This window comes from Herpailurus yagouaroundi, unplaced genomic scaffold (assembly GCF_014898765.1).
Source record: "Herpailurus yagouaroundi ecotype Mexico unplaced genomic scaffold, PumYag 191, whole genome shotgun sequence".
NCBI lineage: Eukaryota > Metazoa > Chordata > Mammalia > Carnivora > Felidae > Herpailurus > Herpailurus yagouaroundi.
In genome coordinates, this window is record NW_024412422.1 from 374,503 (window position 1) to 445,794 (window position 71,292).

The window sequence follows — 71,292 nt, forward strand, 5'->3', positions numbered from 1 at the left end:
TGTCTGGGATGTTTATTTGTAAATTCTCATTTGTTTCTCTTGTATACAATGCTATAAATTTACTTTATTTTACTTAAGTACCAATTTAACTATGTCCTACAATTTTTGCTTCATAATATGTTCATTATCATTCAATTCCACATGTCTTAATTTCCCTAGTGATTCTCTTTTTAACGCAAGAGTTATATAGTAATATGGTATTTGTTTTCCAAATCTGTGGGATTTTAAAAAGCTGTTCTTTTATGAATTTCTCATCTTGTTGCATTATGGTCAGCTAACACAGTCTAAATATCATTGATCTTTGCATTTGAGGATTTCTATTCAGTGAAGTATACCATAGTCAAAATGAAGAGGATGTAGATAAAGAGAAAATATTTTGATGTCTAAAATGTGTATTTGGGAAATGACTTCCTTTAGGCCTCAAAATTACTTCAATATCTTTCAGTAAGTTACTATTAACTATGGTCCAGGCTTTATTCACATTTCACTGGTTTTTCCAATGTCCTTTTTCTGTGCCGGATTCCCGTACAGGATACTGCACTACGTTGTCATAGTTTCTCCTTAGCCTACTCAGGTCTCTGACAGTTTCTTAAACTTTCCTTGTTTTTCATGATCTTGACAATTTTAAGGAGTCCTTAAAGGGTCAGAGATTTTGCAGAATGTCTCTCAATTTGGGTCTGGTATTTTCCTCCTGGTTGCGCTGGGGATATAGGTTTTTAGAATTATACCACAGAGGTGATGTGTCCTTACCACTTCCATCAGGGATACATCCTATCCCTATGACTTACCACTGATTTCTCCACTGCAAAGTTACTTTTTTCTCCTTTCCATATCCTACTCTTTGGAAGCAAGCCACTAAATCCAGCCTACCCTCAGGAAAGGACATGTAGTCTCATTGAAAGGAGAGAATCTATGAGATACACAAATTATTGAGAGTACAGAAATAATATGGAATTCATTTGTAAGGAATATTTGTTTTTCCTACCTTTAAATTTAATTTTAAATTTTTTTTCAACGTTTATTTATTTTTGGGACAGAGAGAGACAGAGCATGAACGGGCGAGGGGCAGAGAGAGAGGGAGACACAGAATCGGAAACAGGCTCCAGGCTCTGAGCCATCAGCCCAGAGCCCGACGCGAACTCACGGACCGCGAGATCGTGACCTGGCTGAAGTCGGACGCTTAACCGACTGCGCCACCCAGGCGCCCCTAAATTTAATTTTAAATTAATCAAAATTAAATAAAATAAAAACTTTAGTACCTCAGTCATACTAGCTACATTTCAATGGCTCAGTAGACACATGTGGCATATTAGAGCAGATACAGAACATTTCTATCACTGCAGAAACTTCTGTCAACAGCACTGACTTAGATCATTAGTTTTCCAATTCTTCTGCTCCTCTTTCTTCTCCTTCCTCTCTTCCATTTGAAGTGCAATGATATATAACATTTCATTACTTTCATGCGTCAATGTCCTGATTCAATATTTGTATATATTGTGAAATGATAACAACAATAAGTCCAATGAACATCTATCCATTACCAAACAAAGCTACAAATTTTTTTCTTGTGATGAGAATTTTTAAGATTTACTCTCTTAGGAACTTTTAAATGTGCAATACAGTATTTAACTATAGTCACCATGCTGTGTATTATTACCTCCCCATGACTTATTTTATAATTGGAAGTTTGAACCTTTGGGTCCACTTCACCCATTTTGCCCACCCCAACCCTTCTTCTTTTCAAATATATGCAGCTTAAATATGAATCTCTTCTAACAACCACTTTAGCTTTATCTTACAAATTTTGCTGCTTCAATACAATTCACTTGCAAATATTTTCCTTTCCCACATCATTTTCTCATAGGAGCTCTCAGTTATTTAGAAGCAGAACCAAGACTAGAATGACCATAGAGTACAGCATTCAAGAGATTTGTGAAAGTGTAGGAATGGTATTTTGCACTTTTGTCTCCTGCCTTCCTACACCCTAGTCCCAGTCTTATTTTCAATTATATTGCTTAATTTCTGAATTTTGGTTTTTTTCCTCAGTTATTTTTCTGTTATAGCTTTCTAGCTCAATTCCCCCAAAGTCAGTGGGTAGCTACAAAAATCCCTACAGCTAACACCATGACTAATGATGAACTATTGTATATGAGTCTGAGAACAAGACAAGGATTTCCACTATAATCACTTCAGTTCAACAAAGCACCTGAATAGCCAAGACAACTTTGAACACCAACACTGGAGAATTTAAACTCCCAGATATCTGTCTTAGTCAGGGTTCTCCAGAAAGATAGAACCAATAGGATAAAAAAAGAGAGAGAGAGATGGGTTTTCTGCAATTATGGAGACAAAGACCCATCATATGCTATCGGCAAGCCACAGACCCAGGAAAGCTACTGGCATAAATCAGTCAGTCTGAAGGCCCAAGAACTAGAAGCTCTGTTGTCCAAAGGCAGGAGATATGGATGTCCCATCTCAAGAAAAGAGAGGGGGAGATTTCTCTTCCTTCATTTGTGTTCTCTTAGGGGTCTCAATGGATTGGTCTCAGTCTGCTGATTCAAATGCTAATCTCTTCCAAAAACCCTCACAGACACACCCAGAAATAATGTCTTACTAGCTATCTAAGCATCCCTTAGCCGAGTCAAGTTGACACATAAAATTAACTATCACATAAACTTAAGCAGAATTACAGTATTTGAAACAGTATGGCATTACCACAAGATTAGAGAAGCAAAGAAATGGGATAGAATGGAGTCCAGAAATATATATACAGTCACCTGCCAGGTTTACACAAAGGTTCCTCTGCAATACAGTGAGGAGAGAGTGGTCTTCGTAGTGCTGATTTGAATAAGCATATGAAAAAATAAACCTGGATACCCTGACTTATCACACCATAGACAAAAATAAATAAATTTCAGATGAATCATAGACCTAAAGGCTAGACAGTAAAGCTCCAAAAAGAAAATAGGAAGAATATATTTATGTCCTAGGTGGGCAATAATTTCTTAAGTATGATGCAACATGAAGCACCAACCCAAATGTACATACATACACCCATGAAGTCACCATCCAGGTCAAAATATGGGACATTTCCAGCACCCCTGCAGTTCCGTCATGCCCTTCCCAATTGACAGTCTAGTTTAAAAAGAAAGAAAGAAAGAAAGAAAGAAAGAAAGAAAGAAAGAAAGAGAAAAGAGGGGGCAAGACTTGAATAGACACTTAATAGAAGAGGATGGTATTCAAGTGGCCAATAATCATATGAAAAAAAATATTCTCCAGATCATTACTCATTAGGGAGATGTAGATAAAAACAATAATGTGGTACCATTACAACTCCAAGAGAATGGCACTAATGGAAAGGATTGACAGTACTAAGTACTGTATCTGTAGAATTCTCAATATTGTTGGTGGAAATATAAATTATTTCAATCACTCTTGAAACAGTATTTGGCAGAATCTGCACTTAAAAGCTAAATCAAAGTAGTTCCGGCACTTCTCATAAGTATACGTACATTCCAGACAAATGACTACATAAGCCTACCAAGAAACATGAACAAGCTCATAGCAGTTTTATTCCAAATAGCAAAACAATCAGCCTCAAAGTTCATCGGGAATAAAATGGATGCGTAAAACTCTACCATATTCATTCAATGGGATTCTACCCAGCAATGAAAAAGAATGTGCTATGGCTGCATACAGCAAGAATGCGTCCCACTTACTTAAAGGAAGACAAAGACAAAAATACTGTGACCCCATTTACTCAAAGCTTAAAAAAAGACTCTATGGTGTTAGAGATCAGAATAATGTTTACTTTGCAGGGAGAGGTTTACTGGGAAGGAGCATAAAGAAGCCTTCTGAGCTTCTTGACAGTACAGAGCTAAAGAATTGTCACTGTAAAACCTGACTATTGCTGATCACCATCATCCACAGCCATGATATACAGATGGCCTCGCCTCAATTCTGCCTTTCAGAATTCTTGGAGGTGGGTAGAACATAATTTTAGCTATAACGCTATCTGTGGTAACGTCTGGAATACCTAGAGTTCGTGTCAATCCTCTTTTTAGATTTTATGGGTGACAGCCAGGGGTTAGTGTTGCTCACAATAATGGACACTGCACTTCTTGATCCTGTTTGAACTTGAGTTTGAATCATAACCTCTGTTTCAGGAGGCAAACCTTCTCTTCTGATGAAGAGAAAAGCTTCTGATGATTCTTGAATTGATGCTGTTTTCTCCTTTGAAGTCAAAAACCGAAGCCAGCGTTTGGAACACTGAAAAGATTCTTGTTCCAATGCCTTCAACAATGATTCACATGAAGTATGACAGCTCTGAAAATGTTGGGACAGAGTGGACAAAGCAAATTCTTAGTGTTTCCATGGCACTTTCTGAAATGTTCCCACATCGGCAAAGGCTGATGATCTGTAATTGCAAACCTGGCATACACAGGGCATTTCGCCAGGCTTATGATTGTCCTCCTTGTGCTGTAAAAGAATCTGATCTGTTTTGAATGACAATTCACAAATTTTACAGAAAGTGGAGGGCTCCTGGATTGTGTGTATACTTTCAATGTGACATTGCAGCTGGAAGGAGTGAGAAATTGCGGGTGACGGTGCTAGCAGGTGGTGTGGATTTCCCAGCTGTCACCCCTCTGCTTCTCAAGTTCCAAATTGTTCCTCAAATAGCTCATAAACTTGACATTCTTTAGAACTTTCAAGCAGCTGAGGCATTTAAAGGTTCTGTGAGTCTTCTGTTCTGGCTGCCTGTCTCCTTTATGGGGCCCATAGTTAAAGTCACAAAATAACATAATCAGATTTTCCTTCTTGGGATCAATAGTCTGGTTTTGACTTGTTGGACTTAAAAAGTCTGTTTTTTTCCAGACTTTCCAAGCTATTTTTTGTGTCTAGGTCCATAGATTGAAATGAGCCCTGTCATTTGCATAAGCCCAAGAAAATAATGTTCCTTCTAAACATGGCTTGATGAGAATGGGACAGATTTTGAGGTTGTGTTCACTGTAGGAGAGAAATCTAAAGGGGCCACAGCTGAGGAATGTCCTCCTGGGATTCCATCACTGAATTTAGGTCTTTTGGAATTTCCACTGTTTACATTGGAAGCAGGAAGTTGCTTTGAACTTCAAGGACTTTCACCTTGCCTCCTACAGAAAGTATAGCTCCAAGTAGACACTGAGATATGAAGACAGAAAATCTGAGGGACTGTAAGACATGACTTGTGATGAGTTCCTTTTACAATCTGGTTCAGATGAAGTCTCCAAATAATAAGACTATCTGGGGCACCTGAGTGGCTCACTTGGTTAAGCATCTGACTCTTGATTTTGGTTCAGGTCACGATCTCAGGGTTCCTGAGTTTGAGCCCTGCTTAGGGCACTCTGCACTCTGCTGTCAACAAAGAGCCCACTTTTGATCCTCTGTGCCCCCCTCTCTGTCCCTCCCCTGCTCTCTCTCTCAAAAATAAACATTGAAAACATTTCTTTTAAATGATAGAACTATCTGTTGCCCTCCGTTCAGATTGAGGTGGCCACTTGAGTGTTGCATGGGTCACATGGTTTGCAGGCTGCAATGCATGAGCAGGATCTTGACTCAAGTGGCCTTCCTTTGTTCTGAGTATCATTCCGGAGTCACTCTCTTCAAAATGTTTGGAATGACTGGTTTTGAATTTGACACCACTCTGATGAAGAGAATTTCTGCATCTTCATTTCCATGTTCCGCTCCTACTGAGATCATCAGCTCAGCATGTTCATTTTCCCGATTCCTGTGTTTGGATTCTCCCGTTCTGCTCTGCTGGCTCTGGCACTTGGTTTTCCTCACACAGCAAGAAAAGATTTGCCATTTCATCACTGTTTTTTGCTTGAAGAGGCCCCTTCAACTTCTAGTGCATTCTTTTTGTAAATTACCAGCTAAGTACAACCGCATGTTCTTAGTGTTTATGTTAATACTACTAATACTAATAATGACTAATAATGGTTATTATGTATATATTACATTTTTTTTAAATTCGGGTTGGAAAAACCCAAAAGAATATTTTGTGACATGTGAAAATCCTGGCATTTAAATTTCAGTGTCCACAAATAAAGTGGTTTATTTATTTATTTTTTTATTTTTTAAAATTTACATACAAATTAGCATACAGTGCAACGATGATTTCAGGAGTAGATTCCTTAGTGCCCCTTCCCCATTTAGCCCATCCCCCCTCTCACAACCCCTCCAGTAACCTTCTGATTGTTCTCCAAATTTAAGAGTCTCTTCTGTTTTGTCCCCCTCCCTGTTTTTATATTATTTTTGCTTCCCTTCCCTTATGTTCATCTGTTTTGTCTCTTAAAGTCCTCCTATGAGTGAAGTCATATGATTTTTGTCTTTCTCTGACTGACTAATTTCACTTAGCATAATACCCTCCAGTTCCATCCATGTGGTTGAAAATGGCAAGATTTCATTCTTTTTGATTGCCAAGTAATACTCCATTGTATATGTATACCACATCTTCTTTATCCATTCATCCATTGAGGGACATTTGGGCTCTTTCCATACTTTGGCTATTGTTGATAGTGCTGCTATAAACATTAGGGTGCATGTGTCCCTTCAAGACAGCACACCTGTATCCCTTGGATCAATGCCTAGTAGTGTACTTGCTGGGTCGTAGTGTAGTTCTAATTTTACTTTTTTGAGGAACCTCCATACTGTTTTCCAGAGTGGCTGCACCAGCTTGCATTCCCACCAACAATGCAAAAGAGATCCTCTTTCTCTGCATCCTCGCCAACATCTGTTGTTGCCTGAGTTGTTAATGTTAGCCATTCTGACAAGTGTGAGGTGGTATCTCATTGTGGTTTTGATTTGTTTTTCCCTGATGATGAGTGATGTGCAGCATTTTTTCACGTGTCGGTTGGCCATCTGGATGTCTTTTTTGGAGAAGCGTCTATTCATGTCTTTTGCCCATTCCTTCACTAGATTATTTGTTTTTTGGGTGTTGAGTTTGGTAAGTTCTTTATAGATTTTGTATACTAACCCTTTATCTGATATGTCATTTGCAAATATCTTTTCCCATTCTGTTGCCTTTTAGTTTTGCTGATTGTTTCCTTTGCTGTGCAGAAGCTTTTTATTTTGATGAGGTCCCAATAGTTCAGTTTTGCTTTGTTTCCCTTGCCTCTGGAGACGTGTTGAGTAAGAAGTTGCTGCGGCCAAGATCAAAGAGGTTTTTGCCTGCTTTCTCCTCTAGGACTTTGATGGCTTCCTGTCTTACATTTAGGTCTTTCATCCATTTTGAGTTTATTTTTGTGTATGCTGTAAGAAAGTGGTCCAGGTTCATTCTTCTGCATGTTGCTGTCCAGTTTTCCCAGCACCACTTGCTGAAGAGACTGTCTTTATTCCATTGGATATTCTTTCCTGCTTTGTCAAAGATTAGTTGGCCATACATTTGTGGGTCCATTTCTGGGTTCTCTCTTCTGTTCCATTGATCTGAGTGTCTGTTCTTGTGCCAGTACCATACTGTCTTGATGATTACAGCTTTGTAGTGTAGCTTGAAGTCTGGGATTGTGATGCCTCCTGCTTTGGTTTTCTTTTCCCAGATTGCTTTGGCTATTCGGGGTCTTTTCTACTTCCATACAAATTTTAGGATTATTTGTTCTAGCTCTGTGAAGAATTCTGGTGTTACTTTGATAGGGATTGCATTGAATATGTAGATTGCTTTGGGTAGTATTGACATTTTAACAATATTTGTTCTTCCTATCCAGGAGCGTGGAATCTTTTTCCATTTTTTTGTGTCTTCTTCAATTTCTTTCATAAACTTTCTATAGTTTTCAGTGTATAGATTTTTCACCTCTTTGGTTAGATTTATCTGTACGTATTTTATGGTTTTTGGTGCAACTGTAAATGGGATCGATTCCTTGATTTCTCTTTTTGTTGCTTCATTGTTGGTGTATAGGAATGCAAGCGATTTCTATGCATTGATTTTATATCCTGCAACTTTGCTGAATTCATGAATCAGTTTTAGCAGTTTTTTGGTGGAATCTTTTGGGTTTTCCATATAGAGTATCATGTCCTTTGCAAAGAGTGAAATTTGACCTCTTCCTGGGCGATTTGGATGCCTTTTGTTTCTTTGTGTTGTCTGATTGCTGAGGCTAAGACTTCCAATACTATGTCGAGTAACAGTGGCAAGAGTGGACATCCCTGTCTTGTTCCTGACCTCAGGGGGAAAGCTCTCAGTTTTTCCCCACTGAGGATGATATTAGCATCGGGTTGTTCTTTTTTTTGTTTTAATTAAAAAAAAAATTTTTTTACGTTTATTTATTTTTGAGAAACAGAGTGAGACAAAGCGTGAGTGGGGGAGGGACAGAGAGAGAAGGAGACAGGAGACAGAATCTGAATCAGGCTCCAGGCTCTGAGCAAGTGGTCAGCACAGAGCCCTATGCGGGGCTCGAACCCACAAACTGTGAGGTCATGACCTGAGCCAAAGTCAGATGCTCAACCGACTGAGCCACTGGATGCCTCAACATTGGGTTGTTCTTATATGGCTTTTATGATCTTGAGGTACGATCCTTCTATCCCTACTTTCTTGAGGGTTTTTATCCAGAAAGGATGCTGTAATTTGTCAAATGCTTTCTCTGCATCTATTGAGAGGATCATATGGTTCTTGTCCTTCTTTTTATTGATGTGATGAGTTAATTTTTTTGCGGATATTGAACCAGCCCTGCATCCCAGGTATAAATCCCGCTTGGTCCTGGTGAATAAATTTTTTAATGTATTGTTGGATCCAGTTGGCTAATATCTTGTTGAGGATTTTTGCATCCATGTTCATCAGGGAAATTGGTCTATAGTTCTCCTTTTTAGTGGGGTCTCTGTCTGGTTTTGGAATCAAGGTAATGCTGGCTTCATAGAGTTTGCAAGTTTTCCTTCCATTTCTATGTTTTGGAACAGTTTCAAGAGAATAGGTGTTAACTCTTCCTTAAATGTTTGGTAGAATTCCCCTGGAAAGCCATCTGGCCTTGGACTCTTATTTTTTGGCAGATTTTTGATTACTAATTTGATTTCCTTACTGGTTATGGGTCTGTTCAACTTTTCTATTTCTTCCTGTTTCAGTTTTGGTAGTGTATATGTTTCTAGGAAGTTGTCCATTTCTTCTAGATTACCCATTTTATTGGCATATAATTGCTCATAATATTCTCTTATTATTGTTTTTATTTCTGCGGTGTTGGTTGTGATCTCTCCTCTTTCATTCTTGATTTTTCTTGTTTGGGTCCTTTCCTTTTTCTTTTTGATCAAACTGGCTAGTGGTTTATCAATTTTGTGAATTCTTTCAAAGAACCAGCTTCTGGTTTCATTGATGTGTTCTACTGTTTTTGGGTTTTTTTGTTTTGTTTTGTTTTGTTTTGTTTTGTTTTGTTTTTTTTTTGGTTCGATAGCATTAATTCCTGCTCTAATCTTTGTTATTTCCTGTCTTCTGCTGGTTTTGGGTTTTATTTGCTATTCTTTTTCCAGTTCCTTAAGGCATAAGGTTAGGTTGTGTATCTGAGATCTTTCTTCCTTCTTTAGGAAGGCCTGGATTGCTATATACTTTCCTCTTATAACCAACTTTGCTGCATCCCAGAGGTTTTGGGTTGTGGTGTTATCATTTTCATTGACTTCCATATGCTTTTTAATTTCCTCTTTAACTTCTTGGTTAGCCCATTCATTCTTTAGTAGGATGTTCTTCAGTCTCCAAGTATTTGTTACCTTCCCAATTTTTTTCTTGTGGTTGATTTCGAGTTTCATAGCGTTGTGGTCTGAAAATATGCATGGTATGATCTTGATCTTTTTGTACTTACTTAGGGCTGATTTGTGTCCCAGTATATGGTCTATTCTGGAGAACGTTCCATGTGTACTGGAGAAGAATATATATTCTTCTGCTTTAGGATGAAATGTTCTGAATATATCTGTTAAGTCCATCTGGTCCAGTGTGTCATTCAAAGTCATTATTTCCTTGTTGATTTTTTGATTAGATGATCTGTCCATTGCTGTGAGTGGGGTGTTGAAGTCTCCTACTATTATGGTATTACTATCGATGAGTTTCTTTACAAATAAAGTTTTATTGGGACACATCAGTGATCACTGGTTTAAGGCTATTGTTGGTGGCTGCTTTGACGATACTATGGCAGAGTCAAGCCCTGCAAAAGAAAATGCGAGTCGCCTAATACCTAAAATATTTACTTTTTTTTTTCAGAAAATTTTGTCCACCCATGGTTTAAGAGAAGCAAAATGGAAGATATCAAACTTATCAGCCCATCAACCCCTGGAGTGTTTCAGATGATTCAGTGGGCCTCAATATTTCCCACCCTGGGCAGCAAGGGAGGGAGAAGCTGCAGCGTCCTTGTTTTTGAGTCCAGAGAAATTTCTCTCCAGTTCAGCTGCACCATGTCCTGTGTCAGTCGAGTGCTTACCTTGCTGTCTAAATGGCTTTTGAAGTGAGGTCTGACCAGAAGATCCCACCCCCTTTATAAGACCATTATAATCCTATTTATAATATCCAGATGGGGCTTCTATCAGTTTTCCCAACAAGTTTACCCTGGTTGGATTTTCAGCTGTTGTCCTGAGTGATTGCCAAAACTTTCCTTTCAAATCTGCCCCACCAAGGAAAGAATGTGGGTGGGGCTTCAGGGCCAGACCCAGGGGCTGCAGGCCTGGTTGGGGGCCTGTGGTGGAAATGCCCGTCCTCTCTCTGCTGTCCAGAACCCCACCACCTTATCTCCAGTTTAGCTGGGTCTTGAGCTATTGGGGATCAGCAGGGTCAAGGGGAGGGGGTCCATTGAGCTATTCCAACAAAGCTCAAGCTGAGGTTAAGGCAACTAAAAGGGCACACGTATTCTTCCAAGTGCTGGGACGTCCTCACAGGTCACAGTTTTCCAGCCAAAGAGAACAAAAGCCTTCTCTTCCTGTGTCCCCAGGTAGCAAAGTGGGCTGGTTTCACTCCCCAATCGGCAGGGTAGTCTGAACTGGAAGACTCCGCTCCCAGGGGGATTCCCAGGGGGCCACACTTTAATCCCAAAAGCTTTTGCTACATATCAGCCAACACTTTTCTGAATGTTTCCAAGGGTCAAAGGTCATAAACCAGTTTGCTCTGGCTACCTCTCACATTCTCCCCTCCCCCCTTCACATGCCTTTTCCTCGGCACCTTCTAAATAGAGTCTCAGGCTTTCCCACAGCCCTCTTTGCATATGGATTCTTGGGGAAAGGGAGGGCTTCAAGCCCCCCTGACAGGCAAAAAACCTTTGTATTCCCACTCCCTCCAGTGTATCCAAGTCACAGAATTAGAACAGAAATCCAGTTTGCTAATTAAAATGTTCTAAAGTGCCATAACCTGACATGACTTTAAAAATATCTTTCTTGGGGGTGCCTGGATGGCTCAGTTGGTTAAGCACCCGACTTCGGCTCTGGTCATGATCTTACAGCTGATGAGTTCGAGTCTCACATCTGGCTCTGTGCTGACAGCTCGGAGCCTGGAGCCTGTTTCAGATTCTGTGTCTCCCTCTCTCTGACCCTCCCCCGCCCATGCTCTGTCTCTCTCTGTCTCAAAAATAAATAAACGTTAAAAAAAATTTAAAAAAAGAATATCTGTTTAATAAATGTACAAGGATGGATTTAGAAATCGATTCAGCCATTCAAAAGGATTAGATGGCACTCAGTTTCATATGATTTCTGCCTGGTGGCAATGCTGGTAGTTGCCAAATTATTTGCTAAGCACAGCATTGAAACGTAAAGTTTTTATATTGTTTCCTTATTTTTAAAGTGTTGGAAAGTCATTTTTAAAGTTGTAAAGTGTGATGAAGCTGTTATGCCCAGAATTCGTGATCCCCAAAGACCACTAGGGAGCTGAGTCCGATGCAAAAGCAAAGAGCCTTTATTCGAGCTAGCTCGAGCTCAATCCCCTACCTGCACCGACGCAGCGGTGAGATACCAGGGAAAGAGAGCGAGGTTCAAAAGGACAAAGGTTTTATTGGGGCCTGGGGGGCAGTTGGTGAGGTAATGGCTATGGCCTCAGCCGATTGGCTGGGGAAGGGTCCTGGGGAAGGGTCTGAGTCCTGTTAGGCAGGTGAGGGGGGGTTACTCAAGGGGAGGAGGTGTGGTCAAGGTGAAGGACACAGAATAAGATGGAGTCGGCTGGCGTAGGCCCGCCCTTTCAGAAGCCAAATAAAGTACATCTGTGTGGTTATTTGGCCTGCGAATTGTCAGTTAGGCACTTTAAGTTTGGAGACACGTTAATTTAATTTAATTTTGATTTTTAAAAAGATTTTCTTTTTAAGTAATCTCTACACCCAACGTGGGGCTTGAACATAACCCTAAGATCAAGAGTCACATGCTCCACCAACTGAACGAGCCAGGTGCCCCAAGACATATTAATTTTATAATTCACTAGTTCCTAACGTGGTCAGTGGTACAACGTAAGGTGGGATGATGTGGAATAACAGGGTCCCAGACTCTCCACAGAGATCTCTCTAGTGATTTTAGTAATAGCTCAGTCTCAGAATCAGCCCAAATCCCACCTCCCATCCCCCACTTTTAAAAGTGATAATTTAGGTTATCACTTTTGTAAGCCATTTAATCTATGAGGTCTAAGCCAATTGTTTTCATCCTGTTACACATTAGAATTGCGCAGGGAACCTTTAGGAACTCACCTGCCCAATCTCACTGCTGGACAATTAGATTAAAATTTAAGGGAGTTCCTTTATAAATCTTCACCAGCCGTGTGCCCTCCACCTGAGAAAACGCCAGTGGTTTGGGGAGTTCCTCTTCCCCCTTCCACCTGACAGGAGAAAGGATTTCCCTTCACTTTTTCAGATTCATTTTAGCATGTGTGACCCAGGGCATGAAATCCTCCACAGTCACCAAACAACGGGGCAATTTGAAAGAGAGGTAAGAACAGGAATGCCACCTCTAATGACTACATAACAATCCTTTTGATTTGGGGCGAATAACCCAGAAGACATTCAAAGGAGTAAGTGAAGCTGCTATAAGAAAACCATTTCTGTTCTCATGGACTTATTTATTATATATTTTTCAGCATTTCCCTCCAGAAAAACTCAAAGTAGAATCCATGCCAAAGCCTGTCTCATTCTAAAGTGGTGATTCTCAGCAAGGGGCAATTTTACCCCTAACAGACATTTGACAATGTCTGGAGATGTTTTTTGATTGCCAATATATTTTATTTCTCACTATTAGCATCTAGTGGGTAGAGATCAAGGATATTGTCAAACATCCTACAATACACAGAATGCCGCCCCCCCCCCCACCTCCTCTCGACAAAGAATTATCCATCCTAAAATGGTGATAGTGCCTGGGTTGAGAAACCCTGGTCCAGGGTAAAAGAAACTGTCCCACTCCCCTGCATGATGTCCTTGGCAACCTCCTTGTAAGAAAGAGTTAGCATTCCTGACAAAGTGCTTAGATAGTTACCTGATAAACTTAATAGGGCCAAATTTTATTTTTGAAAATTAGTCATCCTTCCCCTGAGATGACTGCCAGTGAAATAACTGACATTTAATCTTATCCTTTTAGGTTTGGTGTTAACGATGGTGATGACTAACTATTCTATTTTCCTTCAGAATGTTCCTAACAAGAGAGAATCTTTGATTTGGCTCGCTTGAAACTCTTCCTTTTGCAGACAGACTGTAATAAAATTTAAGTGCTTGTAACTAAATCATATTGAGATTTTTCTCTCTCTCTCTCTTTTTACAGTAGAAATAAGAACTACTTTTCCAATAAGATTTTATTACATCTAAAAATTACCTATAGAGGCACCTGGATGGCTCAGTCAGTTAAGCATCTGACTCTTAGGTCATGATCTCACAGTTTTGTGAATTCGTCAAGCCCTGTGTCGGGCTCTCTGCTGACAGCGCAGAGCTTGTGTGGGATTCTCTCTCTTCTCCCTCTCTCTCTCCCTCTCCCCTACTCATGCTGTCTCTGTCTTTCTCTAAATAAATAAATAAAATTTTTAAATTACTTGTAAAAATGTGTAATATACTTACATTGTTTCATCAATTCTATATTATTAATCGTTAAAATGATAATTCACTCTAGAAAAAAATAACACTTGAGCCTCATACTTCTAGGAAATTATTTTGTAAATTTCAATAGGGGCACCTGTGTGGTTCAGTCAGTTAAGCATCCGACTTCAGCTCAGGTCATGATCTCAAGGCTTGTGAGTTTGAGCCTCGTGTCCCTCTCTGTGCTGACAGCTCAGAACCTGGAGCTGCTTCGGATTCTGTGTCTCCCTCTCTCTCTGCGCTCCCCCGCTCATGCATGCTCTCTTTCTCTCTGTCAAAAATTTAAAAAAAGTTAAAAAAAATTAAAGAAAAGAATGTGGCCATCTGGAAACCAAGGGAAGAAGCCTCAAGAGAAGCAGAACCTGCTAACACCTTCATCTTGGACTTTAACCTCCAGAACTATGAGAAGATAATTTTCTGTTGTTGAAGCCACCCAGCCTGCAATATTTTGTAATGGCAGCCTTAGCAAACTAACACGCTCTCTAGAACAGGAGCCAATGGAGAGGGCTCACTTCAGGGACAGGTAGGGGGTATACAGGTGAGAGCTCAGCAACCAAAAGACTCCTGCTCATAAACAAATGCTTGTCTTCCCTGATTTTCCAGGAAGCAACCTGCTCCTCCTTTGGACTATTTCATGGATGCCACTGCTGGTAGGGACTCCCACTCAACTCTTTCTGGCCCCACATCCTTTTCTTTGTCTCCTAGATGGGGAAGGACAGAACCTTGAGGACACGGAGAGTTCCATTTTTATACCATCCCGGATGTGAGGGGAAATATCTGTGTTCTAGGCCACCTACTGTAGCTAAGAAGAGAAAGAAAAACAAACTGTAGCCATTTAGCAGAATTGGCTGAAATCTAGTCACCTGACATACAGAAAGACCTTAAAATGTTAAGCTATGAATAAGCAGAGACCTTAAGTTTAACCTGCTCTGCGCACACTAGGAGGGTCTGCTGAGCGAAGTGACTACTTATCCAATGTGGTTTCCATAGAGAAAAACAAGATGCCTCCTGCAGACTGGCTTGACAGAAGACCAACTTATCAGAGGGAATTTAGGCCTGTAGCCAATAAAGGAAGAGAGAGAGGGCCAGAAAGAGGGAATATGTTATTTCTTCAGTTCTCTACACCTCCAGAAGCCTCCACAAAATGAGCCCTGGGCACAGGGATTCCCTGGATTCGGGGAAAGGAATGTCTGGTTTTGATTTCATCAAAGCCTGTCCCCACAGGGACTGCCTGTCACCAGCTAACATGAGGATACTTCTGGGCAGCATGCTGGGCTCAGGAAACTGCCTGATCCCACCTTTCCTTCCATAACTAGCCTCATGGCCAAAGAAGCCCAGCTCATGATCCAAGGAGGCAGCTTTTTGACCACAACGTTGTCTCTGGGACCCAAGATCGTGATAGTGAAGGAGATATATGGTCAGTTTGATTATCCACCACCAGGGCTGGGTGTCTCAGACAAAGCTATGAACTTTGTACCCAGGAGATGAGGTCCATAGGACTGGAGGGCTTCCTTACCTGTGAACCAAAGCTATGTAGAAAGTGGTCTCTGTGGCATGGCCCAGGGAGACACCCCTGTTCAAAAGGGCACTAATCAGGGTAGTCTGTCTCTGCTGTCTTTCTCCATCTCCCTGGAGAGCCTGGGTCATGGATCTCCCGTTGTTCTTACAAGCTTTTTCCTCTTCCCCTCTCCCTGGAAGAGCTTTATCTCAAGAGACTTGGCTTTTGTAACCAGTGGCAGTGCCTTTGGCTTCCTGCTGCCTTTGCTCTCACATTTATTATGCCTTTTCCCTGGAGGAAGAAATCACAGAAGGATGGTTTTTCCCAGCTTAAATGAAAGGGTAGAGCACAGAGGGATCAATATGCACACCAACAAGACACGCTAAAAAATTTAATAAATGATGATTTGTATCACCTGCTTACCAAAAAGCAGGGAGATGTTAATTTCTAGGGCATTTATAGATGATAAATTATGTGTTAGATCCAGCTCCTTTAGTCACAAGAAAGGGGGAGATAGAGGGAGCCTCCAATTCTAATGGACACCCCCAAGGAAGAAAACCCAAGAACCTGTCATAGCAAAGTGCTCTAATGGGCAAGTTGAATTAGTTAAAAGTCTTAGCACTGCAAGATTGGCAGAGAAGCAGGCTTTAGGAAAATGCTACCTTTACCAGGTGGATTAAGGCAAAAACTCCAACAGATGAATCATGCCAAGGAGGAAATCTCCAAGTTAAAAGAACCACCAAAATCCTGAAATCAGATGTGACTCTTTCTTTGGTGATTGAGAATGCACTTCAGTCAGCATTTGAATAAATATTTTATCTTGTACACATTTTTGTTAATTTAGAAATAAAACATGTGGGGGGATATTAGTGGTATAAAAGCATGTTTATAACAATATATTCAGGGGTAATGAATGTGCCTTAAGAACCACTTTCCTTTCCTCTCCTTTCCTTTCCTTTCCTTTCCTTTCCTTTCCTTTTCTTTTCTTTTCTTTTATCTTTTTTTCTTTTTAGTTTATCTCCAAGTTAGTTAGCATATAGTGCAATAATGATTTCAGGAATAGAATCCAGTGATTCATTCCCTACATAGAACCCCAGGGCTCATCCCAACAAGTGTCCTCCTTAATGCCCCTTGCCCATTTAGCCCATCCCCCAATCACAACCCCTCCAGCAACCCTCAGTTTGTTCTCCATATTTAAGAGTCTCTTCTGTTTTGTCCCCCTCCCTGTTTTTATATTATTTTTGCTTCCCTTCCCTTATGTTCATCTGTTTTGTATCTTAAAGCCCTCATATGACTGAAGTCATATATTTGTCTTTCTCTGGCTGATTAATTTAGCTTAGCATAATACCCTCTAGTTCCATCCACATTGCTGCCAATGGCAAGACTTCATTCTTTTTGATTGCCAAGTAATACTCCATTGTACCTACATACCACATCTTCTTTATCCATTCATCCATCAATGGACATTTGAGCTCTTTCCACAATTTGGCTATTGTTGAGAGTGCTGCTATAAACATTAGGGTGCATGTGCCCCTTCAAAACAGCACACCTGTATCCTTTGGATAAATACCTAGTAGTGCAATTGCTGCGTTGTAGCGTAGTTCTATTTTTACTTCTTTGAGGAACCTCCATACTGTTTTCCAGAGTGGCTGCACCAATTTGCATTCCCACCAGCAATGCAAAAGTGTTCCTCTTTCTCCACATCCTCACCAACATCTGTTGTTGCCTGAGTTATTAATGTTAGCCCTTCTGACTGGTGTGAGGTGGTATCTCATTGTGGTTTTGATTTGTATTTCCCTGATGATGAGGGATGTTGAGCATTTTTTTCATGTGTCCGTTATCCATCTGGATGTCTTCTTTGGAAGTGTCTACTCTTGTCTTTTGCCCATTTCTTCACTGGATTGTATTTTGGGTGTTAAATTTGATAAGTTCTTTATAGATTTTGGATACTAACCCTTTATCTGATATGTCATTTGCAGATATCTCCTCCCATTCTTTTGGTTGCCTTTTAATTTTGCTGATTTCTTCCTGTGCTATGCAGAAGCTTTTTATCTTGTTGAAGTCCCAATAGTTCATTTTTGCTTTTGCTTCCCTTGCTTCCAGAGACATGTTGAGTAATGAGCTGCTCTGGCCAAAGTCAAAGAGGTTTTTGCCTGCTTTCTCTTCTAGGACTTTGATGGCTTCCTGTCTTACATTTAGGTCTTTCATCCATTTTGAGTTTCTTTTTGTGTATGGTATAAGAAAATGGTCCAGGTTCATTCTTCTTCATGTTGCTTTCCAATTTTCCCAACAATATTTGCTGAAGAGACTGTCTTTATTCCATCAGATATTCTTTCCTGCTTTGTCAAAGATTAGTTGGCTATACATTTGTGGGTCTATTTCTGGGTTCTCTATTCTGTTCCACTGATCTGAGTGTCTGTTTTTGTGCCAGTACCATACTGTCTTGATGATTACAGCTTTGTAATACAGCTTGAAGTCTGGGATTGTGATGCCTCCTGCTTTGGTTTTCTTTTCCCAGATTGCTTTGGCTATTCGGGGTCTTTTCTGGTTCCATACAAATTTTAGGATTATTTGTTCTAGCTCTGTGAAGAATTCTGGTGTTATTTTGATAGGGATTTCATTGAATATGAAGATGTCTTTGGGTAGTATTGACATCTTAACAATATTTGTTCTTCCTATCCAGGAGCATGGAATCTTTTTCCATATTTTGGTGCCTTGTTCATTTTTTTTCATAAACTTTCTATAGTTTTTAGCATATAGATTTTTCACCTCTTTAGTTAGATTTATTCCTAGGTATTTTATGGCTTTTGGTGCAATTGTAAAACGGATCGATTCATTGATTTCTCTTTCTGCTGCTTCATTATATAGAAATGCAACCGATTTCTGTGCACTGATTTTGTATTCTGCAAATTTGCTGAATTCATGGGTCAGTTCTAGCAGGGTTTTTTTGGTGTAATCTTTTGGATTTTCCATATAGAGTATCATGTCATCTGTGAAAAGTGAAAGTTTAACTTCCTCCTTGCTGATTTGGATGCCTTTTATTTCTTCGTGTTGTCTGGTTGCTGAGGCTAGGGCTTCCAATACTATGTTGAATAGTAGTGGTGAGAGTGGACATCCCTGTAGTGCTCCTGACATTATGGGGAAAGCTCTCAGTTTTTCCCCATGCAGGATGATATTAGCAGTGGGTCTTTTGTATATGGCTTTTATGATCTTGAGGTATGACCCTTCTATCCCTACCTTCTTGAGGGTTTTATCAAGAGAGGATGCTATGTTTTGTCAAATGCTTTTTTGGCATCTATTGAGAGGAACATGTAGTTCTTGTCCTTTCTTTTATCAATGTGATGTATCACATTGATTGATTGATTGATTTGTAGATATTGAACCAGCTCTTCATCCCAGGTATAAATCCCACTTGATTGTGGTGAATAATTCTTTTAATGTATTGTTGGATCCAGTTGGTTAGTACCTTGTTAAGAATTTTTGCATTCATGTTCATCAGGAAAATTGGTCTGTACTTCTCCTTTTTAGTGGGTTCTTGTCTGGTTTTGGAATCAAAGTAATGCTGGCCTCATAGTGTACCCTCATGAGAGATCCTGAGACAGAAACACCTATCTAAGCCACAGCAAGTGTGAAGTAAGAAATATTTATAGTTGTTTTAAGCTACTAAGTTCTGGGATACTGTTTTGTAGCAATAGATAACTAAAGAGCTGCACTTGTTATGTTTGGTATGCAATTATTGTTTTCACTACCACATCATTACCATTACCATTACCACATCAGTGCCTTGTGATAGAAACAAAATTCTGTCTATTGAACTGTTTTTCCCCCTGGTGAATTAAGCTGGCTTGATGTCAAGGGTGAAAGTGCCCATTAGTATTTTTGAAATGACTTGAATCATTTCAGCAAACATCATGTATTAGTTTGCCAGGGCTGCTATAACAAAATATCACAGAATGGATCAATTATATAACAGAAAATTATTTTTGCACAGTTCTGGATTTAGAAGTCCATGGTCAAGATGGACCAGCAGGGTTGGTTTGTCCTGAGGCCCCTCTCATTGGCTTGCAGATGACTGCCTTCTTACTATGTCCACATGTGGTCTTTCCTCTGAGGGTGTCTGTGCCCTAATCTTTTCTTCTTATAAAGACGTCAGTCATATTGGATTAGGGCCCACCCATATGACATCATTTTATGTCCAAATGTAGTTACACTCAGAGGTACTAGGGGTTAGGACTTCAACATACAAATTTTGAGGGAACACAATTGAGCCCATTGCATATTTCATATAGAATATTCAACTTGCAAAACTCAGCAATGTAATTTATATTATATACTGGCCTAATTTTTTCACTTAAGTGACTAACCATTTATCATGATTAACCAAGTTTTCTCAAGCAGCCTGAAGTGCAGGGTGCCTGGGTGGTCCAGTCTGTTAAGAGTCTGACTCTTACTTTCAGCTCAGGTCATGATCTCATGGTTCGTAGGTTTGAGCCCCACGTCAGGCTCTGCTAGGGAATCTCTCCTCTCTCTCTCTGCCCCTCTCCTCGCTTGTACTCTCTCTCTCTCTGTGTGTCTCAAAATAAATACATAAACTAAGAAAGAAAAGAAAGGAAGGGAGTAAGGAAGGAGAGAAACAGTTATTTTTATCAGTGAAATGGGTTTATTTGGGAATAGCAGAGAATTGCAATCCAGGACAAGGATGCTGTGGCGAAATCATAGGCAAGTCTGGAGAACAAAGCAGAGGAATATTCTTATATAGAGGAAAGGTGGGGTGGGTGCTGGGAAGGGTTTTTATAAACAAAAAGTCCATTGAAGTAAACTAGGAGTTAAAAGTATAGTGACTTTTCATTGGCTGAGTTGGGACTGTCTCCCATTGGCTGGGCTGTTGCAGGGGAGACAGGGGATGGGGAAGGGCGGGGAGGAGAACATCTTCCTTCCTCCTGCTGCTGGTAGTAAAGCATCCTCTTCTTCCTGTTGGGACTAGAAGGCAGGTCTCTTCCTGTTGAGTCTGTGGCGTGCAATGGGCTCCAAGAAATGCTAGGCATGAGAGGTCCCCTTTCTGGGGAACCTCTCATTTAGTGAAGTTTCTCTTTATTAATTTTCAAAATGTCAAATAGGCTGTGGACTAGAAGAAAGCTGTACAGGTGCTCACCAGGGCCATGAGTGAATAGGGCCTGAAGAGGTTTGACAGACACCAGGATCGACCAGGCATTTGTGCATCTCATTTGAAACCTACTCTGGCACGTTTAGGATCCACACAGTGCTGATGGCCTGCATTTCCATAGTCTGCAGTTGCCCATGACACAGACTCAGGGACTCGTGTCCCTGCTCTGTCTTTCTAGAGATCGGAAGATCTATTGAAGAAAATATTGGAGAAAGTTCTGTGGGCAATGGCTTTGTGCTCCAGCCCTCTGAGGCCCCGCCTTGTCATCTTATATTAAATTCTGCTTATCCAAATACCGGGTCACCTCTCCTTGTTCTTCTACTCTTTCTAAATTAATCTCTCCAACTCTTAAATGTCTGGACCAACATCCTCCTGTGAGAACCTCAGGTTTGTCTCCTCTTCATGCTGAAGTTCTCTCTTGGGAGTAGCAAATGAATCTCAAACCAGAATTCAGCTCAGCCTGAGGGGCCTTCCATTGCTTAGCTGATTCCTTTTTTAAGTTTCATGGCCCCAGATCACCAGTAAAATATGAGATTGGTCAGGTGATGAAAATATGCTTTTCACAATGATTTCATGTCGGTGGCAGAGTCTGGGCTATTTCTCTCTCTTTCTAATTGTATGGCCACTGCATCCTTACCCTTATTAGTAGTAGTACCAATGATTTGGATCCCTAATACTCTTCTGGATTGTGGGTCAAGTCAACATTTCTTGCTGGCATTAGAAAATAGCTCTTTTCCCCAACTCTGTCTCTGAGAATTATTAGACATTTTCATTCTGCCTAGGCCTTGGGTCATCTTTCAGTATCTTTTCGGCCTCTCAATGATTTCCCAGGCTTGCTATATGAGATTGTGCTCTGACTCTTTTCTGTCCACATTCTTCCCTCTCATGCTCTTATTCCCCAGCTGCCCTAAATCTAATCTACCTTCTGTGCACAGCAGACAGCTCCGAGGTGAATTAATACCCAAGAACCTTCTGTGTGCACCATACTCCCACTGCTTGCTTTCTAATGACCTGGAGCCTCCTCTGTCCCCCAATGGGGCCTCCATCTATGTGGGCCCCCTGCCACCAGCAGTCACTACCTCCCCGTACAGCTTGTATGGCCATCCTTACTGATGAGAACTCTCTCCAGATAAACCCAACTTTTAAAAACCTCTTTGCCTTGGTACTATGCTCTTTGAATATTTTTATGGCAAAGTCTAAATTCTGAGTAAATAATCCTGCCAGATTTCTCTCTCAGATGACGTGTCCAAGCCAAACAGGGTCCTGACTGTAGGGCACCCTGCTTTAAAAGCAAGATGCAGGGGCACCTGGGTGGCTCAGTCGGTTGAGCGTCCGACTTCGGCTCAGGTCATGATCTCACAGCTTGTGAGTTCAAGCCCTGCGTCGGGCTCTGTGCTGACAGCTCAGAGCCTGGAGCCTGCTTCTGCTTCTGTGTCTCCCTCTCTCTCTGCCCCTAACCCACTCACATTCTGTCTCTATCTCTCTCAAAAATAAATAAACATTAAAAAATTTTTAAAAATAAATACATAAATAAATAAAATAAAAGCAAGATGCAGTGGGTGCCTGGGTGGCTCAGTAGATTAAGCAACTGACTCTCGATTTGGGTTCTTGAGCTCACAGTTCTTAAGTCTGAGTCCCGCATCAGGCTCCGTGCTGACAGTGCAGCACCTGCTCGGGATTCTCAATCTCTCTCTCTCTGCCCCTCCCCAGCTCGCTATCAAAATTTAAAAAAACAAAGAAAAGTAAGATGCAGTGTTGACTTTTTTCTTCCTTTACCATGTTGGGCAGCTATAAATATCACTCTCCTGCACGGGGCCATCCATGAACAGGGCACTTCTATGAGTGCTTTGCATTGTTAGCCCCATAGGTAAATCTCACCAGGCTGCTTTGGAGTATTACTGTCTCTGTTTTGTGGTTGAGGAACCCAGTGCTGAGGTCACGTGATGCTCTGCCTTTTGCTCTTCCTCTAAGATAGTCTATTTTTCTCAAATTCCAAAGCTGCTGGTTCCCATTCTGGAGAATAGTCCCTGTAATTACAGGGTCCATGTCAGGGACGCTGAAACAGGGTGCACGTCAGGAAAAGGTGAGGCCTTTTAATGACCCCCCCCTTTTTTTGAACATACTGTTATACAGGTTTCTGCATTTTCTATTCTCTCGGAAATGGCAAAGTGTGTCCCATAAGCTGATGGGCCTGTTTCTGGTTCTTTCTTACAGGGTGTAGGGTAGGAGGATGGAAGGCAGAACAGGGTAACTGCTACAGGAGGAGAATGGAGAAGGGCCAGTTGTGTGTGTGGCAAAATAAGAAGTTGCTGATGCCTAGCAAAGACAGCAGTGCATGCACACACACACACACACAGAGTGCTAGCACTGAATGAGAGGCACTGGAATGAGAGCAGAGAGTACTTCCTCATACTCAAGGAAACGTTCAGATGGAGCCCTGCCCCGGGCCTTAGTGTGTGGCCTCCCAAAATATTTTGCCCATGCAGTGAGGGAGATGAGGAAGCCTAGGGCCAGGACGCAGGGGTGTAGGACAGGGAGCCTTCTTGCTCACTGGAGAGCCAATTGCCCATTGAGCATGGGGTCTGACCCCACAGTAGGACATCTTCTTTTCATTTGGATGGTTCATCTCACAGAGTGGCCCTGCACACCCCCAATTCCAAAGTCAGACATATACCAGCTTCCACCAAAGTGCACCCCAGGGCTTGGTAAGGGTTTACTCACTCTTGGAACCCAAATCCACAGCATCTTCCTTGGTCAGGGTTGGCTTACCACCTTGATGGGGAGGAAGGCAGATTTTCTGGGGAGGTGGTCAATCTTGCATTGACATCACCTAGCCCCACAAACACAGGTCATATCTTTAATGTGGGAAACAAATATTAAACCAATGTCATAGGTCTACATGATCTTATTTTGCTAAAAGGAATTTAGATGTTTTTACTGACCACAGTTAGTTGAATTCTATAAAGGGTTGGCCCTGGTGGGAAGACAGTCCTGGGCTGGTGAGGCCCAAAGGCTCTGACTCATCTTCAGGGTGATGTCCCCTGTAGTACTGGGGACCTGACTTGTGCACAGTGAAGCCGTGTCTTGGTGCATCCAAAGGCCAGGGGTGGAGACTATGGATCCACTGGACCCACTGGTGAGGAGTGCTCGAGTACAGAGCCTTGGCAGAGTGAGCAGTGGGAGCCTCCGAAAAGCACTTTTCCTCCAGTGCACTACTGGCCACTTAGTATGTTCTGGGCCCTGAGGATGCACCGTGCGTGTGTTGACCAATTAAATAGCCACGGAAGTAAGTGAGAAGGTAACAGATGCACCAGACACAAGAGCCAAATGAAGGAATGACAAATGGTGCCGTGAACTCTTGGGACCGAACCTCACCCAGTTTAGCGTTTGTGCATCACAGATGCCGTACCTTCTTGTTTAACCAGTAACTGCAGATTCCCAAGGCTTAAACTGCAGAATAAGCTTAACGTAGCACAGAGGACACCAGATGGTTGATATTGAGGCTCTTTATTTCTGACCACTGCTTTACAACCATCCATTCAGGGATAACTCCCACATCTACCTCCCAAACTCGAGTCTCCCTCTAGAAATTCAGATTCATACTTCTAATGCTCTAAATGCGTCTCCCCGAAGATCCCATTAACTCCCAGGTCAACATCCCCCCCTCCCCGATCACCCTTCCTTTCACTGCTTACATTGGGCAGGTGTCTCAAACTGTGGCTTCTGTGTTCTGTCAAGAAACACTTACGCCTGGGCTTCAGCATCCAAGTGCCCAGAACGAGGCCTGGGATACACGCATCCAGCTACACAGGCATGTAACAGGGGCAGAGAATGGGCTCCGGGTCATAGAAGGTCCTGTCGCCACAATGAGGACAGGGGTTGGCACTGAACCAGACCATGCTAGGCCGCCCCAGCTCCTGCAGCATCTGCTTCAGCCTGGCATGCAGGTGGGCAAGCCTGCCCAGGTGGAGGGTGCCACGGACATCCTCGTAACTCTCCAGGGGGGCGGGATACAGCACGTGACTCAGCTTGCTCAGCCCGACGGTGTGGTGAAGCAGGTCCTCCAGGACAGCTATGGAGATGGGGTTTCCACAGAAACTGAAAGTCATGAGCTGCGAGCAGTGGCTCAGGGCAGGCAGGATGGCACTGAACTGGGAGTCCATGATCCCACACTCATCTAAGTCCAGGTCCTGGAGGGTGGCAGAGGCTCTCTCTATCAGAACTTGGAGGGGCCCGGCACTCATACAGGTCAGGTTGACCCCACTGAGACCCAGGTCCTTCAGCTGACTGACGTTCAGATGCTGGGACAGATACGTCAAGTCTGATTCCGAAAGCAGGCAGTTAGTTATTGACAGAGTCTCCAAGGGGGTCTTCAGGCAGCTGGGAAGAGACAGAGCAGTTAGTTCTAGGGGATGGAGGTGGCAGGCGGAGGGACGTGGGGATGACCCAGGCCTTGAGGGAAGAGAGGCCCACTCCACCAAAACCCAATGCGTCACAGACAATGGTCAAGCCCCAGGATGCTGAGTGCGGAAAAAAGGCACTCAAGTCAATCCATATTTCAGTGGAGTCCTTTCTCCATCACTTATGTGCTGGGTAACTTGGTCAAAGTGAACGAAACCTCAAACATCCCCTCTGCTGGCAAGTGGAGCACAGCACGCCCTTCAGAGGTGTTGTAAACACGGATCAATGGAGAACGAGAGGCACTCAAAAGGGAAGCCCGGCCCCGTGTCTCAAGTAAGGAAGGGAACCACTGAAATCTAGTACTGGGCCACAGGACTAGAAATGCTTTCAACTCAGGCTTCCTTCTGGCCGCTGCTCAGACCCGTCGCTGGGACCCGTTTGCATGAGGCCAATGGGAAATGGGCATGAAGGGCTAACGCGGGCAAGGTCAGGCAGCACACGGCCCAAAGGATCTGACTTGACACCGTTCCGCATTTCTGCTCCCTCCCACTCGTGCCCAGAATCAGGCATCTCCTCTGGATGTGGAACCCAGAGCAACCCTTTACTGCCAGGGATGGGAGGCAGGTTTGGAGGGAGAGGCTCGCGTTGTCAAAGCTGCCGAGCACAGAGCTTGCGATCTGAAACCTCACGTCGGGATACGCTTTCCCTTCATCAACTCCCTCAGGTTTAGTTATTTTTTTTTTTAATTAGTTTTGACCATCATCATTCAGGCATCGTTTTCTCAGGAAGAATTCTCAAAGGCACACTCACCTGCCCCCAACCCCCCATATACAGATTCCAAGTGAGGAGTCCCTTCGAGGAGTGTGTATTTTAGTTCATACCTCCAACCTTCATCTGGGAGGTTATGTGACAACATGCATGGGGACGTCATGGCCGTGTGTGGACCTTCAGTGACTCCTGCCCTCCGGCACTGTCAAACGGCAGGCACGCGGCAGACGCCCCTTACTGTTTACTGGAATGAAAAAGGGCTTGTGCCCGTCTGCCAAGAAACCTCACCATCCCTCACCTGAGCACTTGGTCCAGGCGGTCCTTAAGGAAGGAGATAGAGTCCAAATAGAGTTCCTCAAGGTAGTGCAGCCTGAGGAACTGAGAGGTGAACTGGCTGACACACTGTTCCTCCTTCGTGGGGGTGGAGTGGGCAGACATGTGAATGTGGGAGAGGAGGAGCCTACGCAGATTGCCCATCTGACCCAGGTGAGGAGCAAACTTCCCCAGGGTGGACAGTTTCCAGGTACAATTCACTTCCAAATCCTGGATAGAGTCCAGCTGCACCATTTTCAGGATCTTCTTAATGTTCTGCATCGGCATGGCGAAAATCTTCAGCTTCTTACAGCACAGGTGCAGCAGACCTTTGCCCTGCTTGACTTTCCGGATGAGGTAGGCGAGAGACTCATCAGGGGTGCCTTCTTCGAGGCAAAGATCGATAAGCACCTCCACAGGAGCCAAGGTCTGCTTGGGCCCTGGCCTGCAACTATCTACTTTTTGCCTCTTCTTCACGGGCTGGGCCACCTCTGGCTCCAACAGGGAGTATATACTGGCCCTGGTCCCAGACCACACGGTCCAGAAATCCTGATGAGCATTCTTCCGTAAATCCAGCACCTGAAGTTTCCACCTCCTGCAGGGAAGATGGGAGACAGACCGAGAAGCTTTCAGATCAACAGGGAATACGACCATGAGTCTCAGAATCCGGGCGAGGCCCAGACATCTGGCCTGTACTTTTAGTCCATACTCTGTATGTCGGTGTCTCCTTGGGCTACTGAGATCCTTCCCGCTCCCCACTTGTAGCACCTTTAACTGCCATGAAGAAGGGTCAGGCACATGCTTCTTTGGTCACCTCTGCATCTCAATCAGCTCTATGTGTGCACAGCCTGTCCCAAGAGTGACCCCAGCGATGGCCCCAAGACAGCTCTGAGCTTCCTCACTGGCACCAGCAGAAGCCCCTGGCCTACCCTGTGGCCCTGTACTCTCCCTGACCCCAAGCAAGAGCTGGGACTCCGAGGGCCTCTCAAGCTGTGGGATCAACCTCACCTGGGCCGAGGCTCCTGGGCAAGCAGGACGTCGAGTCCATCCAGTGCAGCTTGAAAGATCTCCTGGTGAGGCTGCTGCTCCTTCATCAGGGCCCCCAGAGGAAGGCAGGCAAAGGGCCAGGCCTGCACCATCGCCTTCAGGGTCTCACTGTACCTCCCAGCGAAGGCCGCTGTGAACAGCGGGGGGAAGAGCTCCATGGGCAGCACCTCCAGAGCAGCGATGGCCAAGGCCTGGTCCTTCAGCAGGCTCTGACCTGCCAGATCCACGAGTCTGGGTGGGGCCAGGAGGCTCATCCTGATGAATCTGCTCCGAAAAGAATCCTGGCGAAACATCCAGGGAACAAGGCTAAGTATGAGCAACCCCATTATCCCTCCAGCCTTGAGAGAAAGGAATTCAAAGCCAAAATCACTGTTCTGACAATAGCTGGGGAGTCCTCAGTTTACCCCAGTTCCATTCTCTGCTACGTGGCTGCAAAGCCACAGTTCTGCCTGTGCGGGAGCCAGAATGAGCATCTTACCAGGCCTTGATGGGAGAACAGATAACCACTGGCCCCATCCTTTTTTGAGAAAAGTTGATGATTATAACCTGAGGACTGAAAGTACAGAGGAACAAGGAATGCCACGTGGCCCAGCATAACCCCCTCCTCAGCTCTAACAATCAACCCAGACGGGAAAGATTAAAGAACGTCCGTACAATAAGTACCATTACGTCATTTAAAAATTTTTCAAGTGTAAAAGTGGCATAACAATGTTCTAAAGCATGTGGTAGCTGGAGATGAAAAAAATACACTATTCCCCAAATGATTTTATTATGTCTCTCCTACAAATAAGAAAATTACCATTTTGTTTAGAGAAACATTTTGTTTATAGCTCATATTCAGAACAAAGCCTCCACTTTTAAAAATACTCTATGGAGTATTTTTTTTTCCTATGGAATATTTTTCAAGCTTTTAGTTTATTTTTCTAAAAAAAAGCTCTAACTAGTAAAATCACAAAACAATAAATTTTATGAACTATAATTGCCAAACACGAACTAAATGTTTAAAATTTAAAACATCATCAAAAGAGTCCAACTAACTAGATGTCTTTCATTTCCCAAAAAAAAAGCTATTTGATTAAGAAATATTGTAAATGTCTGTAAAATGGCCTAGACACCAAAGCAGAAATCAGAAGGTTTGAGATTAAGGCTCAACTGTATTCCGAGGCAAAAGCAAAGCCTACTTGTTCATACAACACGGCTGAGGGCAGGGTGATGGCAGTGTCCCAGCCTGCGGCTGCCGCCTCCCCACGATGGGGCATGGCACAGGGGACCATCGGCTCGGACTTCAGGCGGCACTCTACTGCTCCAGACCTCTGGGTCTCTCGGCTGGCTCCTCAGAAGCAGTATTATAGGCCTTTCTGGCCTCACCCCCCCTTTTCAAATTCTAGCTGACATTTCAATTTCCAACTGAAAGCACAATCTTATCACTGGATCTCCATCCAGTTAATCCAGATTGGGTTTCTGACTTTCTCTATACAACTGACTGAATCATATGCCCCATTCATGAAAGAAAAAGAAAGAAAACCAACCTGGAGGTACACTTGGGGGAGTTTTGGCCACATCAGAAAAATTCAAATGTTCGAGTTAAGACAGCTTTATTCAGACAGTGGTGTTGTCCCAAAAGAAAAAAATAAATAAAATAAACTTCCAGAATATCACATAGGCACTTAAACTTTGTATTACCTAAAACCACAAACTGTGTGTCTATTCACAAAGGAACAGTGGTACAATTGAAGAATTGCTGGTCTTCCAGATTTTGACGGTCAAGGCTTCCCTGAAGGAGTTCAGGTCAGAATTACAACCAGGGGTTGGCCAGAAGAAGGGAGGGGCTGGGTATTTGAACAGTACTGGCAACCAAATCGGGGACAGGACTAGTCCAATTCTGACAGCCACCGAGGGGTGAAGGCCGTGGGCTCTTTGGGGTCTTAGAGGCAGGGAGAGAAATAAGCGTGAGCTAAAACACACGTAGCCTTGTCATCAAGAAGCTGCCACCAGAAGACTTTCTCTTTAGGCTCAGGTATCCTCTTCCAGAACCTGACTTTTCAAAGGCCGATCAGGTCTAGGCATTTCACGGGGGCCTCGGCCCTAAATGTGATCTCCAAAGGCCCCTTCCCAGGTATATATTGACAACTGCTGTTTCCTCAATCCTAGGAAACAACTAATATAAATGCAACTTCAAAAAGCTCCTTCTGGCTCTGTCCCTAAGCTTCTTAGTTACTCCCATTCTGCTGGGAAAGCACCATTAGGAACAGGAAAACTTTCCCCCACTCTCCATATTAGGTTTCGTGCACAAATACCAACACTTTTCCCTACAAAATTTGAAGCTATATTTGACATTTAAGGATCTGCCAAATTTAGAGATGATTCCCATGCTGGGCTGGATCACACATTGGTGGTTTCAGAACACACAGAGTGAGAACATCTCCCCCCATAAAGGGGGGGAGGCTATTCTTTACTCCTTGCATGGTGATGCCCAAACAATTCTTAAATACTACTGGCAAGGAGACTGGGATTCTCTCCACAATGTTCTCCGTTTTAGTATCTTCATGGAGACTGCTTTCTCCAAATTACTATTACCCGTCTGCATAAAATAGGGTTAAACTGGAATGTGCTCTCTTGGCATTTTAGCCACTAGGCAATCACTGCTACCAATGAGCTGTGAGACTGAAATTGGCAACAAAGATAATCGTAAATGTCCCTGATTATTGAGCTGTCACTGGACACAGAAATGGTGCTCTGGAACATTTCATCCAGTACCCTCAATAACTTTTGCAGAAAATTTAAAGTTCGCTGTAATTTTATTTTTAGCCCAGTGAATCCGGGACTCAACTCTACACAGGGATTAGCTTGGTAGACACCCTCAGAGGAGGCATTTGGATGGATCTGCCCCACCAAGTGATCAGACAATCTCAATGTTAGAGAGGCCTGATGACAGACTTCACCTGGACCTTGGGAAAATAGGAAAAACTGCAGAAGTCCAAGTATGGGAAGTGTCTGTGGGATCCCAGTATCCAGATCCAAGGGGGCAGGAGTGACCATTGCCTTCAGATCTAACAATGTTTAGTATGAACCAAACACTCTTCCCTTGTGAAGCAAGGGACACTCCTCTGTTCACCTCCACATAGATAGAAGCCTGTTGGACCAGGGGACACGCTGTGGGGTTGGAGGCAGGGACACCAAGAGCACATCTAGATAGACCGTCCTTCCTGCCCAGGATCAAGACTGGCTCCGGACAATTCCCAGGGCCAAGGCATGAATTTGAGGCATGTTCCTACTGCATCCTGGTCACCCGTTCTCATGGTCTTCATTTGCTACACAGGCCAGAGCAGCCCCTGGGCTCATCAGGGTGGGTGCCCTGCCCCCACCCCTTCTAGTCAACAGAATTCCAACTAGGATCCCACAGCATCTACCTTATTGGGGTCTTTAGAATGTTTCTGTGCCAACTGGGCAAGCCCGCTCTGTGTCCCTGGCTCGTGAGCCCACCTCTCTTAGAGCCTGGGGAGTGGCTACAATGCTGGGGAACACCTTTCCATTGGTATCAACGGAAATCAAGGCATTTTCCTCAATTCTACTGAGCACTATCTTGGAGGACATGACAAGCCACAAGGTGAAGAAAGAAAATAAGCCCAACTGTTTTTCTGGATCCAAGAGGCCCCCAGCAATGCCAAAAGACACTTCCTGAGTTCCAGAGAAAGACCCCAACTCCACTGGTCTTCAGGGGTGCCAGGCTAATGAGAAGTTGGGAGCCCAGTCCTGATACAGGGGTCAGTCCCTCTCAGGCTTTCTTGAGGACGCCCTCGGGTAGACAAGATTCCACATGGCATCCAGTACGTCTTCAACATTTTCCCCTGGAGTCACACCTCTTATTACCCTGAAATATTTTGCCCTCTGTGTCTTTTTAAAAATTAAAGGTCTCTCTCTTGGCCCTCCCTGCCCCTTCCTGTACTCAACAAGATCTGGTTTCACTTCAAATCCAGAGACATCTAGACCTAAACACGGGATTGTTCCTTTCTTCCTTGCCAGTGAGGACCTGTCCAACGTCCAGGTCACTCTGGATCTAGCCAGTTAATTCTAAGGAAGTGTTTCTGGAGGCACAGTGGGGGAGGACTCATTCCAGACTGGTGGCAGGAGAAGGGACTAAAAAGGAAAAGGCCAAGAGCATCCCATGTGGGGCCCAGAATGGAGGGAGAGGAGGAAATGACAGCATAACAGGAGGCCAGGTCTTCTGGCTCCCACAGAGCTGTGTCCCTTAAAGGGTGGAGACATGTCTGAAACCACCTAGAGACACTGTGCGCCTGAGTAAGGTGCCAGTGGCTGTGTGTGTGTGTGTGTGTGTGTGTGTGTGTGTGTGTGTGTGTGTGAGAATGTGCACGCCTGCATGTCACTGCAGACCAAGGGCACAGAATCAGACAAATGGAGAGTATGGGGAGAGGGAGAGAAAGTGGCAAGCCAATTCCTGCATGCAAAGGTGACAGATTTAGAGGGAAGGTGAGGGCCCCGGCCTCGGCATTCAGCCCTTGGGCTGCTCCTTGGGATTTTGCTCTTCAGCCTCCTTACCTATCACAGCTCAACTGACTGAGATTTGTGCTTTGTGGGGGGCAGGGGGGCAGCGAGAGAGAGAAAGAAGGAGAGAGGAGGGAGAGAGAATGGGGTCTGGAACTGTGTCCCTGTCACCAAATTGACCCTTAAATCTTTATTTACTTTTTATTTTTGTTAAAAATTTTTGTTGATGTTTTATTTATTTTTGAGAGAGAAAGAGAGAGGGTGCAAGCAGGGAAGGGTCAGAGAGAGAGGGAGACACAGAATCCGAAGACAGGCTCCAGGCTCTGAGCTGTCGGCACAGAGCCTGACGCGGGGCTTGAACTCACAAGAAATGACGACATGACCTGAGCTGAAGTTGGACGCTCAACCGACTGAGCTACCCAGGCGCCCCATGACCCTCAAATCTTGGACTCCAAGCCATAAGAAGGTCATGGTAGCTCACAGTAAAGCCAGATGCATCAGGCTATCAGGCACTTTCCACTGGGATTTGTTCCACCGGACAGGAAGCAATGATCCTCGGGGTTCCAGGGACACTGGCCTCACGCTTGGTGGGAAAACTCCCCTATGCCCTAAGTTGAGGCCTGACAGGAGGCACTGGAGCATGTTCACAGGGATGTCTCCGGACCAGCTGGCCCCTTGCCCCATACCCAGACACATCCTCTCTTCTCAATCCGTGATTTACTCAAAAACACTTACTGAGGGTCACGGATCTTGCATTCTATTGAGTAAGCAAATGAAAAAGCAGCAAGCTGAAAAATAAGTTAATCACAGGTTGACTTTGCTTTGTGTGGTAGAACAGGGCCATAAAAGTGACCATGCAAGATGAAACTATGCAAAGCCACCTTAACAATTCACAGGCAAAGTTATGGCTTTTCTGTGACAATTTAAAAATTATTTTTTGCTAACCCATTAAGAATTCCCTTCCCATCAGTTACAAGTATGTTAAGAAATGAATAAAATAGTAAAACTACTGTTTATTTAGTACACTGATTTTAAACACTAAAAATTAAATCCCTTCTCTGTAAAAAAAAAAAAAAAAGTATCAAAAGTGGTTTTAACATTGCTTATGGTTCTTCTCCTATAACTTTTGGTACAGAGTGAGCATCTTTTCTGTGCCCTGGCAAACTATCATGCTGCCTTCTAAGTTTGGGGAGGCTTCCAATATCTTATCCTTCGTGTTTTCAACGCCATGACATATTTTTGAGAGAATTCCTTTCGTGTGAAGGTTTTTGCCAGGATCAGTTCCCCCGGGGTATCCTCAACCCTTTGTCATAGCTGTAATCTCCCTTTACACTTCTGCGGGAGATGGGGACTGTGCGCTTGAAGCTGGATTCTCAATCACAACGATGAGTAAAAAGAATTCCTCGTGTTTGGTAGAACTTAGGAAGTTACCAAAGCGGTTCACTTTTCTAGCCTCTACTTTCTCAAAGACATAAAATGTCGGGATGCTTAGGCAGCTCAGTGGGTTAAGCATCTCTTTCTTTCAGCTCAGGTCATGATCTCACGGTTGGGAGATCGAGCCTTGTGTGTCGGGCTCTGTGCTGAGCATGGAGAAGTCACCTGAGAATGGGAACATTCCACTCATGGGGTCAGCAGGTCTGTACCAGCTGAGTCTGTGGGCCCTGTCAGGCATCCAGAAGGATGGGTTGGGGAGGGGTGCAATATTCCCAGGAAGAAATCTGCAAAGGCCTGAGCTCACTGTCTAGAGGCACCTCCGCTCAGCAGCTCTGTCTCTCTGGTTGAGTCAGGCTCAGAACAACTCCTGCGAGAACCCGTCTCCCCTGCACGCCCTCGGCAGGAGCAAGTAAGAGAATTCACTGATGGGGTGTCACCCATGGGATCTGAGGTACAGAGGCACACGCAGGTCCCTGCCACATGTGAAGCAGGGGATAAGAAGGGGGGCCCAGGGTGGCACTGGCGCCACAGGAAGTAGACCTCTGCAACATCTCCACCGTGGCCCGGGTTCTGCTCTGCTCATCCTCCTGGCACTCTGCACAGGTGAGGGACACTAAGGAGGGGAGACATTCTGGTCGCCCGGGGCTGACCCTTCTCTCCCCCTCTGCCCCAATCTCCTCTGGAATCATGGCTTTCACCTTGACCTCTCCTCTTTGCAGGTCCTCCTCCTCTCAGGGTCCTGGTCCCAGCGTGTTCTGACACAGACACTCTTAGTATCTGTGGCTCTGGGACGGAAGGTCATCATTTCCTGCTCTGGAAGCCACGGTAACTCTGGGTTTATAAGCCAGGTGTCTTGCTATCAAGGATGCCCATGTGCTGCCTGACACAATGCATGAGGTTGTCCGGGGCCTCCGTCCCTTCTCCAGTTTCAAGTCAGGCCATATGGCCTCCCTGATCTTGGGATTTGTCTGGAGCACTAACTGGGCACTATTATTGTTCTCTTTCAAGGAGTGTCCCTTTACCCCCAGTGGCCCAAGCCCACAGGGCAGTGAGACCAAAACTTCCCTGGGCTCACCCACTCCGTCCCTGCTTGACACCAAACAGGAGTCAAGTCTCTAGGGTCTGATGCCAGCCCTGCTCCTGCCCCCAAGCAGAGGTTGTGAAACATTACCGTGGCTTTGGGAATGGAGCCCCCAGCACAAGACAGTTCCTTCTAATAAGAAAGCAACAGGACAAATGCTCCACTGGGGAAATGACTGGAAAAAAATAAAAGCTCCTTCTGCATCTTCCTCCCCTCTTGAGCAGCCTCAAGATGCAGACTCCATCCAGCTCCTCCAAGATAAGAACAGAGGTAACAACAGGGCTTTTCCAAACACCTAAGATGGTTCAGGGGAGCGGGGGGTGGGGGGCAGCTTACCTGAAGATGTCTTCTGTCCACTGTGGTCTGGCTCAGACCGGCCTCAAGGTCCTCCAATACTTGGTGTCCCTGGTCTCCTAACGTCTCAGTCACCTGTTATCTACCCAAGTCTGAGAGCAAGAACCAAAACGCTCGAGAAACAAAGAGGCTGTGTGTTAACACGTGTATTGAGCAAGCCACGGGCTCCTATGAAAATCTCAGCGAACACTGCTGAGGAAATTGAATACTTGAGACCCGGTCCTGCCCGATGTCGGGGGGGGGGGGGGCCCTCTAATCTCCAAATCCGACTACCAATTTCTCATGAGCTGAACCAGAGAACAATCTGGAGTGGCAGACCCTGTGGTCAGTCAAAAGCAACCCTTCCCGCGAAGACACAGACCACGTTTCTGCCCCTTCTTCTGTCCCCCCATACCCTGGCACTTCCAGAAGGGCCAGATTCCTAGAAAAGCCACCCCATTTCAAGTGCATACCCATCCAGCTAATGAGATCAAACAATAAACGCAGACGCCCGAGTTCGATGAATTATTACGTTTGAGACTCATAACCACGGCCACTTTTACGAAGCAGGTGGCGTAGCCTGACCTGAGCCAGAGCAAGTTGTTCGGTCTTCACTTCAACCCTCCGTTTTGATAATTCACTTTTCAGATAAAAAATAGGGGCGGGAATTGGTGGAGGGGGAGTGCTAACCAGCGATTAGTCCAAGGTAACCCTAAGAGAAAGCGGAGGATTCGGGGCTTGAACTTACGTTTTCTGCAGACCGCGCACTGGGCCACGAGGTCTCCCGCGCACAGAGGCTGGAGGGAAAGGACGCGCAATGACTCAGCAAAGCTGCACTGAGCTCAGCCTCCGCAAACAGCCTTATCTGACCAATCCCGGTTTCTCTTTCCTTCCAGGGCAAAATCTCACGAGATCTTAGGATCACGAGTGGGGTCGCCCAGGGAGTCCAGAAGGGGTTTATTTTAATGAGCTAGAGAGGATCAAGATGGGGAGGGGTGGTGCCTGTGGCCACGCCCACTTGGCTGCGAGGTGGGAGGGTGGGGGGCACGAGAGTCGCGGTGGGGGATGAGAGATGGGGACGATAAGGGTGGGTTCCACGGGGTATGGAGGGTCGGATGCGGTAAAGGAAGTGGGGGATGGGGCTGGGGTGGGATGAAGGAGGCCTTTGGGACGAAGGAGAGGCTCGAGGCCTGGAACTCCCCACCCCGGAGCGGGATGTGGGGTGCCGGGGCCCTGAGCGAGGCTTCTCGCCCCACTCCCACCTCCTTGTCTAGAAAACATGTTTTGGCCCTTGGCCACTCCAATGCCTCCTACTCCCTGGACTTTACCGTTTATGTAACCCCTGCGGCAGAGGAGACCCCAGCTGGGGTTTGATTAGATCGTCCTCTCTCTGGGGTGTGCTTTCTTCAGTCTCCTCCCCCCCCCCGAATTTGGTTTTCCAGAGCTTTTTCAGAAGCCAGATTCTTGGGTTTGCACTACTTACCTCCCCCAGTCCTCGGATGATCTCAGCTTTCACTACTCCTAAATGCAGGCTTCCTCTCTTTCAGCAACAAATAACTTTTGATAAAGTCAGGACTAGACCAGAAGGCTGAAAATGTGGGAGGGCGGTCGTGAGAAGCGGGGAGGTCAAGGCCGCCGAGGAGGGATGGATAGGCACCGCCCGATACCGATGGTCTGGTGGTCGGCGTCTCTCAGCGCTGTGGCCCCTTCACCCTTAGGATTCTGCGTCAGGGGCCACCAGGGGGCACTGGGGATCTGGCAGCCCGAATGGTTCCAAGACCTGTGTTTGCAAGGCCGGTGTCTGGTTTGAGCACCTGCTTCCGGTCAGTCCGTTTGGGAGAAGAAAAGTCGGGCTTCTGGGGAGATGGCAAGACCCAGATGGTTGAGGATCCTTTCCCGGTGAAAAGAGAGGGGTTAAGAGCAAAGCGGAGGTAGCTTGTACTTCAATTTAAAAAAAGAAGGGGGCGCCTGAGTGACACAATCCGTTAAGCGTCCAACTCCTGGTCTCGGTTTCGGTTCAGGTCGGTCATTATCTCAAGGTTAGTGAGATCCAGCCCGGCAGGTTCTGGTGCTGGCAGCACAGAGCCCGCTCGATATTCTCTCTCTCCCTCTCTCTCTCTCTCTCTCTGCTCCTCCCCTGTTCACCTTCTCTTTCAAAATAAATAAACTTTAAAAAAAAGAAAAGGAAGTACAAGGGGTGCCCGGGTGGCTCAGTCAGTTAAGTGTGGGACTCTTGATTTCGACTCGGGTCACGATCTCAGGGTCGTGAGATCGAGCCCTGGCTCCATGCTGAGAGTATGGAACCTGCTTGAGAGTCTTTCTCTGCCTCTGTCTCATTCTCTCTCTCTCTCTAAATAAATAAACATTAAAAAAAATAAATAAGTACAAGGGGGAGGTCCCATGCCTCCTTCACACTGGCCTAAAGGACTATACCTCCTCACACTTTGAGACTGTGTTTTTTCTGGAAAGGGAGGTAGGGTCGGGCATTGTGCCTTGGTCATGTAGAGGGTCCTAAATCTGTTACCACAGGCCGCAGGAAGGTCCTGGTGGCTGAGAGTAACAGGGAAGTAAAGGCTGGGTGGTTTTTGTGGGTCCACCTTGCCATTCCCCCAGATATCCCTATGCCTGTGAGGTATAGCAGAGCTGAAGAGAGTGTGTGAATACACAGGTGTATGCAAATGAGGTCATTGCCTTGATCCCCATTGGATCTACTGTAGTCATCTAGAACAGAGCTAATTTAAAACTCAATTTTTTCGTGCTTGGATCTGGAGACACTCAGCCTCTCCTTCCTCTGGTCTTCTGCACTCCTTCAACAAACATTTGTCCTTGAGTGCTACTGATGCAACCCTCAGGCAGATATACTCAGTCTCTGGCTCATTAAGTTTAGGATGAAAACTGAAAGAAAAAAAAAAGACCCCAAAACAAGAACACCATTGTTTTAAAGTGGCAAGTTGTAACTAACTCTCTGAAGAAAACAAAGGGGCTGGTATGCAAAGTTACAAAGGCTGGCAGGCTCCTCCCAGTTGCTCAGGAGCCCTGAGGCCTGATTGCTGTTTTGGTGTTGACTGCAATTGATACACTGAAAAGATGAGGTCTGTAATAATTGAAAGCAAAGTGCAGATCACATGATTGATCATACAATGCAGTCCTCTTCACATAAAATTAAAACATGAATATTCCATTCATTCATTCATTGCTTCAAGTAATCTTTATGAATGTTTACAGTATTCCTGGGAGGAAGTGAAAGTTACATGGGCTCTACCTTCTGGGAGACACACAAAATAAGCAGGCCAAGGTGTCCAGAAGATGGTCAGTAAAATAACACTGGGTATATTAAAATACCTTTCTGTATTTATTGGAACTTTTTCTATCATATTTTTTTCTTGACCAGCGATGAAAATAGAGCTATTTTTATTTTAGAACTACGAAAAAAATAGAGGGAAACTCACTAGAAGGCCAAGTGCTCACTGATCCCTGGAGGTGGTACTTCTGTAGCTCCAGGCCCCACAGATCCGGCCTCCAAGTAATTTCTTGGGAAGAGGACTTAGGTCCCCCACACCTTTCCTGCCTGGGGCAGGTCATCTTCATGCTCCTCTGGGTGCTAAGCCTCAGGGCCTGGGGCAGAGGAGGAATTAAGAATTATCAGAGTTCAGGAGCAAACTTGCACGGAGAGCCCCCTTGCATCTCAAACTATGCAGAGGGGGTAAGAAAGTCTTGAGTGCCCTGCCCGAGTATTGGGGTCTGAGGAGGAAGAGCTCTGGGGTGTCTTCACCATGGCCTTGGCTCCACTTCCCTTCCCTTCCCCGCCTCACTTAGGACACAGGTGAGTGTCCTCAAGGAAGAGGTCATGTGGGTGCCTGGACTGACGCTTCTCTGCCTCTTCCCAGGTTCACCTGGGTCACCTTCTCTGCATTTCTCCTCCCTCTCTGCGTCCTGGGCCCAGTTCTTCCTTGACCCAGCCTCCCTCTGTGTCTGGGACTTTGAGACAGATTGTTGCATCTCCTGCACAGAAGCAGCAGCCATACTAGAACCTACAACCCTGTCTTCTGGCACCAACAACGAGCGGGAATGGCCCCCATGTTCCAGATGGATGCTGTGAGTCCTCTGCCTTCAGGGATTCCAGCTCTATTCTCAGGCTCCAGGTGTGGCGATACTGGGTCCTTGACCTTCGCTGGACTGCAGCCTGCGGGCGAGGCTGATTATCACTGATAGTCATAGCATTTATCTGCCGTGCTCCAAGCCCACTGGGAATTGAAGCTTAAAAGATCAAAGATGAAAACTATTAAGGATGAAGATTAAAACCTGCAGTGTTCCAGACCTTTACACCAACCAGGCAGTCAGGCTGTGATTTCTCCTGTCCTTTCCGCTCATCACCCTAGGGGCGTAGGTGCTTCAGGAAGGGGACCCCATACAATTCCTGTTGCTCTTTATGATGATGTGGGAAAGAAAAACAGTTTCCCAGGGGACAAAGCTTCGCAAAAATAAAAGCTCCCTCCTTCCTCTGGGCCTTGGGATGCAGACTGTCTCCCTCTTCAGTGGTAAGACTATGGGAAGAACAAGGGCTTCTCATTGGGCTGAGACAGTTCAGGGACCATGTCACCCGAATACATCCCTCTGCACCTCAGTATGGGTCCATGGGTCCGGGCACTCCTGCACTCAGCAACAAAAGTCTCCCTCCATCTTACCTGTGTCTACCTGGTTTGGACCAAAGTGACCCAGACGATCCAGGTATTATTATCCAGTTTTCTATTGCCGGGTAGTAAACCACCATGAATCTAGTGGCTTGAAACAATACTCATTTATTACTCCACTTCCCTGGATCAGTTTAGCAGGGTCTCCTGCTCGGTGTCTCTCCAAGCTGAAATGAAAGTATGGTGGCTGCTGCGTTCTATTCCAGTAGCTCAACTGAGAAAAAAATCTGCTTGCAAGTTGACTGGCAGAATTCATTTCCTTGCTGCTATATGACTGAAGCCCTGGCTTTCTGAGGGCCTTTGGCTGTCGGTGTTTCTGGTTTCTAGAGGTGGCCCACAGCATCCTGCCACATGGCTCTCTCCATAGGCATGGCTGTGTGCTTCTTCCTGACCAGCAGGGGGACCTCTTTCCAGTTTGCTAAGATGGAATCTCTAAAAAATATATTATTCTACTTTTATTATATATTACTTGTATTTATTATATTACATATAATATGTAGTAATGTATAAGATATTATATTTTTAAACATAGTGTAGTTTACACATAATGTTATATTCATTTCAGGTGTGCAACATAGTGATTTGTCAACTCTATACATTTTGCTCTGCTCACTACAAGTGTAACTGCCATCTGTCACTGTACAAGACTTTTACAATACCCTACTGTATTCCCTATTCTATACATTTCATCCCCATGACTTATGCATTGCATAACTCGAAGTCTATATACCTCCCACTTTCCATCACTGATTAGCCCCTACCTAGCAACTACCAGTTTATTCTCTGTATTTTTGTTTTTTGTTGTTGTTTTTTCCATTTGTTTTGTGTTTCTAGATTCCTTGTATAAGTGAAATCATATGATGTTTTCCTTTTTCTGTCTGACTTATTTCACTTAGCACAACGCCCTCTAGGTTCATCCACGTTGGTATAAATAGCAATATCTCATTAAGAGGGAATCTTACAGCACATAATGTAATCACAGGAGTGACATCCAGCCATGTTTTCCATTTAATGTAACCTAATCAAGGAGAGACATCTCATCACCTTTGCAGTGCTTATTGAGTAGAAGCAAATCACAGATCTTCCTAAATTCTAGGGGAAGAGATTATGCAAAAGTCATCACAGGATGCATCCTCTACTGTCCTCAAATAAGGAGACTTCCAATCCTATTTTTAAGCTCAAATCCATTGTCAAAGCCTCTTGTGAGAAACCTCAGCAAGTTTCACTATGGGAATACCAAGAGGTAGGAGACGTTGTTCTTAAGCTTCCAGTGTCCCTGCTGTCATACTTCTCTTAGTTCATGGGCATCAACCAGGGGAACATTTAGGTGACTGACCATTCTTCTGCCCCACACTAGCCCCTCCCCTCTGCTCTCTGACCACTGCCCTAAAACCAGGCCTCACACCTTCATGCACTTCTTTCTTGGGATCGCTTCAGTACAAAGGGTTCCTCTGTGCCTCCAAACTCTGTGAGGGAAGTTTTTCTTTACACACTTCAACCAACGCAACATGTTGCAACAGACTTAGTGCAGAAGTCAATGTGCACATCCAACAGTTTTACAGTAAGCCAGACATTAAAAAGATTTGTGGAAAGGAAAAAAAATTCAATGCCTCATTTTTTTTTTCTAATCTTTGAATACAGTCCTATTTTATTTCATTGTACTTTGCAGATACTGGGTTTTTGGTTTTGTTTGTTTGTTTTTACAAATTGAAGGTTTGTGACGGCCCTGCATTGAGCAAGTCTATCTACGTCATTTTTCCAATAGCATTTGCTCACTTTGTGTCTCTGTGTCCCATTTTGGTAATTCTCACAATATTGAAAACTGTTTTCATTATTATTATATTTTTGTGGCGACAGTGATTGCGACTCACTGAAAGCTCAGATGGTGGTTAGCTGTTTTGAGCAATAAAGTATTTTAATTAAGGTATGTACATTGTTTTTTTAGACATAATGCTATTGCACACTTAATAGACTACAGTGTGGTATAAACATAACTTTCATATGCACTGGGAAACCAAAAAATTCATTTGGCTCTCTATATTGATATTTGTGATATTAATTTAGTGATAGTCACTTTATTACAGTGGTCTGGAACTGAACTGACAATATATCTGAGGTACGCTTGCATATAATAAAATACGTATAAATTATATTTATTTACCTGTGGTTTGCTTAGTATTGTTATGTATAATTAAAGTAAACATTTTAAAAATGTTTTTCAATTTTAATTAATCTGGTAAACATTGAAAGATGTTATCCACACGAACAAAATCTTTGGGGGTAACTCCATAATTTTTAGGAGTATAAAAAGATACTGGAACCAAAAAGTTTGAGAACTGACTTGGAACAGTTGTTTACAAAACAATAAAAACATGGCTTTTCCCAAGTGGTGAGATGCTTGGTGGTGATTCTTTTCTATTTATATAGTTATATTATTATCGAATCCCCTACAAGCCATGCTAATACAGAGTTTGTGAGTAGGGTTATGACATAACCTCAGGTACATTTCAAGGTCCCTATGGTTGCTATGTGGTTCTCGTGGGAGATCCTGGCTTGCCTCTGGTTTTGAGGACATCCTGGAGGTAGAACAGCAGGGCTTGCTTTTGGAGAGGATTCAGGTCATAAGGGTGAGTGAGGGTCAAAGGTAACACCTGGAACTTCATCTTGACCCCTTGACATTAGGAAGAATGAGAGAGAAGCAAATATGAAAAAAAATATCTAAGAAGTCTTCAGGCACCGTGTTAAATTTGCAATGTCTCCACTGTTAGGTGTAAAAAAAATAATCAAGTACAGCTAAGCACATACAATATAATCCTCTTCATATACAATCATAAATATATGTAATATTTATTTCCTTCTATTCATTCAATAACTAGCTAGCAATGCTTTCTTGGACTTTATAATACTTTGGGGGTGCTGAGGCAGAGAATTATGAACACAGCATTAAAATCTGGGACTAATGAATTATGCCTAATTTATATGGGCAAACACTCTTTTGGATGCATAATGATGTGTCTGGAATATGGTCTCTAAAAGGGGAGGACTCTGGCAAGAATTTATTTTTTAATTTCAATAATATATTTTATTATTAAATGTAGAACACATATTGGGTTACGATGAATTCAAAATATTACTATTTCAACATATAGTCAATATTTTAAACATCATTACTGTGATATTTTACCTTCATTCTTTTGGTACTAAGTCTTCTAAATCTTTCTCAGTTCATTGCAATCTCAGTTCATGGCTAAATTTTCATCAGTAATGCTTGATCTGTATTTAGATTTCATAAAATTTGGTTGAAAAAGTAGATTCATTCACATACTCAAGTTGCTCCAAACGATAACCGAATGGTCATATTTTAAATTTAAATTTAGATCGAGTTAAATTAAAAATTCAATTCCACAGGGTCACTAGATATATTTCAAGTGCTTAATAACCACGTGTGGCTAGTGGCCACCATATTGGAGATTGAGCCCCTGGGCATCTATTTATTATGTGCATCACAGCAGGTAAGACAGGGATGAGTCCGACACAACCGGTTTCCAAGGGTAGGGGAGAGGGTGGTAGTGTTGCTAGGACTGTGGCCTAGGAGAAGCCACGGCAAGCAGTGTGTTTACCTCTGTATGGCAAATGCAGCCACAATCAGGAACACAGCAAGGAGCCCTTGTTTGGGCACCAGGGTCCCTCACCACCATCCAGGGCTCTGCCCGGTCTCCTAGGGAGGGTGAGGGTTAGGCTCACTGGTGCTCTAAACTGCTCCTGAGATTTCAATGACAGGAAGAGATGAAGGAATGACTTACTATATAGATACATACCATGAACGTTTGTTTGGACTGTTGTGGAACCCCCGAATGAACTTGGACTTACAGTTCTGGAGTCCTGTGGTTTCAGCTCTTCTCCCTTGAGTAACCTCTGCTCAGCAGCTCTGTCTCCCTTGGCACTCTGCCTCAGATCTATTTTGAAACAGATCTTTCAACCATACCTTCCTGGCGAGGGTCCCAGGAAGCACAACATTTTGGAGGGCCCCAGACTCAGGGTCTGGAACCAGATAGGGCAGTGAAAATGGTCAAGGCTCGGTGAGCAGATAGGCATGAAACCCACTCTCCAGTCTCCATTCCAAAACGGGGCAGCCTGGTGGGATAAACAACCCCACCCAGGGCTGTCCTGCCCAGCTGTGGGCTCAGGAGGTGGGCTCTAAATGAAATACTCCATTGTTGATTTGGGGTGAACTTATTCTTGCTCAATTAGGGCATTGGTCCTAAACTTACCAAATATCTTTGTTTTTGTTTTCAAGCTTGGGGCTCGGTCTGCCCTGACTCAATGTTCCTCAGCATCCAGGGCTCTGGGACAGAAGCTCTGGAAGCAGCAGTGAGCCTGGGGATATCATGAGGTGTCCTGGCACCAATGAGGCCCAGGCACTGCCTCTAAACTCCAATTGATACTGTCGGTTCTTAGCCTTCTGGAATCTCGTACCATTTCTCTGGCTCGAGATCCAGCAGCCCAGCTTCCCTACCATCTCCAGGCTCCACCCTGAGGACAAGGCAGATTATGACTATGTGTCATATTTGAGCGCTGGTACTTAGCCCACCAGGGAAGTGAGAGCAAACTCTGCTCTGAGCTCATGGGACTCTTCACTACTCTTATTCCTGCTTCTTTCTGTACAGGGACATTTCTGCTTCTGTGGCTGGGTTTCTCTCTGAATTCTTCTTCTGGCTCTTAATGAAGGACACAAGGAATCCTCTCTGGGTCACAGGTCTCTGGGAAAATAAGACCATCTCTGCTGAGTAACAGGGCCCAGAATACGGCTGCCATCCGATGCATGGAAGTCAGGAGCAGGGGACCCAAAGAGTCTTGTCTGGTGCATTCAAGATGCTCCAAGCACAAACTGATGGTTAAATTCCCCCTAAACCAACTGGTCCATATCACAGGCGACACCCATGCATTCAACTTTGCTTTCACCACATTCTGTTCAAGATAGCCCTTTATTGGGGTCATTCTTCTGCAAGTCCATTGCCAAAGCCCTGGTAACAAGAAAGCCTTCAAGATTTGCAGAAGGAATAAAGAGAAGTGGGGACAGATGAGACCCTCCCTTTAGGGTCTCTCCTTTGACCTGACACTCCAACAGTACTTCCTGGGACAGAAATGGGAGAGAATTAGTGGGACAGACCTGTCCAGAGGGACAGGCTCTGTACAGAATTGCCTTCCCACAGACCCCAACCCACTGTCCCTGTACCAAGCTTTGCACATGCATCGGCCTCTTCATTTCAGTGAAATATTTCCCAATTGGTTCTTTTGTCCCATCTGTGGGAAAAAAAAAAGCTGGTGGGTTTGTCTGGTGTGCCACTCTCCTCCTGGCCTGATTCCAGTTATCCTGCTAGATGAAAGAAAAGAAATAAGCACATCCCCGTGTATAATGAATGTTTGCTCAGTCCACTAGGGAACTTGCGAACAGATCTGGGCCTCCAGTGGTGCTTCATGCTTCTTATTTTCTCCTCCCGGAGAGGCAGCCACTTCACAGGGACTGACGGGAGAGGCCTCTCCTCTCCCTGGTGGCATCACATCCTGGTCATTTTGTCCTTTGTTTCTGTAACTCTGGCCAGGGGCTGGGCCTGGCATCTTTGCAGACATCAAAGGAGGAAGGAGCAGGAGGTTGAGAGGCACTGCCCAGGATGTCCTGGGGACTTCACACTGGTAACCCCTCCATGCCTGCGATGGGAGGGATGGAATCCTTAAAAAATAAACCTGCTGGGGACAAGTGTGAGAATGCATAGGCAACTTCCTAAAATTTCTTTAATTGTGTAAGGAAAACGTCCTGTTAATACTTCTTTGAATGGAAGCAATAGCAAGTGGGGTGGCTGGGTGGCTCATCGCTTAGGTAATGACAAGAGCACTACGAGCTCGACTGTGAACAGGACAGGATTGTACCAGTGGGTATTTCTGGAACTTTTCTTTCCCTGGAGTTCTCCCTTTGTGGAGGCTCAAACAGTACAAATAGCCTCCCAGGTTTCCCTGAGTATTGGAATTAGCTAAAGAAAACGACAGGCCGTTTAATAGTAACTTTTAAACATTGGTTGCAGAGAGCTCCCGTTTCTGGGATATATTAGGGCCAGACTGTGCAAAACAGATTGAGAACAGCCCCTCAGAGTGTTTCCTGCACGTGCACCTCAGTAGGTGTGGTGGCCTGAGTACTAGCCCCCAGAGATATCCAGTTCTAACCTTTGGAAGTTGTGAATGTTACCTCTACGGTAAAAGGCACTTTGCAGATGTGATTAAGGATCTTGATGTAGGGACTGTGTCAGTTCATTTTACATGCTGACCTCAATGGCCATGGGGAGACCAAATTAAACATGATTTTCTGGTATGTCTGTGAGGGTGTCTCCAGATGAATTCCAGGGATTAGCATTTGAACTGGTGGACTCAGCAAAGTGGGATGCTCTCCCCCATATGGGTGGGCACCTTCCAATCCATTGAGGGCCTGAATAGAATAAAAGGCCAAGGATGGAGGAACTTGACTTTTATTTTTTCCTGTCTCACTATTGAGCTGGAACATCTTACACCATCTTTTTCTGTTCTCGGACTGGGATTTGCAACATCGGCATTTCTGGTTCTCCGATCTTCAGCCTCAGACTGAATCACACCAACAGCTTCCCTGGGTCTCCAAGCTTGCAGATTGTGGAACTTCCCAACCTCCAGAATCACATACTCATATATGTATGTGGATCTATGTATCTCCTATTGGTTCTGCTCCTCTGGAGAACCCTGACTAACAGAAAGTCAAGGCACGTTATCTTGGATTATCTGGTGCTTGAGAATGTAATCATGAGTGTCCTTCTAAGAGGAAGGCAGACCTCAGAGGCAGACCTGAGGACGGAAAAGGAGAAAGCGTGGTGACCACAGAGCAGCAACTAGCATCACATAGCTACCAGCTATGTGGAATTCTGTTGGCTTCTAGTAGCTGGAAGAGCGAGGAATCCGATGCTCCCCTGGAAACTCCAGAAGGAGCCAGCCCATCTGACTCTTTGATTTCAGTCCTGTCAGCCTCATTTTGGAATCTGGGCTCCCAGAACTGTAAGAAAATAATTTTCTATTATTTTAAGCCCCTAAGTTTATGATGGATTGTTATAGTGATGGTAAGAATGTGATACATCTGCATATCATACACTTTGAGATCTTCTCCAACTATTGTGCCCTTTTAATTTGTACTGTACAAGCTTCCTTTGTGTTTATGCCCTCCCACTGATAAAACTCAGGTGTATGGAGAATTAGTTTTTAATGTTATCCAGGAAATTCACTTTGTTTTTATAGGTTATAAATCATGTCTAATTCAAATTATTTTATTTCTTAATTTGAAACCATTGTACTTCTTATGTTTGCATCGTGATTGATTGTGTGGGCAAATTATTCTTGAACAAATTAAATAAGATAGTGATTCCTGTATCTTGGAGTGCCTGAAAATCCACCAGTAATATATCACTAAAGAGAAACCGTCTGCTTACTTCTTGCAGGAAGCATCCAGTACCTTCTACTGACCTCCATGGGGCCTCTGCCTTGTGGACCCCAGACAATGGGGATTGGCACCCCATCCAGCACAACTTCCAGTCTGGTGGCAGGTCTCTGACCCTGTTATTTATGCACAGGCATTTTATTGTTATTCAACTTCTGAGGATATGCTGATTTCTAAACATGCCTATAGCAACAGATACATGAGTTTTGAAGGCTCTTCCCCCTGCCCCCAATTCCTGAGACTCTTCCCAAGTTGACCAAGGGGTTCACATGCTTGAAGTTTTTAAATGTGTAGTATGTTATAGTGGAAATGTTCTGTGTGTTCCCTGCTCCATAGGACTTCTCATTCCTAGCATTTATAGGAGCTTGTTGACTGAGAGAAGTGAAAATGACCATATGCTGCTGGGCCAATGAAGCGGATGCTATGATGAGTGGTCCAGATTCCATGAAAGTCATGTCATCCCTGATGCTGGAGGGACAGAGAGTCCTCACCTTCCAGTATTCTCCTGAAACTTCTCTCCCAGGAGGGATTTGCCCTCTCAAAGTCATGTCCCTCTCCGGAGCAGCCTGCATGTAGTGATTGTTGGATGCACCAGTATACAGTCCAGGCTGTCCTGCTGTAATATGGGAACACCCGAAGGGCTGTCTCAGCTCCAGAAATGCCCCTGGAGTTGGCTAAGACTGCACCATAGCCCAAGTAGGGCAACCACAGATGAGCCTTTCAGATCTGCCTGCCTAAGGAAACCTGCCTCCAGGATGTCAGTACAGGTATCTTCAGGATCTGCCTTAGCTTTCTAGTTAAGGGATGTGCTTCCTGGGCCGTTGCCTGGCAGTGACTGAGCATGTCAATGTAAAAGGCCTCGCCGATTCTCTGGGCGAGGAAACTGGGATTTCTCTATGCTTACCTCTGCTCTGGAGCTCCCCAACGGGCAGGTTGAGATTTTCTCACTGCTGCTCTGAGTTTGGAGGCTCTTACTCTCTAATCCTCCTTCTGCACCCTTCTCTCTTCTCAGGTGATACATCTCCACTGCTGTCTGTAGGCTCTCCCTGCTGACTCCTGCTCTCTCTCCCCTTTATTCTTCTCAGGCACTGTCCTCCTTTTGTCTTCTGCATGTCCATCTCTGACTGGGAGAGTGTCCCTGGGAGGGGCTGAAGTGTCACACCACGGGGGCTCATTCCCTGATCCTGCTTCTTCTCTTCCTTTGCATGGGACAGGGGTGACACCAACAGCACTCTTCTATGTGCTCACTTCCACCTCAGCATCGGTGTCCAGGAAGACCCGGCCCACGACAGGTGGCATCACGAGGGTGACTAATTAGCCTGGTTTGCCTGAGACTTATGGGTATTTCAGGACAGGGAGCAGTCAGGCCTAAAACTAGGACAGTCTGGGCTACTCTAGGGGCAGGTATGTCTGAGAAAGGAGACACAGAAATAAGATTCTGGAGCAATGAAGTCTCCAACTAGGGGATTAGGGATAGGAGAACATAGAGCAATGTGATTGTTTAAATTTTTACTGGAGGGGAACAGAGGTGGTTTACCTGTAAGACAATATGCAAAAGCAGGGCCACGTGTCAGGCAATTGAGAAATACAAGGAAACGGGTACTTTTGAAGAGTGTGGGGACCACCCTACTGCTTTCACTGTTATAAGAGTCTTGCTAAGTGCAATTGATAATTTGCAAAACGTAAAAGTCTGGGAGTACAAATCAGCAAGGACAGGCCTCGAGTGAAAGCCAAAAGTCCTCCTTATTAGTTGAAAAAGGCATCCTACCTGTGCAGAGGTCGGGGAAAGCTGAGGCCCAGAACTCAGTCCTCAGAGTAGCAGACCTCCAGAAAGCAGTGATCTCTCCACCAGGCAGCTTTGCTATATGCCAGTCAGGGCCCTGAATGGATAACTACAGGTCCTGAGCCACAAGAAGGAGCCATGTGGATCCAAGTGCCCAAAAGTCTTGAATCAATAATTCCCCTGAGATATACAAGCTGACAGAAGTGACCCCCTCTTAATTTAGGGCTCATCCCTACCCTGCCATTGCTTGGAGATGGTACAGAAGCTTGTGCTCTGAAATAATATTCACCACCCCCCGGCGGGGAGTGGATCCATCCCTTCCTGTCATGCAGGCCTGTGGGCAAATAAGTAGGATTATGTCAGCACAAAACCAGGACAAGAGGGTGTACAGGGCATAGGGCTGCACAACCAATCAATTATATACGGTAGGAACTGGAAGAGCATGCACAGGGCTGGATTGTGAGGGTGCAGGATCAAGGGGCAGAAACTCAGTTTGGATAAAGGGAGTTTATTACTAGAAGCCCTATTAGAAGCACTCTTAACTGCCAAGGATGTTGAGACACCGCCAGGACGATGACCCTTAGAAAGACTGAGAAAATGGTGGCTTCAGAAGCATTTGGCAGGAGTGGCTCTACCAGGTAAGGCTGGACAGCTCCCCAGGGTCGATGATTCTCAGGAGGGCCTGGCAGACACAGCATTTACTTGAGCAATGAGGAATGTGCTGGCAGAGAAGCACCAGCATCATCAAAAAGTTCAGTGGGTGGCTCTCCTCTAAGCTAGGGCCAGGTTGGGGAGGCAGGGAAGAAGGGGGTTCTGTGGTAGCAATAGAGATGGCAGGACCTGGAAGTGATAGAAGCCTGTTGGTGAGGCTTAAACGTAGAAGTCAAGTGAGTGGCAAAGAGAGAGGTACCAGCAAGGATGCCTGAGCGTCATGGGTGTTGGAAATGGTCAAGAGTACAGAGCCCCTCAGGGCAAGACAGATGGACCACCAAAAATGTACCGCCCACCCTGTGATCAGAGCAAGTAAGGAAGGGGAGCTAGAAGACTGGGAGGCTGAGAGCTCTAACTCTAGTAACAAACTCCTTAGGAAGCCAGATATGCAATGTCCAGTCATTCCAGAGTAGAGTACTGACTTTATGTATGAGTTTCCTGTGGCAGCTGTGACAAATCACAGACTGGACAGCAATAATCAAAAGAAATTTATTCCCTCACAGTTCAGGAGGCCAGAGGTCAGAAATCACCAACACTGGGCCAACATCAACGTGTTAGTGGGGGCCAAACTTCTTCCAGAGGCTCTAAGTAGATTCATTCCTTGCCTTTTCCTATTGCTGGTGGTGGCCATAATTCCTTGGCTTGTGGCTCCATCACTCCAATTTCTGCCTTCTCCTTCATATGGTCATCTCCAGTGTGTTTGTGTGTGTGTGTGTGTGTGTGTGTGTGTGTGTGTGTGCGTGTGCACACGTGTGTGCGTACGTGTGTGTGTGTGTGTGTGTGTGTATAATCTCCCTGTGTCTTTCTCATAGGAACACTTGTGATATATATCCAGGCCCTTTACTTATCTCAATCCAGGACACTCTTCCCATCTCAAGATCCTAATTTAACCATATTTGTATAGGACCTTTCCCCAAATGTGATAACAATTACAGGACTTGTAAATGATTACACCTGATATCTCTAGAACCACAGTTTAGCTCTCAATTCCCTATATACAACTTTGTGTTAAAAAAAACCTCACACATCTCTTCATGGGTGGAAATAGAGTCCGAGATTTCCCAGACAGGACTCCCCTCTGACAGGAGGTGCTTAGAGCTAGACCCTCAGGCTGAGGCTCCTTTGAGCCCTGTTCAACTCCTCCTCACCTGCTGAGAACACAAAATCTTTTCCAGGGTTCCTAGAACCTCCTCAGTTTCTCCCCTCTTGAGTTTTATGTCAGACATTTAAAAACTCCAAAATGTTTTCTCTTTGTCCCATTTCTCTCTTGCATGTCTACTGCCAGGATTGGCTTCAATTTTTATTCCACATTCCTCTTGCTCTGAATAGAGACCTGCCTCCCAGGTAGTGATCCATTGACAAGGGTCCCTGGGGAAGCTAGTGGTCCTGAGCTGGGAGTGTGTCAGGTGACAGATTCTACCCTAGATGGAGCATCAGGAACTTATCCATGGAGCATAGAGTGCATTACACAGACATCAGGGGTGGTGGGTGGGGAGCAAATTCCATTTTGGAAGGAGAGGGAGAAAGGGTGGAAGGGAGGTGAAGCCGATTCCCTAGTCTCCTCCTTATTCTTGGTTTTGGGCTGTCTCAGCTAAGCCACCAGGGGGCAGCAAGAGCCTAGATTTGGGGACTGCAATGACATCCCCCCACCAAACCCCATCCCCAAAGTCCTGCTGAGGTTTCTCCAGGCCTCAGCTTCTTTCTCCCCTTTCCTCCTAAGGGGGAAAACTCTTAAGTCCCTTCTCTGCACAATACAGTAAACACCCCTAAAACTTAGTCCCAGACCCAATCTCAGGCCACTGCAGAGGCTGGGGACAGAGAGGTGTGAGCACCCACCCTAAGGAGAGGCGGAAAGGGAATGCCATGTTCCCAGCCAGGTTTTGGTTTCTGGAAAAGGGGCTACTAGAGCTCAGTTCGACTGGAAGCCTTTGCTCATCCTCTTCATTCAGAGCAGGGATGAATAAGTCTTCAGCCTTCTGTGCAGCCAGAATTGTGTTTTCCGGGAAGGGGTAACGTGGGAAAGAGCAGGTCCTCTGCCCCTCCCTTCCTCCAAGCCATGGGTGACTGCAGAGAGAAACCAAGAGAGTAAAAGCACAACACCAAGTGTGGCATTTGCCAGGGTGACATATAACAAAACTACAGTTCTATTTTGTGGCCTTCTCCTCAGACCTGGCTGGGAATGTTTTTTTGTAACTTGCCTGAATGCAGCTGGAAACTCTTTGGGCAAATACCTTAGCTCAACTTCCCCACTTAGTTCATTCCACGAATAGGGTTACTAACTGGGCTGTTGGGGCACATTTCTGTGTCCTCAGAAAGATCCAGACATGTGAGGTATAAAGATATGGGCATTTCAGGCAGAGGAGTAGCCTGTGTAAAGGTGCTGAGGTAGAGGGACTATGGCCAATGAAAAACGGAAAGAAATCTAGTGGGCTGGGCAATGGTTGACTGGAGACTCAGAGCAGGGAGATGCATGGGAAGCTGTGGGGACAGCAGATAGATCACATCATGACTGAAAGCCTTGTGAAGAGGGTGAGTGTTTTCTAAATGAAAAGAGAATTGAGGTGAGGATTTTCCATAGTTTATACATGAGTTTTAGTCAGTTTTGCTTAGAGTTTTTACCCCAAACTGATTCTTTTCTAGAAAGCACTACTAGACTAAGCAACTCTCTGTCTATGGAAGAAACTTTACCTCAGGAAGGTGCATATCTTGAAATGGGGCTTTCTCAACGTGCACAAAGAGGACATTAGGAAGAAAGTCCCATATTCCCTGTGACACTAAAACGTGCCCTGAGGAGAGATCCCTGGAGCTGGGCCCTCAGGCCAAACCTGACCCCATTCCCTTTTCCCACGTCCTCAAACAGTAGAATTCACCTTCTGCTTTCCACTAGGTGGCTTTCAATCCTACAGAGCTTTCTCTTCTTTAGACAGTATTTTTTTTCCCCTACATTTTGAGAAGCCAATCTATCTTTACCTGTTCTCATTTTTCTCACTCAGCCTTTCTACTGGGGTTTGTTTCTTTAACATCTAATGTTGACTCCTCCCTGAGCCCAGAGATGCCTCACAAGCAAACTCCTAAGCCAAAGCTGTGGTGGGACATGCTGAATAGTCGTGAGGTGAGCGGTGGGCCACCTGGTGTGGCAGATGGCACATTCCATTCTGGAGAAAGTTCCTGGACCAAAGGAAATGTGCTACCAGGGAATAGAAAGGATCAGGGGGTGTGGTACTGAGTTGGGTGGGGGAGGGAAGACCACAGTGGGAGGAGAGGAGGGATTTTCAGCTGCCTTCCCTTCCCTGGTGCCTGCAATGCACCTTCGGGGGGCAGCGAGGGCCTGGATTTAGAGAAGGGATTTTCTGTGACTTAAGCTGTCCATATGAAATGTAAAGAGTTCCTTCCCACTGAGCCCCTCTGAGGCCTCAAAGTGTTGTCCTCCCCAATATCATCTTCTCAAAGTGCTGAAAAACAACCCAGGTTTCAGCCACAGCCTCAGTCTCAAACCACCACAGAGACGTAGGATGGAGTGATGCATGAGGACCCATCCTGAGGGCATAAAAAGGTGGTGAGGGGGAATCACGGCCCCCAACTCCACCTTTAGGCCCAGGAAACGGAGCAGTTGGATCTCATTCAGCCGGCTTGTCATCCTGGCCCCAGAGCTGAGTCACACATCTGGAGGAGAAGCCCTGGGATTCCTTACTTAGGAACCACCGGATTCTCATCACAGGAAATGTAAGGATATCTATGGGTTGGATCTATTTCCAGGGCACTGTCATGAGCTCAGTATGACCTGACTGATAATATGTTAAAGATTTTTAAGTCCTGAGTAAGCTCTGCTGCCCAGGGATGCAAAAGTATCTAGAATAAAGAGCCAAGTCAGAGGGTTGAGGAGAGGCAGGCCCAGGAAGCACATTTGCATGGCGGCCCCTCCCTCCTCTGAGCAAGGGGAAGGGGATAAGAGAGGTCTTGGGGAGCCAGGCCCAGGGTTGGGGTCTCAGAAGGCAGTGCTGTTGGGGCATCTGCACCATGGCCTGGGCTCTGGTCCTCCTCAGTCTCCTCACTCAGGACACAGGTGCGGCCTTCAAGGAAGAGTCCACAGGGACATCTGGACTGATCTTTGTCTGCTCTTCAGACTCACTTGGGCCCCCGGCACTGAACTCACTAGAATATGTTCTTTCTCTTTTCAGGGTCCTGGGCCCAGTCTGCCCTGAATCAGCCTCCCTCAGTGTCCGGGGATCTGGGACGCACAGTCACCATCTCCTGTGCTGGCAGCAGCAATGACATTGGGAGATATAATTACGTCTCCTGGTACCAACAGCTCGAAGGCACATCCCCCAAACTCCTGATTTATAATGTAAATTCCCGGCCTTCAGGGATCCCTGATCGCTTCTCCGGCTCCAAGTCTGGCAACACGGCCTCCTTGACCATTTCTGGGCTCCAGGCTGAAGATGAGGCTGATTATTACTGTTGCTCATATGCTAGTAGTAATACTCTCCACAGTGGTTCAAGTTTATGGGGAAGTGAGACCAAAACCTTCTCTGTACTCACAGGCTCCCTCCTTGCTCTGAAGATGTTTCCAACCCTGTGCAGAGGGGACTTCATGCAGCATGGTCTTGAGAATTCAGGTCTCTGTTCCTCTTCCTTCTCAAGATAAAGTAAAATGAAACACATTCTGCCAAATTGTCTGGGAAATGACAGAGCCTATTTGCTTCTTTGATATGGTCCTAGAAAGTGATTCTTTCCAACTCTGCAATGGCGGGAACCAAGGACCAGGAAGTGCCTGTGCAGTGCACTTCCTGCAATTCCCAGGGAATCCTCACTTTAAATGGCTCCATCTCACACACCAGTGCAGCCTGGCTTGAATTCAGTTTTCCAGAATTGATGTTGTCTTATTAAATCCAGTTTCCAACTTTCTCTTTTTTGGTTTATTGGGCGGGGGGTGCGGTAAGGGTTTTTTTCAGTTATATTTAGATAGCATACAACTCACAAGTTTAAAACAACGGCTCTTAGTATATTCTCCAAATTGAGAAGACATCACTGCTATCACATTTCTATTGTCCTAAAAAGAAATACTGTAACTATTGGCATTCATCTTCCATTTCCCACCAATTTGCTCAGCCTCTGGTAATCAATGATCTACACTCTGTCCCCATAGCATCCCCAGTTTGAACATTTCATATAAATGGAATTGCACAATAGGACATCTTTTGGGAATGACTTTTTTCACTCGGAATGATGTTTTCAAGGTGCATCCATGTTGTAGCATGTACTAGTATTTAGTTACTTTTACTACCAAAATATATCCCATTGAATGGATAACTCACATTTAAGGATTGAAATATAAGACATTTTTCAGTTGTTTCTACCTTGCCCTAGCCAACATGAGCCTCCTTGGTGAGCCATTCTTCAGCATGTCAGTGACTGAAGTAATACCACCTGAGAAAAGATCTAAGACATAGCTGAGGGAATGAAGATAAAGGGAAGGGTTTTCTTCCCCAATGTCCCTTCATCTTTAACTCCACATCCAAGGAATCTGAACAGGAGAGAATATGATTTGAGACTCTGTGACAGGTAGAATCTTCCCTCCCCTGAAATCAATGAGCCCCTGTCCTGGCAGCAGCCCTGCATGTGGACTGTCTGCCCCCAGGGTAGGCTCTTTCCAAAATGGCTCCTTTGTTCCACAAGGAAGAGTTATCTAGTATGCATGTCCCCATGTCACAGAGGTCCCCAAAACATCTGATTTCCATGGGTTATAAACCCAATTTCTGGGTGAAATGCCAATGATAAAAATTGCAAAACAACACATATACAAAAATGATGGCCAAGAATTCTTCATGCATTGAATGAACCTGAGCATGGTCTCCAGAACCTTGGTCAGGACCAAGTCTCTTCCCGGTTGAGCAGAACTTTCCATGTTAAGCACTGGAAGTGCCACATCTTGGCAATGACCTCATTCATGGGCAAATGGGGATGGATGTTCAGTTTAGCATAGATCCTAGTCTCTCTCTCCCATAATGTTCTTCTATGAATTATTTTCAAAATCTGTTTCAGTACCTTCTCTCTTTCCCTGATAAATGATCAGTACCTTCATACTTAAGTCATCTAGACTGGAAGAGCAACACACCTTGATTACTAGCAGTGGGTTAAAGTACTCTGCAATGTGGCATGTGCTAATAGAGGCACAGAATAACTTCCTGAATCACAGCTTCATGTTTGTGTAAGGCGATCAGAGGCTGTGCTTGACCTTAGGGTATGTGTCCTCATGTGGAAATTCTGTAGGAATTAGGCCCCTCCAAAGGGGCCATTGTCTTGTGAGTTTCTAAAGCAACTGTTATGAGAAATTCTTCCTGACTCAAATAGCATCAGTGTCCTTTTTATAAAGTATCTGCTAATGCATAGGAAGGCAGGTGTGACCATTGCCTCTACTAGCGTGCCTCCTTTTTTTTTTTATTACATTTTTAAATTTATTTTTGAGAGAAACAGAGCACAAGTGGGGGAGGGGCAGAGAGAGAGGGAGACACAGAATCCAAAGCAGGCTCCAGGCTCTGAGCTGTCAGTACAGAGCCCGACGCAGGGCTCGAACTTACAAACCGTGAGGTCATGACCTGAGCTGAAGTCGGTCGCTCAACCGACTGAGCCACCCAGGCGCCCCTAGTGTGTCTCCTTTTAAGGTGAGACCACCATTTCCTCTGGAGAAGGTAGTTATTATGTTTAGAGTAGGAACCATTACCAAGAAATATAGAAGCTAGATGTTGAGTGAACAGGATTGCTTCCAATATGAAATTTCTAGAGCTACAAAGCCCTTTGTGTCTTGTGTATATGAGTCTCGAGGTATAGGAAAAGCCTCTAGTGTTGTCTCTAGGGTTCAATATTTTTATAAAAAGATGAGAGAATTGTTACTTTTAATAGAGTCAATGTGAAATAACCAGGTTTTTCTATAATCAGAGTATCTACTAGTGTTTTTCTGGTCAATGCAAATAGGGAATCAGCACCTTAGGGCAAGAACATTCATGAGTCCATAGAATACCTGAGTTAAGTGCCACTCATTTTACATTGCATCTGTTCTGGTAATTTTATCTTTCTTTTTCCACTCACTTTCTATAGTTATGGAACTATCTTGTTTCATTAAACCTGAATGATAAGGATTTAGGGATTGATATTTGTGTATTTTTGGTTTATTTGCTTTAGCTTTATTGGTCATTAATCATATTATGTTCAAATGGTCATTGGAGATACTCTTGCCACTTATTTGAATATTATGCCTTATTGTGTGGTCAAAAGAACCCAGAATAATTAAAAAATATAGTGTTTCCTGCACCATGGGGACCTGAGTTTGCTCTTTGTACTAACAGAGCATGGGGCAGAAGAAAAGGTGGCTCCGACTGTTCCCAGGAAACCTTTCTAGTGATCTCAGGAGGCAAGGACCCAATCTATAAGACCACTCACTCAACCCCAGAACTAAATGATGGATTTATGAGAATGTCATTAACAGGTTACCATTTTATTACTATATGAGGAATAGACATTATTATCTAGATTCATTCTGTAGTAATATAGTACATACATGCTCAAAACACACATGAACAATCATTTCAAATAAAACAGCTAGCTATCACTTCCTCCTACTACACATCCTCTTTCCCTCAATCCCATATCCACCAGTTATTTCTTTCTATCTCTGGCCAGGGCATCACTTTTCTTGTGTTCTTTAAATGTCCTTCATAGGGTATGAACAAGGACACTAAAATAGTTTCATAAGAACATTCACACTCTATAGAAATATGTCCATTTTCTGAGTGGGCATTTCCATTACCATTCTGGCAAAGAGTAGTCAGCCCTGATTAGAGTCTTTGCCCTAAACCCATCTCTTTAGGAAACACACGAGGTCAAAAATCCTTTTGTGGATGAAGAGGCTGTATTTCAAGATGACACACAGCTCCGAGGGGAGATCTTCTCAATATGCACTAAGGGGCAGGATGAAGAATGTCCAAGTCCCTGTGATCAATAGAAATACTCTCTGTTGAATTGTCTGGGGACAGTCACAGCTTCCTCTTTGCCTGTATGTTACAGCTCCAGAAGGTAGCTCTTTCCAACTTCTCCACAAAGAACAGAGGCACAAGGAAATGCCTACTCAGTGCAATTTCCATAACTGTCAGGAGAATCCTCACTTTAAATGCCTCCATCCCATCTCCCACACCAGTGCAGACAAGCTTATACTTAGGTCATGTAAATTGTCATTGACTTATTCTCTACTCCACCATGCTATAATCAAAATGGCCCTCCTTGCAGGGTTATTCTTGTGTTGAAGCAAAAGCATTTGAAAAAACATCAGATGATATTGCCTAGGGAATGATGACCAAAAGACATTATTTTTCTGTCTAGAGTTCCTCATCCTTGACCCCATATCCAAGAGATTTCATCCAGGAATATGACACACATTGAGCTCAGTTAGATGTCTGAACCCCCTCTGCTCAGATGCCTGAACCCCTATCCTAGAAACCACCCAGCATGTTTCTGTCCCCTCATTAGAATGGGTGCTTTCCAAAATGGCTCCTCTGTTGCACAAGGGATATTTTGTGGGTCATTCCATACATCCTCTGGAATTCTAAAGGATATCTGATGTCCTTAGCTGTCCCCTCAAATGTTAGCTAGATTTCCATTTATACTGAATTGGTATGTACACATCACATTAAGTGTCTGTTCAAGAATTTGTTGGACTCCTAATTGAAACAGGGCTTGAGTTCAAGAGACATGATAGGGTACCACCTTCACTTTACCAGTTTTAGCATGGCAACCCATGTCTGGCATACCTGACTGTTGTTCACTGTGTTTAAAAGCTCAGTCTTTGTCATACATTAATGTACTTAATTTTTTTTTCACAATCCCTTTCGCATACGGCCTTTATGATGTCAAGGTATGTTCCATCAACTTCGACGAGGATTTTATCAAGAACAGATGGTGTATTTTGTCAAATATTTTTTCTGCACCTATTGAGAGGATCATATGGTTCTTACCCTTCCATTTATTAAGGTGGTGTCTCATGTTGATTGATTTGTGAATATTGAACCATTTCTGGAACCTACGAATACATCTCACTTGATCGTGGTGAATAATTTTTTTAATGTACTGTTTGATTTGGTTTGCTAGTATCTTCTTGAGAAATTCTGTAGCCATGTTAATCAGGGATATTGGCCTGTAATTCCCCTTTTTAGTGGGGTCTTTCTCTGGTTTTGGAATCAATGTAATGCTGGCCTTGTAGAAGGAGTATCAAGTTCTCCTTCCATTTCTATTTTCTGGAACAGTTTGAGAAAAATATGTATTAACTCTTCTTTAAATGTCTGGAAGAATTCCCCTGGGAAGCTTTCTGGCCTTGGACTTTTGTTTGTTGGGAGATTTTGATTACTGATTAAATTTCTTTGCTGGATATAGGTCTGTTCTAATTATCTACTTCTTCCTGTTTTTGTAGTTTGCATGTTTCTAGGAAATTGTCCATTTCTCCATATTGCTCAGTTTGTTGGCATATAATTTTTCATAATGTTCTCTTAATAATTGTTTGTACTTATGTGGTATTGGTTGTGATCTCTCCTCTTTCATTTGTGATTTTATTTAGTTGAGTCATTTCTCTTTTCTTTTTGGTAAGTGTGGCTAGAGGCCTCTCAGTTTTATTAATTCTTTCAAAGAACCAGCTCTTAGTTTCATTGAGCTACTCTACTTTTTTTGTTAGCTTGTTTCTAGATCATATTTTTCTGCTCTAATATTTATTATTTTTCTTCGCTGGCTTTAGGCTTCATTTGTTGTTCATTTTTCTAGCTCCTTAAGGTGTAAGGTTACTTTGTGTATTTGCAACTCTTCTTGCTTCCTGAGGAAGACCTGTATTGCAATATACTTCCCTCTTAGGACTGCCTTTGCTCCATCCCAAAGGTTTTGGACTGTTGTGTTTTCATTTTCATTTGCTTCCATGCATTTTTTTTTAAATTTATTCTTTTAATTTCCTATTTAACCCATTCATTCTTCAGTCAGGTGTTCTTTTTTTTTTTAATTTTTTTTTAACATTTATTTATTTTTGAGACAGAGAGAGACAGAGCATGAATGGGGAGGGGCAGAGAGAGAGGGAGACACAGAACCGGAAGCAGGCCCCAGGCTCTGAGCCATCAGCCCAGAGCCCGACACGGGGCTCGAACTCACGGATCGCGAGATCGTGACCTGAGCTGAAGTCGGAGGCTTAACCGACTGAGCCACCCAGGCGCCCCAGTCAGGTGTTCTTTTAATCTCCATGTCTGCTCACTTTTGGCCCCACCATCACGACAACGGAGGCTTTGTTTTTTATTGCTGTTGACAACAGACCTCAGATGGCTGCTGCAGCTCCAGCTATCACAACCAAGTACAGGGAGAGAACACTGCATAATTCTACTCTGTTTCTTCCCTCACAAGAGTAAAAGTCCCCTAAAAGATCCCCACCCAAATGATACATTCAAGGGGCCAATTCTTGGCCACAGGGCCAATATTGACGTCTCAAGAGAGACTTGACAATAGCAATAGTATGGTTTCTAAATGAATATGGAAGACGAGATACAAGTAGGAGAGGTTGGAGACTGTCTCCGGTACCAACAAAGCAAGACTTCCACTCTGCTGCAGCAGTCCTAAGATGGAAACTCTGACCCAGGGCCCGTGTCCTGTTCACACTGATTTCCCAGGATGCAATGTGTCCCAGACTAAGAGGATCTGAATTAGTGTTTGTTGGACGAATGTTTTCCTCTGTCTTGGGAGCAGTAGCCGTCATCACACTATTGGCGACACCAGCAGCCAGTGCCAGTTAGAGGCAGTCCCTGGCTTCTGTGTAGCTTTGTGTCACGCCTCAGAACCACTCCCACGGCCACCCACCTCCCCAGAGACAGGAGCAGTGATACCGCAGATGGGCCCTGCCTCCTCCTCCTCCTCACATGAGCCTCTTCCTACTTGCATGGATAACCTGACCTCCTCCTGCCTGGTCTTGAGGCTGACAGAGGCCCCGCAGAGAAGAGGAATTCCTTCCCTGGGGTCAGCAGTCCACGAATCAGGGAATCAGGGTCTGAGCACTGGGTTCTGAATCTCCACCCGGACAAAGGATTTCACTGGGCCTCGGGCGGTCAAGTGGAGCAGCCACCAGGGGGCAGCAGAGATCACCCGGCAAAGCCCCCTGCACATGGGGAGGGTCTGGGCAACAGGGCATATGCAGGGAGGGTTAGTCATGAGACTTGACTGAAAAGTGTAGGTTGTCTATGGCATCACCTTTGACTCTGGTGTAAGCTACTGGTTCAGTGTCTCTCAGATTTGTCTCCTGTATAATGTGCTCCTGTCTCTAGCACAGATCCAGCAATTCCTGCCTCTCCAGCCCGGCCCACAGCTGCTTAACTCAGCCACTGTCCAACCTTGTTCAAGGTGGGTCTGCCTCTGGCATTGAGAGCCCCCTAGGCATACTGAGGCACAGCATCGATGGCCTACCCCAGGAGCTCTCCCTCAGGATACAGTCCTACAGAACTTCAATAGCTCGTTGAAACTCCGTGTGCACTTGACAAGGGAGGAATTTCTTCAAGTTCTGAAGTTCCTCAACATAGACCTGGGGTAGCACACTGCATTGACCTAAGTTCCCCAGTCACCTAGAGAGTAAACATTCTGTAATGGGTTCACAAAAGACAGACAGAGGTGCCTGGATAGCTCAGTCGGTTGACCACCCAACTCTTGATTTTGGCTCAGGTCAGAATCTCACAATTCACGAGGCCAAGCCCTGCATCAGCTTCATGTTTGTAGGTTGAGCCTGCTTGGGATTCTGTCTCTCCTTTATCTCTCTCTCTCTCCCCCTCTCTCTGCACCTCCCCTGCTGATGTGTGCTCTCTCTCTCTCTTTCTCTCTCTCAATAAATAAGAAAATCTAGAATAAAAAAGACAGAAACAAAATGTAGACAGATTCCATCCTTGAACTCTGCTGTGTTGACACCCACTCAGGAGCCAGGCAAGGACAGGGAGAGGGATGGAGTGTAGGCCCCAGACTATGGGATCACAGGGTGAAGCATATCCTTTGGGCTGAGGGTGGGTGTGCAGGGGCCGCCCCTCCCATCTCTGTGTCCCTTGGGGCTGAGCCCATTTCTGAAGCCACGAGGCTCCTCAGCAGCATCCCCTGAGCCCTGGCTGATTTGCATGAACAGCAGGTATCTCCAGCAAGGGGATAAGTCAGGCCTGGGAGGAACCCTGCCCAGCCTCAGGACCTCAGGGAACAGAATCGAGGCACCTCCACCATGGCCTGGATCCCTCTCCTCCTCGGCCTCCTCGCTTACTGCACAGGTGCTGTGCCCAGGCTCACACCCACCCCAGGCCCAGGGTTCCGGGACAAGCCTGGTCCTGACTCTGAACTCAGCAGGGGAGTCTCAGTGGGGACAGGATGCTCAAGACCCTGCTGTAGGATGGGGGGCTGGTGGGGTGATAGCCCCCCCACTGTGCTCACTGATCTGTGTGAGCCCTGAAGGGCTGCACCTGCCCAGGGAAAGGAGGGGGGTGGTTCTCATTTGTTCAAAGGCTCCATCCACCAGGCGGGCCCAGGGGTCCCAGGGACTAAGATGACAGCAGAGTGGACACTGGGGCCTAGAGAATCACTGGAGCTTAAGCCAGGCAGGTGGGAGTGTTCAGGGGATGACACCCCAGGCTGGAAACCCACCTCTCACCTTCTCTCTTGCAGGCTCCGTGGCCTCCTATGTGCTGACTCAGCCCCTGTCAGTGTCAGTCAACCTGGGAAAGACGGCCAGGATCACGTGTGGAGGAAACAACATTGGAAGTAAATATGCTTACTGGTACCAGCAGAAGCCAGGCCGGGCCCCGGTGATGATTATCTATGATGATAGCAAAAGGTCCTCAAGGACCCCTGACCGATTCTCAGGCACCAACTTGGGGAACACGGCCACCCTCACCATCAGCGGGGCCCAGGCTGAGGACGAGGCCAACTATTACTGTCAGATGTGGGTTGGCAATAATGATGTTCACAGTGATACAGGCAGATGGGGAAGTGAGACACAAACTCTTTCCCCATCTGTGTCACACTCTCCTTCATCCCCTGGAGGCTTGGGGACAAAGCAGAGTGGGTCTGGTCAAAGTTCCTGGAGCTGAGGTCCCCAGGTTGCCCCCTCCCTCACAGCCCTCTAGGACAGGGATGGTCACAGAACATATGTATAGCTGACAACACTAGGCTTCCCTGGTTCTCTGGGCCTGGGACTGAACTGAGGTCACAGCATAGGGGGAGAAAAGACACAAGAGACTTTTGTCCAGTGGTCATCATCTCTGCATTTCCATGGGGTGGTCGTGGGCTACTGCTCATGCAACTGACCAAAATTAGAGCCCCAAATTTCCCAGCTCACCTGAGGTCTTGAAGCCCTGATGCCATGAGTGCACCTACCTCCACCTGAGTGGAGCAGACGGGTGCAGTAGACACTGGGGCATTACCCACATCCCCCCTTCTGGGCTCACGTCCCCACCCATTGCTGCCTGGAGCCCCTGACAGCTCATAGGGGTGATCCTCCCTGGGAAGTGCTCTTGGTTCAGAAACTGACTCCTTAGGATATGGCCCTTCTCAGAGAGGTTCAGTCAAATGATCTCTTGAAGCCTAGATCCAAGGCCCTGCCTCAGTTCCAATGTCCTAAAGGGTCCCCATTTTAGAGCTCCCTGCAGGAATGAGGCCTCATCTGATGTTCCACACCATGTGGGTTGCTCTCCTACTCCCCAGTCTGGCTTCACTTCTTCCAATTTCTTACGCATGCACTTCTTCATCTCAGAGTCTCCTTCCAGGAACCCAATCCAGGATGGCTGGCATCCCAGACACGGTCCTGAGAGACCTGAGGAGGCCACTATATACACACAAAGTTGGGCTTTCTTCTACAAAACCCAGTGTGCATGTCCAGTCTCCAGACAGATAGGATTGTTTCTTGTATTTTTAACAATGAGAAACATTTTAAACAATGAGAAAAGATGCACATACTAGATGCTCTGGGTTTTGACAGACAGAGAGCCACATCCATCCTGCGGGTGAATGGGGGACATTGGGGCGGTTGCCTCCTTCTACAAAGTGACCAGAAGATACACAACCATGGGAGTGAGACACAAAATGGGTGCTGCCTCACTTCCACCCCCCAAATCATGCACAGGAATCTCTCTTTATACCCACCCTAACCAGAAATATAGACAGAAAACATTTCTGTGAAATACAGTTCAGCCTGACACTTAATACGCCACCACAGTCAACCCCTGTCCACATGAAATCCACCCAGATGCACGCAAACCAAGTCTGTAGATGTAGGGAATATCAGTAACCATGGTCCACCTGATATGATGAAACTATCCCATGACAACCACATATATGCTCACCCTGCCCCCTAAACAGGATAGGAAATACACTTTTGTCTGCTAGGGATATTTATTTTTGTCCTAGACGATTTGCTATCCTATAACTTCAATATTGAGATATAAAGTTACATACTGTTCACACATTTGATGTTAGATGATAATGAGACGACACAGAGAAGAAAATGAACACATACGATTACTGTATATCCAAACACATTCCTACAACATAAGGAAGAAACACTTGTTCCTTTTATCCTGTTCATTTCTACAGCTACCCTGTGGTTAGAGTGGTGTCTATAACTACCTTCGTCACCACGCACTCGATATCCCTCTTTCCACAGCAAACATCCCAGCCAGTTAGCACAACTAAGCCTTCATTCAAGAAAGTTAGTCGATCGTCAGACCTGCTGAATTGGATTGTGGTGCATTGATGACTATAATGCAGACCCAGGGAATATTAGGGGATCTTCTGAATCCATACACACTCCTTCTTGCCCCAGTTGTGCACTAGAAATGCAACTCCCCATTTATCACCGTGAATTACCCCAGGAAGTGCCCCCGACATTTCCTGATGATTCACCCCAGGAGGTGCCTAAAGTAGACAAGGCACACTGCTTGCCTCCAGAGCTGTGCAGACCATATTCCCAGAGATATCACCCCATCCACAGCACACACTCCATGTGGCTGGTGAAAGAGTCTAATCTTAAATCATTCCTTCCACATCACTACAGGGACTAGCCCTTGAATCGAACTTGCTTGACCAGGTCAGGACAGTTAAGCCCCATGTTCCAGGTGGCCAGAAAGGACCTGGGGAGACCAGGAGAGGAAGTGACATTTTCCATGGTGGCCTAGACCCCTAGACTGCGATGCTCAGTGAGCACACAGTCCCCCGAGGAGGGGGGGTCTCCGCAAGATGCAGCTGCAGCAGGTCGGGGTGGGGTCCGGGCATCTGCATGCGGAACAGCTCCCAGGGCCCTGTGGTGCTGATCCTCCCAGGACCACACTCTGCGTGGCTTCACGCCTGCTCCCCTGCTCCCAGCACAGGTGAGAGGCCCACAGGGAGGCACAGTGTGAGGCACAGATACCCTGCTGTCTCCCATCCAGGGCCTGTGGGGATGGGGCCCTGCCCTCACCCCTGTCCACGTTGCTACCCTGGTTAGGGCTGGGATGAGTCCATACTGACCCAGCCTCCCTTTCTTTCTCCAGGCTCCTCTCCTCTCCTCTCTTACAGACTCTGTGTCTCTCCTGACATGAAGTGGACTCCCCCTGTGTCACAGGCCCTGGTCAGGTACAGGATCCCCAGCTCTGAAGATAAGTTAATGCGTGAACATGCATCTTGGTACCAGCAAAATTCAAACCAGGTCCACGAGCTGGATATACGTGCAGATACGAGCGGTTCCAAATGTGATTCTGAGGATGGAACTTAGGGACACGCCCCTCCCGAGGGCCCCCCGGAGGGCCCGACAAGACTGATCATTTCTGTACTACATAATGTGGCAGTGGGAGTGCTTGGCAGTGACTCAGATGACACAGAAGAATGGTGCACAAACACTCCTCCAAGGCCTGCCTGGCTCTCACTCTCACCTGCCCTCTGATCAGGTGTCCTCCCTGGTCCTGGCCCAGCCCCTTGCAACATGAGAGATTCTAGCAGGTTCTTTGGCCTCCTGTCTCTGTTTATCCTACTGAACAGTGGTGAAGGAGAGGGGGCTATTTTGACTATGAGGACTGTAGTCAGGTTTTTTAGTAGATAATAAAGGTTTAGGATGTCACTATACAACACATGGGCCCCAGATGTAATCACGTGTCACTCAAGAGGGGAGACAGCTGTCTCAGTATGTCCTGCGGGCACTCCTCTTGTCCTGGGTACAGGCAGCCTGGATGGGCCCCGTGTGCTGTGTCACCCCTGGTTCCTGGATGAGACCTCCCCACATCGTGAAGAGCTACCTGAGGCTTCATGAAGAGAGGACCAGGACCCTCCTGCCCCTGGCTCTGCCATCCTCAAGTTTTACAGAAACTGGGGAAAGTGCAGACACTACCTTGTGTCCCACCTGGGGACTTTCACCTGGCACCATTGAACTCCCACTGTCCCAAATCCTATTACATGCACCAAGCAGGTCTGACCCTTAGCTGAGGTCAGACCCACCATGGACTCACACCTCTCACCCCACCCCATGCTGACCCCGTGTAGGGCCTCATCTGAATTTGGGCCTCTGCTGTCGCTATGAGGGGCAGAACTTTTCCAAGAATTAAAATACATTAGTATCATGAAGTGAATTTCTCTCCTTGATTCTTTGACTTCTGGTTTTGAAACTGATTTTTAGAGCAATTGCATTAGGTCAAAAGAACAGATGAGGAATTTATTAAGAAGGAAAAGAAAATGCTTTCACTATTTCCACCTCTGGCTTTTGGTGGAGTGATACGCTCATGGGAGTGGGGAGACACAGGAAAGAACATCATTTTCTCCTCAAAAAAGGATGGAAAGTACCATTGGAATATTTCATCTAAAATTTACTGATTGACATAATGAACTAGAAAGACAATCTTTGGTTGGATTTCCAGAGATTTTTCAGGTTAAAGGATCATGAGAAGGTCACTCCGGAGAATGATAATTGGGAGATTCTCACTTTAGCCTTTCTCATCGACATAACAATGAATGGGCTGGCACCTCCTTGATCCCAGGTGGCCCTGTGGCCAATTGCAGCAACACCCCCCCACAAGCAACTGCACTTGAGAGGAAGAAGCTATCTCCTTTAGGACCTGGAAAGTTCTGGCTTAGGTCGTCCCTCATCCCCTCTCAGCCTGGGCGGCCTTCCTCACCTGGTGCAGGTAACTGTTGCTGCCTTGCACCTGCCAGCCTCTGCTCTTCTCTCTACCTCTCCAGGGACTGGGGACCCATGCCCTCTCCCAGCCTCCCTTCCCTCTCAGATGCACCCCCCTTCATGCTCCTGCCCAGCTCAGCTAGCAGTGGGGTGTTGGAGAAAGCAGTGATAGGTAATCTACGTGGGACCTCAGACAGGGCACCAGGACCAGAGGCACAGGTAGCACCCTAGTCTACCTGAGGCTTTAGGAAGGCTTTAGACCTCTATGTGTCCAATAACAGTTGCCAGGAGAAACTGACTTAGTACCTGGAAATGGCCTCTTACCACACCTGACCACATGCCTCTGTACCCAGAATGCTCACCTCAGGAGAAACTCAACACTGGCCCTGAACTCAGGTGGAATCCCAGGTCCCTCTGGTTGTCCTGTTCTTTGAGATTCTCTAGGCACCATGCCTGCCGCTCCTCTATTGCACCCACTGGAATATTCCCCCACGCATCTCACCTCTTGTTACTCCCCCTCCCCCGACTCCTGCAGCTCCAGAGTTCCCTCTTCAATACAGACTGTGTCTTATTCGTACAGAATTCCCACGATGGAATATGTGCCAGATCAATTTGGGTCTAAATAAGTATCTGCTGGGTGGATACTCTTCTGTCTCTGTCTTTGGGGCATTAGTACCCAGTCACCATCCCTCCACACACATCAGCCCTGCATCCACAGTTGGCACCAATAGGAGCCATCTCCTGAGTCCTTGACCCCATCTCCAAGATGCAGCACCACCTGCATGACCTCCCACCAGCCAGAGACAGGTGCAGGGGCGCATCATTGACACCTGTGCTCTCCTCCTCTAAATGAGCCTGTTCATGTTTTCATGGGCACTCTGGGCCCCTCATGCCAGAATATGAGGCAGGCAGGAGCCATGCATAGAAAGGTCATTCCTCACCGGGGAAAGAGTCCATGGAGCAGGAATTAGCACCTGAGCTGTAGGTTCTGAATCTACACTTTACAAGGGAGGTCCCTGCACCTCCAGCAGCAAGAGTGGAGTGGCCACCAGGGGGCAGCAGAGATCGCCTGCCAAAACCATCTGCAGATGGGGAGGGTCTGGGCATCAGGGCTTCTAATAGTCAGTGGGGGGTAGTAACCAGGACCTGGGACTTTCAGTCACTTGTCATTTGCTTACAGTGTCATCCTTCACTTTCAGGTCCAAATTTCAGGGTATATGTGTGACGGACTCTGCTCATGGAGACACTGCTTATTTCTCTAATATGGGTCCAGGCACTTTGTCTCCCACCAGCAAGAACTTAGCGAACCCTCACGAGATTGAAGTTCTGTCACTGTCCACAAACACCTGTTCTCCCTGTGATCACAGTTCCCCCCTCCATCCTCTGTGCTGATAGCCCGTACCAGACACAAATGTCAGGCCCAGACTATGATACCAGAGATTGAGTCAGATTCCCCTGAACTGGGGATGAGCCTGCGTAAGACCCCCCTCCTCTCTGTGTCCCCTGGGACTGAGCTCTTCTCTGAAACCACAAAGATCCTCAGTAGCAGCCCCTGAGGTGGCTGACGCATAACCTCCAGGTCTCCCCAGGAAGGGATAAGAGGCCAGGAGAGAATCCTGCCCGGCCTTGGGCCTCGGGAGCAGATTCGGGAGACCTCCACCATGTTCTAGACACCTTTCCTCCTCAGCCTCCTTGGCCACTGCACAGGTGCTGCACCCAGCTTACACCCACCCCAACTCAGGGCCATGGACAAGCATGGCCCAGACTCAGAGCTCAGCATGGGCTGCCTGTGGGGCAGGATGCTCATGACCCTGATGCAGGATGAGGAGCTGTAGGGGTAAAATCCTCTCACTGTGCTCACTGGCTCCGTGTGAGCCCAGACAGACTGCCTCTATGCAGAGAAAGACTTGCTTTTCAATTTGTTCAAAAGCCACATCAACCGGCCAGGCCCATTGGATTCTGGGAACGAGATTGATGAGAGAGGGCAAACCTGGGGTTTGCAGAGAATCCCTGGAGCTCAGGCTAGGTAGGTGGGGGGCTCCTGGGGATTGGACCAGATCTGGAAGCCCACCTCTCCTTTTCTCTCTCACAGGCTCCATGGCCCCTACAAGCTGACTCAACCCCCTCGCTGTCAGTGACTATGAAGGAGACGGCCAGGATCACACGTGGGGGAAAACACATGGGAAGTACATATGTCCACTGGCACCAGCAGAAGCCAAGCTAGACACCCCTGGAAATTATCTATCATTACAGCAACCTGCCCTCAGGGATCCCTGACCAATTTTCAAGTTCCAACTCAAGGACCAGGCCATCCTGACCATAAGCCAGGCCCAGGCCCAGGGCAAAGCTCACTGCCACTCTGCCACCTACCATGGCAGTGGGAGCAGTTTTCAGTGACTCACAGTGACACAGACAGGTGAAGGGGGACCCAAACCTGCTCCCCCAGCCTGGCTCACACAGCTCCCCCTGGTCACACCCAGCGGGACAGAGCCTTCCACACAGACTGGCCCTGCCCTCACTCCCCCAGCGATGGAGCCAGTCCTCAGTCCTGTCTGGGCTCTGTCTTCTCCATGGCAACCTGAACAGGCACGAGCACCTGCTGATGGGCAGGTGCTCATTCCCAAAAGATCACCCGAAAACCACTTCATCCCGCACACCAAGTCCGTTAGTGCTCAGGAGAAAACCCCCAGGCAGAATCTCAGGAACGTCTCAGGCAGGTGAGGGGAGTGTGTGCAGGGTTTCAGGATGTGCACATGAGGGGCGTGAGGCAGGTCTTTCAAGGAAGGAGCAGCCTGACGTGGGTCACTTGTGTGACATAACAGCATAGGACTGGTGGACCCTCTCAAGGGGGTAGTCATCAAACCAGTCTGATCAGTACACTTTTATTTAATAAGTTGTCTGTTTACCAGATGAGAATGTTTGCCCAGGGGAGCAAACTGTTTAGCTCCTAATGCATTTTCCAGTGCCTGAGTGATTATTTACATCCTTACCCTTCTGGGCAAGGATTTCTAGATCTAATAGACACCCTGCCACAGGTGGTCTCAGTCTTCAGATACAAACATGAAGGACAAAATGAAAATGAAGAAGTTCATTGAACTCCAAAGGGAAGACACAGACCTCTCCGTGGGCAGGGATGGGAGATGTAGTGTCTGAGGACCAGACCTACGGGACCTCCTGCCCATGTGGGGGTCACCCCGAGAGCGTGAAGGGATAGGTTGCAGATGGAGGGAGCCCAGAGAACAGGTGCCCATGCTGGACCGAGCTCCAGGGAGAGACAAAGCCTGGCCCGCCCCTGGTCCAGCACCTCCACCAGCATGTTCAGACTTCTCCTTCCCTCTTTCAGGCAGCCCCTCTCTCTCCCTGATCTTTTCTGCCCCTCAATTCCATGCTTTCTCCTTTCTCTGCCCACCTTGCACCATGGCTATTCCCTGACCAATTCTCTGGCTCCAACTCCGGGAACACAGTCACCCTGGCCATCAGTGAGGCCCAGGCTGAGGACAAGGGTGACTATTACTGTCAGGTGTGGGACACTGATAGTGCTCACAGTGACACAAACAGACGGGGAGTGAGACACAAACCCCTTCCCCCTCTGTGTCACACGCTCCTGCAGCCCCAGGAGGCCTGTGCACAAAGCAATGAGTGGGTCTGGCCCAGTTCTCCAGATCTGAAGTCCCCACTCTACTCTCCAGGTAGCATGGGAGAAGGTAGACCAGCAGAGAATACGCACACAGTTATTATGAATATATTTCATTGGTTTCTGTGGGTGTGTATGTGACTCAACCAGTTAGAAGAACATATAGAAGCCATTTTTCAAAGACCAAAACTTTACAACTTCCCTAACAGAAACAACATAATCTGACATAGAAAACAACAACAACAACAACAACAACAACAACAACAACAACAACACTGGATGAGGTTAGCAACAGATTAGATGCTGAAAATGAGATCAGTGAACTTGACATCATAGCAGTAGAAAGCATTCAAAATGAAATACAGAGGGGAAAAGCTACAAAAAGTCAATAAAATTTTAGCATGTGTAAAACAACTTCCCACAGCCTTAAGTTTGTGTGACTTGGAAATTGTGGAAAAGAAGTTAGAGACCAGCTGGTGCCTTGAAAACACATCTGAAGAATCATAGCAAAAATGGCTTCAAATTTGGTGAAATTCATGCACTAATACATACAAGAAACTCAGCAAAGCTCAGGCATGGGAACACGAGAGCCAGCACAGCACACATTGTGATGAAACTGCTACAAACCAGTGATGCAGACACTCTTACAGCCAGAGAGGAGACGTGTTCCCTACAGAGGAACCAGCTTCATGGTGGGAGCACATTTCTCGTTACAGCTGTGTAAGCAAGAGAACAGGGAGAAATGTCCTCATAATCCTCATAGAAAATACCTGTCAACTTTGGTTTTTACCCAGGAAAAATCTCATTGAAATGGGAAGACAAACAACCTTTCTCAGACTGCAAACATCACAGAACTGGTCACCTGCAGACTCTCACACAAGCAACAGTAAAAGACACCACTTGGACAGCAGGAAAGGGTGACAGAAGGAAATGAGCAGCTACACAAAGATATAAAAAACGTCAGAAATTATAACTACATGATAAATACACTACAAATGTTATTGGTTAATGTCTATAAAAGCCAAATGCTTAAAGAAAACAAAAGCAAAAACAATGGCTGTACAAACAAAACCTATGACAATGAGAAGCAAAAATAATTAGGGAGATGAGACCATGTTAGGACTTCCTTATCCTGTATGTGAGTGATGTCATGTCACTGGGATGTACTTTGATAAGGCAGCAGGTGAGGACTGTGAACCCTAAAGAGACCACTAAAATAAAACCATTTTAACAA

General features: G+C 45.6%; 1 protein-coding gene, 1 pseudogene and 2 gene segments (V, D, J or C); 2 read left to right on the forward strand and 2 right to left on the reverse strand.

The window, feature by feature from the left end:
- Positions 1-4,011: 4,011 nt before the first annotated feature.
- On the reverse strand, positions 4,012-20,677 carry LOC121010108 (zinc finger protein 280A-like; annotated as a pseudogene).
- Positions 20,678-24,171: 3,494 nt separating this feature from the next.
- Positions 24,172-36,613, reverse strand: PRAME (PRAME nuclear receptor transcriptional regulator). 6 transcript variants are annotated; one of them, XM_040443481.1, is made up of 7 exons: positions 36,043-36,613; positions 35,308-35,356; positions 34,563-34,672; positions 28,738-28,801; positions 27,170-27,489; positions 26,148-26,756; positions 24,172-25,060 (listed from the first exon to the last, which is right to left on the reverse strand). In XM_040443481.1, exons 4-7 carry the CDS (start codon positions 28,768-28,770, stop codon positions 24,484-24,486), a joined length of 1,539 nt encoding a protein of 512 aa, XP_040299415.1. In that variant the 5' UTR covers positions 28,771-28,801; positions 34,563-34,672; positions 35,308-35,356; positions 36,043-36,613; the 3' UTR covers positions 24,172-24,483. The 6 variants fall into 6 exon arrangements, with proteins under 6 accessions (XP_040299415.1, XP_040299414.1, XP_040299417.1 ...); XM_040443480.1 differs by having other exon boundaries at positions 34,563-34,693; XM_040443483.1 differs by lacking the exon at positions 36,043-36,613 and adding an exon at positions 32,447-32,499 and having other exon boundaries at positions 34,563-34,693; positions 35,308-35,497.
- A 16,582-nt stretch (positions 36,614-53,195) lies between these two features.
- LOC121010109 (immunoglobulin lambda variable 2-23-like) lies at positions 53,196-60,776 on the forward strand. The segment is given in 4 exon segments: positions 53,196-53,314; positions 53,430-53,723; positions 58,198-58,209; positions 60,661-60,776. Coding segments are annotated over 4 exon segments (468 nt in total).
- A 657-nt stretch (positions 60,777-61,433) lies between these two features.
- LOC121010133 (immunoglobulin lambda variable 3-9-like) lies at positions 61,434-62,390 on the forward strand. The segment is given in 2 exon segments: positions 61,434-61,559; positions 61,951-62,390. Coding segments are annotated over 2 exon segments (471 nt in total).
- Positions 62,391-71,292: the final 8,902 nt, after the last annotated feature.

What these genes read in the sequence shown, in the direction of transcription:
- PRAME (XM_040443481.1), bottom strand. Translation starts at nt 28,770, where the DNA reads ATGTGGCCAAAACTCCCCCAAGTGTACCTCCAG. An exon ending in TCCCCCAAGTGTACCTCCAG is followed by an intron (nt 27,490 to 28,737) that starts GTTGGTTTTCTT and finishes ATGTTTCGCCAG; the next exon opens with GATTCTTTTCGGAGCAGATT. An exon ending in CGCCTGGACCAAGTGCTCAG is followed by an intron (nt 25,061 to 26,147) that starts GTGAGGGATGGT and finishes GTCTCTTCCCAG; the next exon opens with CTGCCTGAAGACCCCCTTGG.